The sequence below is a fragment of the Triticum aestivum genome, chromosome 6A (genome assembly GCF_018294505.1).
Source record: "Triticum aestivum cultivar Chinese Spring chromosome 6A, IWGSC CS RefSeq v2.1, whole genome shotgun sequence".
NCBI classification, from domain to species: domain Eukaryota; kingdom Viridiplantae; phylum Streptophyta; class Magnoliopsida; order Poales; family Poaceae; genus Triticum; species Triticum aestivum.
Window position 1 is genome coordinate 364,319,092 of NC_057809.1, and position 72,089 is coordinate 364,391,180.

The window sequence follows — 72,089 nt, forward strand, 5'->3', positions numbered from 1 at the left end:
AATATAGCATCATTGCCACGCTTGGACTTTGGAAACCCAGTCACGAAGTCCATTTCAATATGGTCAAACTTCCATTCTGGAATGGAAAGAGGTTGGAGGAGACCATCTGGCCTTTGGTGTTCTGCCTTCACTCTTCTGCAGACATCACATTCATTCACGAATTGAGCGATCTCACGCTTCATTCGAGTCCACCAATAAGCTTGCTTAAGGTCCTGATACATCTTCATGCTCCCAGGGTGGATGGAGAGGAGAGAATTGTGAGCCTCGTTCATGATCACTTTAAGAAGTTCACCTTTGGGCACAACAATACGATCCTCGAAGAAGAGAGTGTCCTTGTCATCAAGGCGGTAGCACTTGTACTTGGACTGACTCTTGGCAATCCCAATCTTCACCTTTTTCACCATAGCATCAAGAAGCTGAGCTTGGCGAATCTGGTCTTCTAAGGTAGGAGAGACTTGAAGGTTGGCGAGGAAACCTTGAGGAACAACTTGCAGATTAAGTTTGCGGAAAGCTTCACAAAGCTTGGGTTGATAGGGCTTGAGAATCAGACTATTGCAGTAGGCCTTTCTGCTCAAAGCGTCAGCAATCACATTGGCCTTGCCTGGAGTATACTCGATACTCGGATTATACTATTGAATCATTTCGACCCATCGAGTTTGCCTGAGGTTGAGATTAGGCTGAGTGAAGATGTACTTGAGACTCTTGTGATCAGTGAAAATGTCCACTTTTCTTCCCAATAGAAGATGTCTCCAAGTCAAAAGAGCATGCACAACTGCCGCTAACTCGAGATCATGAGTGGGGTAGTTCTTCTCATTAGGCTTCAACTGGCAAGATGTATAAGCAACCACTTTCTTCTCTTGCATCAATACTGCGCCAAGACCTTGGAGAGAGGCATCACAAAAGACCTCGTACGGCTTGGATTCATCAGGTGGAGTCAGAACTGGAGCAGTGATCATTTTCTCTTTCAAAGTGTTGAAAGCAATATCACACTCCGGAGACCAAACGTACTTGACGTGCTTCTGAAGAATATTAGAGAGAGGCTTCGCGATCATAGAAAAGTTTTCAACGAATCTTCGGCAATAGCTTGCGAGACTGAGAAAACTGCGGAGTTGCTTCACGTTCTGAGGAGGTTCACAATTCACAATTGCAGACACCTTCTCAGGATTCACGGCAATGCCCTTGGCAGAGATGATATGACCAAGATAAAGAACCTCATCGAGCCAAAATTCACAGTTGGAGAACTTGGCGTAGACATGATGTTCTCTGAGCTTATCGAGAACCAAACGCAAATGCTTGGCATGATCTTCCTTGTTCTTCGAGAAAACCAGAATGTTGTCGAGATAGACCAAAACGAAGTCATAGGTGTAGGCGTTGAAGATGAAGTTCATCATGCGAGAGAACGTCGGAGGAGCGTTGGCGAGGCCTAAAGACATGACAATGTATTCATATGAACCAAAGCTTATTCTGAATGCTATCTTGGGAATATCTTCTTCACGAATGCGAATCTGGTAATAACCCATACGGAGATCAAGCTTGGAGAATGCTTGGGCACCTTTGAGTTGTTCGAACAGCTCATTGATGTTGGGAAGTGGGTATTTGTTCTTGATGGTCTTCTTGTTCACTGGACGGTAATCAACACAAAGTCGGCCCGTTCCATCCTTCTTCTTCACAAAAAGAACGCCACAACCCCACGGAGAAGAACTAAGCTGGATAAGACCCATTTTCTCTTGCATATCAAGTTGCTTCTTCAGATCCTTCAACTCTTCAGGTCCGAGCATGTAAGGACGTTTGCACACAGGTTCCGTACCAGGCTCAAGATCAATAACGAATTCAACTGGCCGGTGCGGAGGCATTCCTGGAAGCTCTTCTGGAAAGACGTCTTGATATTCGCAAACGACTGGAATTTGAGAGATGGCATCCAATTACCCTTCTCATTGAGAGAAAACAGACGTATAGTATCATCACGAGCGGCAAAGACAATTACATCCTCAGACGAATGAGTCAATTGAATCTGCCTGGCTGCACAATCAAGCTGAGCCTTGTGCTTAGAAAGCCAATCCATCCCGAGAATAAGATCAATATTCGAGTAACCAAGAACCACCGGAGAAGAGAGAAACTTGTAATCACCCAATGTGATAGAGATATCGGGAGCAACCAAACTGGAAGTCAAAAGCTTGCCGGGAGAAACAACTTGCATGACTTTGGGCATAATCTCAGTATCAACATTGTGGTTCGATGCAAAAGGGCATGACAAAAAGGAATGCGATGCACCAGTGTCAAAAAAGAACTCTTGCAGGAATATCATTAACAGGAAGGTTACCCATGATGACATCAGAAGAATCCTCTGCCTGAGCTGCATTCATCAAATTGACCTTGGCGTGCTTGGGGTTGTGCTTGACCACAACTGTACTTGCCGATCTGACAGGAGGAGGAGGAGGAAGACGCCTTTGGTTGAGACACTTGTTGGCATAGTGACCCTTATGTTGGCACTTGTTGCACGTGACCTCTGAAAGCGGACGGTGATACGGAGCACTCGATCTTGGAGCTTGAGACAAAGTCTTGTTCTGAAAGCCAGGGTTGGGTGGGTGGGAAGAACCACTGCCACCTTTGCTCTTCTGCTGATACGGCTGACGGAACGGAGGAGGAGGAAGCCAAAACTTCAGCTGCTTGGCCACTTGAGTAGAGGAAGAAGGAGTAACATCTCTGACTCGCTTCTTGGAAGCATCACACCTCAACTGAGCAGCCTCTTGCTTCAGTGCCATGTTGTTGAACTCATCGTACCTCAAGGGCTCAAAGAGGACAAGAGCGAGCTGAATTTCTTCTCTGAGACCACCCCTGAACTGATATATCATGCTCTTCTCATCAGGCACGTCCTGCTTGGCAAAGCAGGCAAGCTTCTGGAACAACTTGTTGTAGTCATAGACAGACAAAGAGCCTTGCTTCAGATTGCAGAATTCCTCACGCTTGCTTTCAACCACGCTCTGCGGAATATGATGAGCTTGGAAATCTCGACGGAAATCATCCCAAGTGATAACACGTCCACCTCTGGAGTCCTTGTACTGCTGGAACCATTCTGCAGCTTGATCTTTGAGTTGGAAGGAAGCGAACTTGACAAAGTCCTCAGGCCTGATGTTACTGCACTCGAAATGCTTACACAGATCCACAAGCCAATCGTCAGCATCGGTTGCCTCAACAAAATTGCTCAAAGTCTTTGGCCCGTTAGCAAAGAACTGGTTGAGTGTAGCAAAGTGACTCTGATTGCTGCCTTGATTCCCGTGACTGCCTTGATTGCGCTCTTGAAGAATTTGCATGATTAGCTATGTGTTTGCGTTGGTTGCGGCCATCACAGCTTGACATGCCTCTGGAGGAGGTGGAGGTGGTGGCGGATCAGAATTCGGAGTCGTGCGCGTTGGAGGAGCCATCCTGAAGAGATTGACCACCATTAGCACATTGACAGATAAATATTGAAGCTAAATCCAACGTAATGGAAATTGCAACATATAGTCTTCACATCTGAACAAAATGAACGAATGCATTCCTCTTGAAATGGTCACATATCCATAAATTGAGAAGCCACGTAGAATTAAGGTAGAGAAATAAATCAACAAGGTACGGATCAAGAACGAATAATCGGTAAGAAATCCCAATCTCAAACCAATATCAGTGGAAGAAAAACTAGAGCTACTAGAATTCCCACCTATGAAACTGCCAAACCTTTCCGGTTATGCAATCAGGTGTTGGGGATACAGGGGAAGCATAATATCTCACCCAAACTAGCAAATCCTACATCCAGCTGTATCCATCCTTCAACACATAACCAAGAAAACTTCGGAAACCATCTACCTCAACCTTCAAAAAGCATCCGTTATACAAGTTATGGCGATACTCCCGAACTCCGGCCCAGTACTGGGTGGCGTCGAGGTTATCTCACCAATGAACCGCATAAAAGAAATTTTCGATGTCGGCATACTAGACTCAGGTATTCCAGAACTGCAACGATAAAATTATGATGACAACACCTCAGAGCTCAACTCCCCGGGACACTTGCACTAAACCCCTGACAGGAGGCACCAGGTCAATGTTCTCATCATAAAACCATCGGAACAATTCCAAGATACCCGCGTGATACTAAATTTTTTTTTAGTGAAATTTGAGAAGAGAAGAGTCAAAACTCTACGTCAGGATGCCTTACTAGAGCGATGAGGAGACTGGGAAGTAAAAAGAATTCCTAAACTCTCCGATATATAATTCCTAAATGACTCAAAACATTTTTCTAGACACGACTCGGCCGCTAAAAACGATCAAGCAATGGGGCTCCTAAGGTCAGGGAAGGCTCTGATTACCAACTTGTCACACCCTCGATGCGACTATAGCTCCCACGTGTCGAGGCACGACTTAGAGACATAATCGCATTGAAGGCATATGTCGCAAGTTAGGCAGTCTTCACAAACATCCCATGTAATGTAATAATAAAGGGGAGATAACATAGTTGGCTTACACTCGCCACGTCAATCAAGTGCATAAGTAACATTACATCATCCAAACACTCATGGCCCGACTACGGCGCCAAAATAAAAGAGAACCCAACATGCGACAACGGTCCCAATCACCCCCAACTGGGCACCACTACTGATCATCGGGAAAGGAAACATAGTATCGTTGAGAGTCTTCGTCGAACTCCCACTTGAGCTCACACGCGTCTCCTGGAGCGGAATCATCAGGCCCTGCATCTGGTGTAATAGTAATCTGTGAGCCACGGGGACTCAGCAATCTCGCACCCTCGCGATCAAGACTATTTAAGCTTATAGGAATGGCAAGGTAAAATATGAGTGGAGCAGCAGCAAGCGACTAGCAAGTATGGTGGCTAACTTATTCGCAAAAGAGAGCGAGAAGAGGAGGCAAAGCACGAGCGAGAAGCTAGAGAACAACCTGCGCAAACATTACTCCAACACCGTGTCCACTTCCCGGACTCCGCCGAGAAGAGGCCATCACGGTAACACACTCAGTTGGTTCATTTTAATTAATTAAGGTTCAAGTTGTCTACAACCGGACATTAACAAATTCCCATCTCCCATAACCGCGGGCACGGCTTTCGAAAGTTCAATCCCTGCAGGGGAGTCCCAACTTAGCCCATGACAAGCTCTCACGGTCAACGAAGGAATAAACCTCCTCCCAAGATGTTCCGATCAGACTCGGTATCTCGGTAACTCAAGACACTTCGACAGGTTAAAACAAGACCAGCAACACCGCCCGAATGTGCTGACAAATCCCGATAGGAGCTGCACATATCTCTTTCTCAGGGCACACTCAGATGAGACATCCTACGAGTAAAACCAACCCTCAAGTTGCCCCGAGGTGGCCCCGCAGTCTACTCGGTCGGACCAACACTCAGAGGAGCACTGGCCCGGGGGGGTTAAAATTAGATGACCCTTGGGCTCCGGAAACCCGAGGGAAAAAGAGGCTAGGTGGCAAATGGTAAGACCAAGGTTGGGCATTGCAGGAAAAGCTTTAATCAAGGCGAAATATCAAGGGGTTCCCATTATAACCCTACCGCGTAAGGAACGCAAAATCCGGGAACATAACACCGATATGACGGAAACTAGGGCGGCAAGAGTGGAAAAAAACACTAGACGAGAGGCCGAGCCTTCCACCCTTTACCAAGTATATAGATGCATTAAGATAACATAGCAATATAATGATATCCCAACAAGTAAATAAAATATGTTCCAACAAGGAACGGCCTCCAATCTTCACCTGCAACTAGCAACGCTATAAGAAGGGCTGAGCAAAGCGGTAACATAGCCAATCAACGGTTTGCTAGGACAATGGTGGGTTAGAGGTTTGACATGGCAATTTGGGAGGCTTGCAAGCAAAAGGTAGGCATCGTAGCATTGGCATAGCAAAAGAGCGAGCAAACTAGCATAGCAAAGATAGTAGTGATTTCGAGGGTATGATCATCTTGCCTGCACAGTTGTCAGAGTTGACTGGATCCTCAAAAGCAAACTCAACGGGCTCCTCGTTAGCGAACTCGTCTCCCGGCTCTACCCAACAAGACAAACAAGCAACAAGGATACAATCAACCACGTGCAAGACCAAGCAATATGATGAAATGATGATATGTTATGCGGGAAGCAAAAATGCAAGATATGGCAGGAAATGCATGAACCTGGCCTCAACTTGGAATTCCAAGGGTGCCACTGGAAAGATGAGATGAAATCGCTTGAAAACGATATAAAGAACGCCGGAATCGGAGTTACGGTTTAGAAATGGCAAGCGTTTCAAAAACGACACCGGTCTGCGATTTACAGCAAGTAGGCATCTAAATGCAATGAGATGAACATGCTACAGCCACCGAACATGGCATCAAAATACATGGCAGGGATGCACACAAGATTCTTAACAAAAGTCTAGCACTGAGCTATGGCCAAATCATCATTAACAGGTTCGAACAAGCATGGCAAAAACGCAAATGGTAAACAGATCTCAGACTTAGTGAAATTAACACTTTCCTGGAATTTCAGTTCATATAGCCCTCTTCGGAGTATCAAAACAACATGCTACAGGACCTGAACATGTCAAAGAAAGACATGGCATGGAGCTACTCAACAAGCTTAACAAAAGTCCCTTAGTGACCTTGAGCCAAAAGGGATCACAAAATATACTAACAAGCACACGAACATAGCAAAAACATAATCAGTTTTCAGACTTAGTGAAAACTGGGACATGCTGAAACATAACTCACGAAGGCATGTTTACGAGCTCGATGCACTCACCACGGTGCAAGTCATGGCAAGACAAGCATACACCCATAAAGAAGGCACAAATCACAAGCTAGACATGGCAAGAACAATATCATAGCATGCACGGATCAATTATAATAACATCGGCAAAATCGCAAACAAGTTGATGATCTGCCCAGATTCACAACGAAGCAAAAGTAGAGCTTGATTGACTCAAGCTAGGTTGCTCCATAATTGCAAACAAAGACATGGATGGATAGAGCATAACAAGATTAACAAAACTCCTTTACTGATCATCCTCAAAAGAGGCACGGATCACTAGGAAATAGCATGAACATATGGCATCATGAACTAAACAATCCCAGGACTTAGTGAAATCTCTAAGTCCCTGAAAACAGATTTACCGGGTGCCTCACTTTGCAAGCTTGCACAAGTCACCACACACATCCTAAAAATGCATGGGTTGCACCTCTGGAAGGACAACAAGATGCTTAACAAAACATATGAAGGACTCACAAGCATATCATGCACACATTAATCATGGCAAAAATGACAAAAGTCCAAGAGGAACTAGCAGATCTGACAATTAACTCACAAAGCCTCCTTCTAAAAGCATTTAGGGCATCAAGATGAGTTCAAATGAAAATGATGCAATGGAATGAAATGATGTGATCGTCGAGACGAACATTTTGATATACTATATGACCAAAACGGAGCTACGGATGCGAAGATATAGCCGGTCAAAGTTAGCACAAAAATTAGGGTTCGGAGGAGAAAAGTCAACCGTCAAATTTCAGATCTCAGATCTGCATGCTTCTCGAGGCTCGCCGGTGCGCACTGTTCACCGAAGCACGGAAGTCGTGGTTCGTCGGAGAGGAAGAAGACCGGGGCGGCGCCGGGGAGGTCGGAGGAGGCCGTAGCGGCCGGACGGAGGAGGAGGCGGCGGCCGGAGCGGCCGGACGGAGGAGGAGGCGGCGGCCGGCGCGGTGGCGCGCGGCAGCCGGGCGGTGGCCCGCGGCGGCGGCGGCGGTGGTGGCCCGTGGCGGTGGCGCCCACCGGAGCTGAGGGAGGCGGCGGCGACCGAGGCGAGGAGGCTCGGGGGCGGCTTGGGCTCGCGGGGCCCCGATCTAGGCCTCCCGGGCCGCGGCGGCGGCGAGCCACTGGCTGCGGGCGGCGGCGGGCGTCAGGTCGGACACGTCCGGCGTGGATCGGACACGTCCGGCGCGATGGAGAGGGATTTAGGGTTTCAGGGAGAGGGAGAGATCCGAAATTCGAGGGTCCTATTTATAGGCATAAGTGGAGCTAGGAGAGTCCAAATGAGGTGTGGTTTTCGGCCACGCGATCGTGATCGAACGCTCTAGGTGATGGAGCAGAGTTTGGTGGGTTTTGGGCCAAATTGGAGGGGTGTTGGGCTGCAACACACATGAGGCCTTTTCGGTCCCTCGGTTAACCTTTGGGGTACCAAACGAAGTCCAAATGGTACGAAACTTGACAGGCGATCTACCGGTAGTAAACCAAGGCTGCTTGGAAAGTCTTGGTCCAATCCGGAAATGTTTAATCCCCACACACGAAAGAAAGCTAGAAATGGCCACCGGAGGAGAACGAAGCGCCGGAATGCAAAACGGACAACGGGGAAAATGCTCGAATGCATGAGACGAACACGTATGCAAATGCAATGCACATGATGACATGATATGAGATGCATGACAACGATAACAACACACGGAGACAAAGACCCGAACCCGAGAAAATAAATATAACTTAACGCCAGAAACGGCAAGAGTTGGAGTACAAATTGGGAAAATTACATCCGGGGTGTTACAACACTCCACCACTATGAAAGGATCTCGTCCCGAGATCTAGGACTGAAAGAACGCCGGGTACTCAGAACGGAGATGATCCTCGCGTTCCCAGGTAGCTTCACGGTCGGAATGGTGTGACCACTTGACTTTGAGAAATTTGATTGACTTGTTGCGAGTCTTGCGTTCAGTCTCTTCAAGAATAGCAACTGGGTGCTCACGGTAAGAGAGATCTTCTTGGAGTTGAATGTCCTCGAAGTTGACGGTGCGGTCAGGAGTCTTGAAGCACTTTCGAAGCTGAGAGACATGGAACACGTCATGAACATTTGCAAAGTTTGAAGGAAGCTCGAGTTGATAGGCGAGGTCGCCTCTCTTGCTGACAATCTTGAAAGGTCCCACGTATCTAGGGGCAAGCTTCCCTTTGATACCTAAGCGACGAGTACCTTTCATAGGAGAGACACGAAGGTAAACATGATCTCCGATCTCAAAAGCCAAATCACGGTGCTTACTATCATAGTAGCTCTTCTGGCGGGATTGGGCTGCTTTGAGGTTATCACGAATGACTTTGCACATTTCTTCTGCTTCTGTGATTAAGTCATTACCCAAAAGCTGACGTTCACCCATTTCAGACCAGTTGAGAGGGATACGGCACTTCCTGCCATACAGAATTTCAAATGGGGCCTTGCCCGAACTTGCTTGAAAACTGTTGTTGTAGGAGAATTCAGCAAAAGGAAGACAATCCTCCCACTTCATACCGAAGGAGATCACACAAGCCTTGAGAATATCTTCAAGAATCTGGTTGACACGCTCGACTTGACCACTTGTTTGAGGATGGAAAGCTGTGCTGAAGCGGATGTTCGTGCCCATGGCCTTCTGAAAAGAATCCCAAAACTTCGAGGTAAAGATGCTGCCACGGTCTGAAGAGATCACTTGAGGAATACCGTGCAGAGAGACAATACGAGAGGTATAAAGTTCCGCCAATTGAGCTGCAGTGATCGACTCTTTGATAGGCAGAAAATGAGCCACTTTGGTGAGCTTGTCGATGACAACGAATATAGCATCATTGCCACGCTTGGACTTTGGAAACCCAGTCACGAAGTCCATTTCAATGTGGTCAAACTTCCATTCTGGAATGGCAAGAGGTTGGAGGAGACCTGCTGGCCTTTGGTGTTCTGCCTTCACTCTTCTGCAGACATCACATTCATTCACGAATTGAGCGATCTCGCGCTTCATTCGAGTCCACCAATAAGCTTGCTTAAGGTCCTGATACATCTTCGTGCTCCCAGGGTGGATGGAGAGGAGAGAATTGTGAGCCTCGTTCATGATCACTTTACGAAGTTCACCTTTGGGCACAACAATACGATCCTCGAAGAAGAGAGTGTCCTTGTCATCAAGGCGGTAGCACTTGTACTTGGACTGACTCTTGGCAATCCCAATCTTCACCTTTTTCACCATAGCATCAAGAAGCTGAGCTTGGCGAATCTGGTCTTCTAAGGTAGGAGAGACTTGAAGGTTGGCGAGGAAACCTTGAGGAACAACTTGCAGATTAAGTTTGCGGAAAGCTTCACAAAGCTCGGGTTGATAGGGCTTGAGAATCAGACTGTTGCAGTAGGCCTTTCTGCTCAAAGCGTCAGCAATCACATTGGCCTTGCCTGGAGTATACTCGATACTCGGATTATACTCTTGAATCATTTCGACCCATCGAGTTTGCCTGAGGTTGAGATTAGGCTGAGTGAAGATGTACTTGAGACTCTTGTGATCAGTGAAAATGTCCACTTTTCTTCCCAATAGAAGATGTCTCCAAGTCAAAAGAGCATGCACAACTGCCGCCAACTCGAGATCATGAGTGGGGTAGTTCTTCTCATTAGGCTTCAACTGGCGAGATGTATAAGCAACCACTTTCTTCTCTTGCATCAATACTGCGCCAAGACCTTGGAGAGAGGCATCACAAAAGACCTCGTACGGCTTGGATTCATCAGGTGGAGTCAGAACTGGAGCAGTGATCAATTTCTCTTTCAAAGTGTTGAAAGCAATATCACACTCCGGAGACCAAACGTACTTGACGTGCTTCTGAAGAAGATTAGAGAGAGGCTTCGCGATCTTAGAAAAGTTTTCAACGAATCTTCGGCAATAGCTTGCGAGACCGAGAAAACTGCGGAGTTGCTTCACGTTCTGAGGAGGTTCCCAATTCACAATTGCAGACACCTTCTCAGGATTCACGGCAATGCCCTTGGCAGAGATGATATGACCAAGATAAAGAACCTCATCGAGCCAAAATTCACACTTGGAGAACTTGGCGTAGAACTGATGTTCTCTGAGCTTATCGAGAACCAAACGCAAATGCTTGGCATGATCTTCCTTGTTCTTCGAGAAAACCAGAATGTCGTCGAGATAGACCAAAACGAAGTCATTGGTGTAGGCGTTGAAGATGAAGTTCATCATGCGAGAGAACGTCGGAGGAGCATTGGCGAGGCCAAAAGACATGACAGTGTATTCATATGAACCAAAGCTTGTTCTGAATGCTGTCTTGGGAATATCTTCTTCACGAATGCGAATCTGGTGATAACCCATACGGAGATCAAGCTTGGAGAATACTTGGGCACCTTTGAGTTGTTCGAACAGCTCATTGATGTTGGGAAGTGGGTATTTGTTCTTGATGGTCTTCTTGTTCACTGGACGGTAATCAACACAAAGTCGGTCCGTTCCATCCTTCTTCTTCACAAAAAGAATGCCACAACCCCACGGAGAAGAACTAGGCCGGATAAGACCCATTTTCTCTTGCATATCAAGTTGCTTCTTCAGCTCCTTCAACTCTTCAGGTCCGAGCTTGTAAGGACGTTTGCACACAGGTTCCGTACCAGGCTCAAGATCAATAACGAATTCAACTGGCCGGTGCGGAGGCATTCCTGGAAGCTCTTCTGGAAAGACGTCTTGATATTCGCAAACGACTGGAATTTGAGAGATGGCATCCAATTCACCCTTCTCATTGAGAGAAAACAGACGGATAGTATCATCACGAGCGGCAAAGACAATTACATCCTCAGACGAATGAGTCAATTGAATCTGCCTGGCTGCACAATCAAGCTGAGCCTTGTGCTTAGAAAGCCAATCCATCCCGAGAATAAGATCAATATCCGAGTTACCAAGAACCACCGGAGAAGAGAGAAACTTGTAATCACCCAATGTGATAGAGATATCGGGAGCAACCAAACTGGAAGTCAAAAGCTTGCCGGGAGAAACAACTTGCATGACTTTGGGCATAATCTCGGTATCAACATTGTGCTTCGATGCAAAAGGGCATGACAAAAAGGAATGCGATGCACCAGTGTCAAAAAGAACTCTTGCAGGAATATCATTAACAGGAAGGTTACCCATGATGACATCAGAAGAATCCTCTGCCTGAGCTGCATTCATCAAATTGACCTTGGCGTGCTTGGGGTTGTGCTTGACCACAGCTGTACTTGCCGATCTGACAGGAGGAGGAGGAGGAAGACGCCTCTGGTTGAGACACTTGTTGGCATAGTGACCCTTCTGTTGGCACTTGTTGCACGTGACCTCTGAAAGTGTACGGTTATACGGAGCACTCCATCTTGGGGCTTGAGACGAAGTCTTGTTCTGAAAGCCAGGGTTGGGTGGGTGGGAAGAACCACTGCCACCTTTGCTCTTCTGCTGATACGGCTGACGGAACGGAGGAGGAGGAAGCCAAAACTTCTGCTGCTTGGCCACTTGAGTAGAGGAAGAAGGAGTAACATCTCTGACTCGCTTCTTGGAAGCATCACACCTCAACTGAGCAGCCTCTTGCTTCAGTGCCATGTTGTAGAACTCATCGTACCTCAAGGGCTCAAAGAGGACAAGAGCGAGCTGAATTTCTTCTCTGAGACCACCCCTGAACTGATATATCATGCTCTTCTCATCAGGCACGTCCTGCTTGGCAAAGCGGGCAAGCTTCTGGAACAGCTGGTTGTAGTCATAGACAGACAAAGAGCCTTGCTTCAGATTGCAGAATTCCACACGCTTGCTTTCAACCACGCTCTGCGGAATATGATGAGCTCGGAAATCTCGACGGAAATCATCCCAAGTGATAACACGTCCACCTCTGGAGTCCTTGTACTACTGGAACCATTCTGCAGCTTGATCTTTGAGTTGGAAGGAAGAGAACTTGACAAAGTCCTCAGGCCTGACGTTACTGCACTCGAAATGCTTACACATATCCACAAGCCAATCATCAGCATCGGTTGCCTCAACAAAATTGCTGAAAGTCTTTGGCCCGTTAGCAAAGAACTGGTTGAGTGTAGCAAAGTGACTCTGATTGCTGCCTTGATTCCCGTGACTGCCTTGATTGTGCTCTTGAAGAATTTGCATGATCAGCTGTGTGTTTGTTGGTTGCGGCCATCACAGCTTGCCATGCCTCTGGAGGAGGTGGAGGTGGTGGCGGATCAGAATTCGGAGTCGTGCACGTTGGAGGAGCCATCCTGAAGAGGTTAACCACCATTAGCACATTGACAGATAAATATTGAAGCTGAATCCAACGGAATGGAAATTGCAACATATAGTCTTCACATCCGAAGAAAATGAACGAATGCATTCCTCTTGAAATGGTCACATATCCATAAATTGAGAAGCCACGTAGAATTAAGGTAGAGAAATAAATCAACAAGGTACGGATCAAGAACGAATAATCGGTAAGAAATCCCAATCTCAAACCAATATCCGTGGAAGAAAAACTAGAGCTACTAGAATTCCCACCTATGAAACTTCTGAACCTTTCCGGTTATGCAATCAGGTGTTGGGGATACAGAGGAAGCATAATATCTCACCCAAACTAGCAAATCCTACATCCAGCTGTATCCATCCTTCAACACATAACCAAGAAAACTTCGGAAACCATCTACCTCAACCTTCAAAAAGCATCCGTTATACAAGTTATGGCGATACTCCCGAACTCCCGCCCCAGTACTGGGTGGCGTCGAGGTTATCTCACCAACGAACTGCATAAAAGAGATTTTCGATGTCGGTGTACTAGACTCAGGTATTCCAGAACTGCAACGATAAAATTATGATGACAACACCTCAGAGCTCAACTCCCCGGGACACTTCCACTAAACCCCTGACAGGAGGCACCAAGTCAATGTTCTCATCATAAAACCATCGGAACGATTCCAAGATACCCGCGTGATCCTAAAATTTTTTTTAGTGAAATTTGAGAAGAGAAGAGTCAAAACTCTACGTCAGGATGCCTTACCAGAGCGATGAGGAGACTGGGAAGTAAAAAGAATTCCTAAACTCTTCGATATATAATTCCTAAATGACTCAAAACATTTTTCTAGACACGACTCGGCCGCTAAAAACGATCAAGCAATGGGGCTCCTAAGGTCGGGGAAGGCTCTGATTACCAACTTGTAACACCCTCGATGCGACTATAGCTCCCACGTGTCGAGGCACGACTTAGAGACATAATCGCATTGAAGGCATATGTCGCAAGTTAGGCAATCTTCACAAACATCCCATGTAATATAATAATAAAAGGGGAGATAACATAGTTGGCTTACACTCGCCACGTCAATCAAGTACATAAGTAACATTACATCATCCAAACACTCATGGCCCGACTACGGCGCCAAAATAAAAGAGAACCCAACATGCGACACGGTCCCAATCACCCCCAACTGGGCACCACTACTGATCATCGGGAAAGGAAACATAGTATCGTTGAGAGTCTTCGTCGAACTCCCACTTGAGTTCATACGCGTCTCCTGGAGCGGAATCATCAGGCCCTGCATCTGGTGTAATAGTAATCTGTGAGCCACGGGGACTCAGCAATCTCGCACCCTCGCGATCAAGACTATTTAAGCTTATAGGAATGGCAAGGTAAAATATGAGTGGAGCAGCAGCAAGCGACTAGCAAGTATGGTGGCTAACTTATTCGCAAAAGAGAGCGAGAAGAGGAGGCAAAGCACGAGCGAGAAGCTAGAGAACAACCTGCGCAAACATTACTCCAACACCGTGTCCACTTCCCGGACTCCGCCGAGAAGAGGCCATCACGGTAACACACTCAGTTGGTTCATTTTAATTAATTAAGGTTCAAGTTGTCTACAACCGGACATTAACAAATTCCCATCTGCCCATAACCGCGGGCACGGCTTTCGAAAGTTCAATCCCTGCAGGGGAGTCCCAACTTAGCCCATGACAAGCTCTCACGGTCAACGAAGGAATAAACCTCCTCCCAAGATGTTCCGATCAGACTCGGTATCTCGGTAACTCAAGACACTTCGACAGGTTAAAACAAGACCAGCAACACCGCCCGAATGTGCCGACAAATCCCGATAGGAGCTGCACATATCTCTTTCTCAGGGCACACTCAGATGAGACATCCTACGAGTAAAACCAACCCTCAAGTTGCCCCGAGGTGGCCCCGCAGTCTACTCGGTCGGACCAACACTCAGAGGAGCACTGGCCCGGGGGGGTTAAAATAAGATGACCCTTGGGCTCCGGAAACCCGAGGGAAAAAGAGGCTAGGTGGAAAATGGTAAGACCAAGGTTGGGCATTGCTGGAAAAGCTTTAATCAAGGCGAAATATCAAGGGGTTCCCATTATAACCCAACCGCGTAAGGAACGCAAAATCCGGGAACATAACACCGATATGACGGAAACTAGGGCGGCAAGAGTGGAACAAAACACTAGACGAGAGGCCGAGCCTTCCACCCTTTACCAAGTATATAGATGCATTAAGATAACATAGCAATATAATGATATCCCAACAAGTAAATAAAAGATGTTCCAACAAGGAACGGCCTCCAATCTTCACCTGCAACTAGCAATGCTATAAGAGGGGCTGAGCAAAGCGGTAACATAGCCAATCAACGGTTTGCTAGGACATGGTGGGTTAGAGGTTTGACATGGCAATTGGGAGGCTGACAAGCAAAAGGTAGGCATCGTAGCATTGGCATAGCAAAAGAGCGAGCAAACTAGCATAGCAAAGATAGTAGTGATTTCGAGGGTATGATCATCTTGCCTGCACAGTTGTCAGAGTTGACTGGATCCTCAAAAGCAAACTCAACGGGCTCCTCGTTAGCGAACTCGTCTCCCGGCTCTACCCAACAAGACAAACAAGCAACAAGGATACAATCAACCACGTGCAAGACCAAGCAATATGGTGAAATGATGATATGCTATGCGGGATGCGATGCGGGAAGCAAAAATGTAAGATATGGCAGGAAATGCATGAACCTGGCCTCAACTTAGAATTCCAAGGGTGCCACTGGAAAGATGAGATGAAATCGCTTGAAAACGATATAAAGAACGCCGGAATCGGAGTTACGGTTTGGAAATGGCAAGCGTTTCAAAAACGACACCGGTCTGCGATTTACAGCAAGTAGGCATCTAAATACAATGAGATGAACATGCTACAGCCACCAAACATGGCATCAAAATACATGGCAGGGATGCACACAAGATGCTTAACAAAAGTCTAGCACTAAGCTACGGCCAATCATCCATTAACAGGTTCGAACAAGCATGGCAAAAACGCAAATGGTAAACAGATCTCAGACTTAGTGAAATTAACACTTGTCTGGAATTTCAGATCATATAGCCCTCTTCGGAGCATCAAAACAACATGCTACAGGACCTGAACATGTCAAAGAAAGACATGGCATGGAGCTACTCAACAAGCTTAACAAAAGTCCCTTAGTGACCTTGAGCCAAAAGGGATCACAAAATATACTAACAAGCACACGAACATAGCAAAAACATAATCAGTTTTCAGACTTAGTGAAAACTGGGACATGCTGAAACATAACTCACGAAGGCATGTTTACGAGCTCGATGCACTCACCACGGTGCAAGTCATGGCAAGACAAGCATACACCCATAAATAAGGCACAAATCACAAGCTAGACATGGCAAGAACAATATCAGAACATGCACGGATCAATTATAATAACATCGGCAAAATCGCAAACAAGTTGACGATCTGCCCAAATTCACAACGAAGCAAAAGTAGAGCTTGATTGGCTCAAGCTAGGTTGCTCCATAATTTCAAACAAAGACATGGATGGATGGAGCATAACAAGATTAACAAAACTCCTTTACTGATCATCCTCAAAAGAGGCACGGATCACTAGGAAATAGCATGAACATATGGCATCATGAACTAAACAATCCCAGGACTTAGTGAAATCTCTAAGTCCCTGAAAACAGATTTACCGGGTGCCTCACTTTGCAAGCTTGCACAAGTCACCACACACATCCTAAAAATGCATGGGTTGCACCTCCGGGTGACTCACATGCATATCATGCACACATTAATCATGGCAAAAATGACAAAAGTCTAAGATGAACTAGCACATCTGACAATTAACTCACGAAGCCTCCTTCTAACAGCATTTCGGGCATCAAGATGAGCTCAAATGAAAATGATGCAATGGAATGAAATGATGTGCTCGTCGATACGAACATTTGAATATACTATATGTCCAAAACGGAGCTACGGATGTGAAGATATAGCCAGTCAAAGTTACCCAAAAATTAGGGTTCCGAGGAGAAAAGTCAACCGTCAAATTTCAGATCTCAGATCTGCATGCTTCCCGAGGCTCGCCGGCACGCACTGTTCACCGGAGCACGGAAGTCGAGGTTCGTCGGAGAGGAAGAAGACCGAGGCGGCACCGGGGAGGTCGGAGGAGGCCGGAGCGGCCGGACGGAGGAGGAGGCGGCGGCCGGAGCGGCTGGACGGAGGAGGAGGCGGCGGCCGGCGCGGTGGCGCGCGGCGGCCGGGCGGTGGCCCGCGGTGGCAGCGGTGGTGGTGGTCCACGACGGCGGCGCCCACCGGAGCTGAGGGAGGCGGCGGCGACCGAGGCGAGGAGGCGCGGGGGCGGCTCGGGCTCGCGGGGGCCCGATCTGGGCCTCCCGGGCCGCGGCGGCGGCGAGCCACTGGCTGCGGGCGGCGCCGAGCGTCGGGTCGGACACGTCCGGCGCGGGTCGGACACGTCCGGCGCGGCGGAGAGGGATTTAGGGTTTCGGGGAGAGGGAGAGATCCGAAATTCGGGGGTCCTATTTATAGACATAAGTGGAGCTAGGAGAGTCCAAATGAGGTGTGGTTTTCGGCCACGCGATCGTGATCGAACGCTCTAGGTGATGGAGCAAAGTTTGGTGGCTTTTGGGCCAAATTGGAGGGGTGTTGGGCTGCAACACAGACGAGGCCTTTTCGGTCCCTCGGTTAACCGTTGGGGTACCAAACGAAGTCCAAATGGTACGAAACTTGACAGGCGGTCTACCGGTAGTAAACCAAGGCCGCTTGGCAAGTCTCGGTCCAATCCGGAAATGTTTAATCCCCACACACGAAAGAAAGCTAGAAATGGCCACCGTAGGAGAACGAAGAGCCGGAATGCAAAACGGACAACGAGGAAAATGCTCGAATGCATGAGACGAACATGTATGCAAATGCAATGCACATGATGACATGATATGAGATGCATGACAACGATAACAACACACGGAGACAAAGACCCGAACCCGAGAAAATAAATATAACTTAACGCCGGAAACGGCAAGAGTTGGAGTACAAATTGGGAAAATTACATCCGGGGTGTTACATCTACGGTGCTCTAATGGAGTTGATATTTGACAAGATGATGACTCCCAGTGTGGCAAAGGTGATGGACATGTTGGTTTGGCCACATGACCAAGTGTGCAGTGTGGGTTAGAGAGTTGCCAACTTTCTGTCATGACCATAAGGTGCTCGACAGAATGCTAGATCTAGCTAGGAGACTTTGTTAGATTTGAAACTTTGCAGGATGGAGTCTCTTTAGATGATGGAGTTTATAGTGGAGTTATTTTGGAAATTTGAGAAACTTGCTAGTGCAAGTTTTAGGATAATTCAGTTCTAGACAGAAACTTCAAAGGAGGTTTTGGTGGACTTCAAAGATGCAAATAGACCTAATCTCCTGGAGTTAAGGTTTTGGTTCGAAGGACTAGAAGATGGAAGAGTTTCAGAATTAATGGAGCTAGGAAGATTAGGGTTGCAGTTGTAACTTAAAAATGGGACATAATTGAAAAGAGGACGTTTCACTCAAAATTTTCAAAAGGCATAGTTAGGTTTTTGCAAAAAAGTGATATATATATATATAGGCATCACATGACCTCTCATAATTTTTGTGTGATTTTAAAACAATTATTTAAAATATTTCTAGAGCAACAAAAGCATTTCAAGTATTTGAAAAATGCTTTAAAAGGATTATTTGTGGCAAATTTTATTATGAAAATATTTCCTACTATTATTTATGATATAAATGAAATGATTTATAGAAAAAACAAGGACCACAACATTCTACAAAAATAATCTTCTATGGAGGGAATAGTTTTGTAAAATAGAAAATAGAAAAAGCACTGATTCAAAATTTTATTTCTGGCCAAATTCTACTTAATGAAAATATGATTAAATTCTTTTGGGGTGTTATAGCTTGCCTCCCTCCTATGGCCCATGTGACCCATATCTTCCCCCAGGGGGTTCCGGTAACCCACCCGGTTCTCCGATACGTACCCGATACTTTCCAAAACACTTCCGGTGTCCGAATACTATTGTCCAATATATCAATCTTTACCTCTCGACCATTTCGAGACTCCTCATCATGTCCATGATCTCATCCGGGACTCCGAACAATCTTCGGTCACCAAAACACATAACTCATAATACAAATCGTCATCGAACGTTAAGCGTGCGGACCCTACGGGTTCGAGAACTATCTCACTCGTGCACGTCGGTCCTAAACAAATGGTTTCTAACCCCTTTCCGTGTTGGCATTTGGATCCATCGCCAAGTGAGTGTGGGCGATAGGGGGGGGTCCTTCCCACACGACCTAGAAACCGTTGGGGATAGGGAGCCTTCATGCATACAGTTGTCCCTATATAACCGTTTTTGATATCTCGAATATCCCAGATGCTTCATCCTTTCTACTCGTTTGTGCTCGCATTGCCATCACAGTCAGAGTTTTGTGCTTCTGCCTATAACCAGGCAGATTCCAGGCATGGGTGTTTTCCAGGCAGATTCTAGGCATGGGAGTTTTACGAGGCCTGGCACATCACAAGCAGTACATGATTATAACCTATGTACGATAGGTAGACAGTCACACACATTTAGTTTTCCCGCACCGTAAGTGATAGGGTCTGACATCACACACGCTTTGCAAACGGCAACTGTGTGCATGCTTGCACACGTTTCCTCTCAGTGAACCGTCTTGAATTATGGTGTATATCGCAAATGTTTGTGTTTTACCAACCGTGTGTGCCGTAATGACCTGCACAACGTAATTTTGCCCTAATTTAATTGCTGCTATTTCAAATTGTACCTAATTCAAACTTGAAAGTAGGATATAGCATTAGTCATATCCATCAGTTCAAACAACCAATGCATTATTCGATTCACGGGTACATATGTTTAAGAATTACATGAGCACCAAATAAAGAATGATGTACCAGGGTTCTATACTTGTACTATTACAGATGGTAAAGAAAGACGCGACAAACACTCTAGTTGCTAAACAAGGTGAAGCGGAATGGTCCTATTGTGCTCTCCTGGATGCAGAAGGTATGCAGGACTCTAGTCCAACCCCTTGTGATGGTCAGCTGCCAATCATGTAGTTTGAGAGGTAATCTTGAGTAAACTGCTTCAAGATCCCCTACAAAAGAAAAAATCTTGAGATATTGTCATCTAACACAACTCCTTACGGGCAGTAAAAAGAAGGCTACAGGATTCTTACTTACCATCCCACAATTCACTGTTGTCTTGCATAAAGTGTAAACAAACAATTTGATTGACATCTTTTGACCCATTTTAATAACAATCTCTATCAGTTTCCTCACTTGATGCTGGTTCATGAATATCGCATTGCCCCATACGCAGAAAGGGTCGAAGTGTGGATCTTTGGCAATGATATATGTACCTAATAGCTCCAAGTTAATATTAGAAGCTAAACAACAATTGAAAAATGATGTAGTACAACACTCCATCCATCCCATTATATAAGATTTTATTACATGTATATCTAGACATCATCAGAACATTAAGGTAACACTCTTCCTGGGATTGCGTATTTAGTCATTCAGTACAATGCATGTTGCTAAACAACAATTGAAAAACGAAAAGGCATGTTAACTGCAATATCTTAAACAACATCGAAATATCGTAATTCATAGTGGTATTGTTGAAATTTTTATGGATGAAATTGAACTGCAAGGCAAATAGTTGCACATATAGAGCATCACATTGTGAAGAACTGAAATAAACAAGTCATAAGGACATCTCTAGGCGATCCTTAAAAAGTTAAAGGACTAAAACCCTTAGTGGATATATATACTCCAGCAAGTTTTGGCCTTTTCTAGTCGATCCCCTAAACTTAAGGTTGTAAACTTCAATTTGATCAAGTTCAAAGCAGGTTCAACCAAAAGTAGCATGCATTCAAACATAGACATAGATCATTTTGCATAACCAAACATAAAACATAAATTTAAACTATGCTAAACTACCTTTGGTCGAAGTAGAGGTCGAGCCAATCCTTCCTCGTCATGTACGGTCTGCCACAAGTCGGGTCCAGGCCAGTACCGTCGTCGCGGTCATTGGGGATGGCACTCCTCCACTCATCGATGTTGATCTCCTCGTCCTCGGGGCCCACCTTGATGCCCTCTGCGCCGCCGTCGCCGCCGCCTTCGACCTTGTCATCAGAGGAGAGCGCGATAACCTTTCCGCCCTCCGCGCCGCCGTCCTCACCGCCTTCAACCTCGTCATTGAAGGAGAGTGCGATAACCTCGCCGCCCTTCGCGTCAGCAAAGATCGCCCGCCCCGCCTCCATGAGCTTCGGGTGCTGCCGGCGGAGCACTTGCATGTAGGCCTCGTCGGCGGCCTCGGCCTCGAGGCACTCCCGTGCCTCGCGGTCCTCCCGCACCATAGCTGAGCTGACCACCCCTGGCTCCGACGGAACAAGGTCGACCGGACATGTGCTGAAGGGGAAATTGAGCCTAGCCGCCGCGCCATGGTAGCGGACCTGCCAACGGTCGTACTCCATGGCCGCGAGCTTGGACGTTTGGAAGCAACTGAGCCACCGGCGGGTGTGGGTCTCTCGATCTATAATCTCGGCAGCCCACGTCCCACACCGCCGCTGCCGGACCCCGAGGTAGGACTTCGTCAGCTATCGGGTCCGGGGGAGGACGGGCAAATCCTCGAACCGGCATAGGGGTGCAGCGGCAGGTGGATCGGGGGCTGGCGACGAGGGATCGGGCCCGCGGAGGACGATGGGAACACCTCTGCAGCCACCTTGCCGGCGTCGGGCGAAAAGGCCGCGATAAACCTCTTTTTGGCCATTGGCTCCTCCAGCTCCCCGACATGCAGGCATAGGTTGAGGATGGAGGCGCAGGTGATGGCGGCGACCTACCAATGGTTTTGACCGTTGTGTGTGTCTGTGTGTGCAGAGGTTGTGTTTGAGGAAATACTGCGGCAACTGAGAATTTTACTAGGATGGAGTAACAAGGCGGGGCTACTGTAAATTGGGATCAAGGGCGAGAAAATAGTTTTGAGATTTCGAGGAGATGCAGAGGCGGGAGTAAAATGCCGGGGCTACTAAAAATTTGAATCAATGGACTGAAGCAGAGCGGGAGTAATAAACCTCGCACACGGTCCGCACATACTAATCGTGTGCTATCAAACATTAAAACATTCTATGCGGTAGATATTTTCGCGATTGTGAGGGATGTAGAGGTGGGAGTTTTTGGGGAGCAAGCTAGTGTGCTTGACACGCCGGCTATGGACTGTAGCCGATGCACCTTCTCGCGTAAGCTATAGGCGTACTATATACACCAACGGTGCTGCAAGATAATTTGTTCTACATTTCACACGGTTGATGATAATAAACTGTGTGGGGTCTACTTGATTTGAATTACAAAATGGGGACACAGCGGCAATTGATGATGTTTGAATTGCTAGACCTTTTATCTGCAGTGAACATGCAACTATATGTGTCGTAAAAGAATTGGAATTATTCGGGGTTCGTTTGGACATTTTATACATTAAACTGGATTTCTAGCCATTTCAGGTGCACAATTTTAAGTTAAACTACATGCACATCCTCCGGTGCATACAAATTGGTTGAAAAATCAAATATGTGTCCTTCAGTGCAAGCTTAGGCCCCATGCAAGAAATGGGAATGAATTTTTCGGGGTTTGTTTGGCCTTTTTTATACATTAACTGGGGTTTCTAGGCATTTTATGTGCACAATTCAAATTTGACCTACAAACACATGCTTCAATGCACTAAAGTTGGTTGAAAAATCACATGTGTGTCCTTGGGAGAGTTTCTAGGTCCCATGCAAGAGATGGGAATGAATTTCAAACACCAGGGCATTGTTGATTGCCGGCAAAACATTGAGATACCTAGTTTTTAAAATCTAGTAAATCCAAAACTCGTCTGAAATTCACAAAACTTGGCTTGCTATCATGGAGCGGCATCAACATGCCGTGGTGAAAATTTTATCCCGTTTGGGGCTGGTTTGGGTATGACGTTCACACAAAACCAAAGCTTCTCACATCAAGCATGATGGTTTCGATAGGGAACGTACCACCTTTGGGGACTTGACAATATCCATTGCCTCTTAGTCCTGTATGGGATTTGAACGGTCAAGTTGAATGGAGACCAGTGGCTTAATGTCCGACGAGGTATGCGGTGTAACGTCCCCGCTGTGTAGTTCGGCTGATATAGCCGTAGTGTGTCCTCTGTGCGGAGAGAGCACTCCATGCGTTCCCCTGTAGGGGACTCTGCAATGTGTACCATGTTCACTATCTTTACTTCGGGGGGAAACTACTTCTGATCCATGGCTTTTGGTAGGCGAGTTTTGTAATCGTCACCGTTGCCAGGCGGCTTCTTCCCCTTGTGTTCGGCGTTTAACTTGTCGGCCTATTTGCAGACCCAACAGTTTCTGTTGGTGTGGTTCGCTTCTTTATTGGGGTGGCCATGAAACTAGCAGGGCCTATCCAATATCTTATCCATGTTGGATGGTCCGTCTCGGTTTTCCTTGAATGGCTTCTTCCACTGACCGGGTTTGGGCCCGCTGAATCTGGCATTGACCGCTATGTCGTGCGCTCCCTCATTACTATTGCCATGTTTGTGCTTATTGCGTGGTGGTTTCCCGTTGCCGTCTCGAACTTCGGAAGTGCCCGGTCGCTGGCATTGTTGATTCTACGAGTGAGTAAGCTGTCTTCTCCCGTGCAAAAGTGGGTCATTAGAGCGGTAAGGGCTGACATAGATTTTCGTTTTTCCTGACCGAGGTGGCGGGCGAGCCACTTGTCCCGGACACTGTGTTTAAAGGAGGCTAGGGCTTCCGCGTCCGGACAGTCTATGATTTGGTTCTTTTTAACTAAGAACCTAGTCCAGAGCTTTCTGGGTCACTCTCCGGGCTGTTGGATGATGTGACTTAAGTCATCGGCGTCTGGTGGCCGGACATATGTACCTTGGAAGTTGTCGCGGAAGGCGTCTTCCAGATCATCCCAGCTACCGATAGATTTTTCAGATAGACTGTTTAACCAGTACCTTGCTGGTCTTTTGAGTTTTAGTGGGAGGTATTTGATGGCATGAAGGTCATCTCCTCGAGCCATGTGAATATGGAGAAGAAAATCCTTGATCCATACCGTGGGATCAGTTGTTCCATCATAAGATTCGATATTCACGGGTTTAAACCCTGCTGGGAATTCATGCTCCATTACTTCGATAGTGAAGCAGAGTGGGTATGCGGCGCCTCTATATTGGGCCACATCGCAACATAGCTTAGATGGAGTCCGTCTGCAGTTCTCGGCCCGGGCGTGACTAGACTTGTCCCGTCCGAATAGGTAGCTGACGTTGCGTGTCGAGGCACGTCCTTGCAATCCATAGATCAATCTGGTATGTCCTGCTCTACTGTCCAGGTCATCCCGAGGATCGCATGTATGACCCCGAGCTGTTTTATCTCTAATTTTTCTTTGGGGTGAGGCGGGCTGTTGTTCGGCTTGAGCTGCTGCTTTATCCCGACTGCATGGTGGTCGGTTAGTCGCATTGTCCCGACCGCATGGTGCAAGCTTCGGCGCTTCCTTATCAAACTGAGGTACCAATCTGCGATGCGGATAACCATTGGTTGTGCGCCTGGGGCCGTATTCTTCGGCCACTAGGATATCTGTTCATCTATTGTTGAGCCGGTCTTGGTCAGCTTGAAGCTGCTGCTGTTTCTTTTTCAGGCCCCTTGCAGTGGCTAATAGCCGGCATTTAAAGCGCTCCTGCTCGAGAGGTTCCTCAGGCATAATGAAATCCTCGTTGCCGAGGCTCTCCTCATCCTTGGAGAGCGGAAGATAATTGTTGTCCTCCGAGTCTTCGTGTATGGCCTGTTCATGCGGGCTATCGTGCCCGACTTCCAGTTCATCCTATTTGGATGTATCCCCAACAAGGGCTTCATTGTCTTCGGCATCGTCCGGGGTGTTGTTTTCTCTGGTGCCGGTATTACTGTCTTTTGCACGATGTGACTTAGAGCGGCGCCGCTGACACCGGCGTCTGGGCTGTGTCTCAGGAGGTTCATCCTCAACTGGATCTTCTTTGTCATCGTCGTTAGTTTCTTTAGGTGTATCCACCGTGTATACGTCATATGAAGAAGTGATCGTCCCGCGTCCAATGAGTGGCGGGTTTTGGCCCTGCTCTTCTTCGGCATCATCGTTTATACCGTCGAAGTCTTTGAAGCCGTAATCGAGCATGTCGGTTAAGTCCTTGACAGTGGATATGGAGTGGGTGGCGGGTGGGAAGCAAGATTCTCCATCATTAGCCCCTAGTTCGAACCGAACATAGTTCGACTATGAGTCCCCCGCCAAGGACAGGCTTTTCAACGAATTTAGCATGTCGCCCAAAGGCGAGTGCTGGAAGTTGTTTACGGTGCTGAATTCGAAGATCGATAAATGATCAAGTTCAGCGTCCGCGCGCTCACATGGTTTGGAACTTATGGCCGGAGACGAGTCCGAAGTTCAGGTGGCACAGGTATCGTGTGAGATCAATTCTATGTGCAGCTCCAACGCCGGGGAATCTATGGCCTCCATGGCGGGGTTGAGCCTCCCGTCCTTGGATGGCATAGTCCGCTCCGGATTTAAGGCTAGAGTAGTTACGGGAGCTCTCTCCTGGATGTCATCCGATGACATATTTAGGTCATGTCTCTTGGGATGGCCAGGAGTGGTAGCCGTGGTCTCGAATCCGGCGAAGATCAAGTCTCCATGGATGTTCGCAACGTAGTTCAAGCTCCCAAATCTGACCTGATGGCCAGGGGCGTGGCTTTTGATCTGCTCTAGATGGCCAAGCGAGTTGGCCTGCAGAGCGAAACCGCCGAACACGAAGATCTATCCGGGGAGAACCCCCCCCCCCTTGGGCAGCATCGTTGTAGATGGTTGAAGGATCCATCGAACCTCTTGATGACGGCACAGTGGAACTCTCAATGAAAGCACCAATGTCGATGTCAAAACCGACAGATCTCGGGTAGGGGGTCCTGAACTGTGCGTCTAAGGTCGATGGTAACAGGATACAAGGGACACAATGTTTTACCCTGGTTCGGGCCCTCTCTATGGAGGTAATACCCTACGTCCTGCTTGATTGATCTTGATGAATATGAGTATTACAAGAGTTGATCTACCACAAGATCGTAATGGCTAAACCCTAGAGGTCTGGCTTGTATGGCTATGATAATGTATCTCCTTCGGACTAAGTCCTCCAGTTTATAAAGACACCGGGAGGATTTAGGGTTACACAAGGTCGGTTACAAAGAAAGGAATCTACGTATTTAGTCGCCAAGACTGCCTTCCACGCTAAGGAGAGTCCATCCAGACACGGATGTAGTCCTCAGTCTTCGCATCTTCACAGCCCATCAGTCCGACCCATGGCTAACAGGCCGTACGCCCGAGGACCCCTTAGTCCAGGACTCCCTCAGCTGGTGTGCTTCTTTTTGCCCCATCCGGGGAGTATTTGAAGTACGTCATCCAAATGCATTTTGCCCAGGAAGAAGCCACCAACAATACATCTGAGTATGAAGGGCTCCTTGCTGGGCTCGGGATTGCAGCAGAATTGGGAATTAAGAAGCTGATCATTCAAGGAGATTCACAACTTATGGTGAGACATGTCAACAAGGATTATGATAGTCCATTGATGGAGGCATACGTCGAGGAAGTGAGGATATTGGAGGAGCACTTTGACGGGTTGCAAATAGAGCACGTACCCCGTGCGGAAAACGGCATAGCTGATCACCTGTCAAAGTGTGCCGCGCAGAAGCTTCCTGTGGAACCAGGAACTTTTGTTCTCCATCTCTCTCAGCCCTCTGTATCCCCAGCAACAATGGACCGGAAAAGGAGAAAGTTGGACTACGGTAAGCCTCTCCCGGTCGAGCTGTTCGCTCCCAGCAGAGACCCTGCCGGAAACAACTCCTCACAGCCTGCCGGACCACCCCCTCCAGCCGGGAACATGGACCCCGTGAACGAGGCTGGCGCTCCCGCGGCAGAGGAGGTTTCTCTAGTCCTCGTTGCCGAACCCCGGGCTCCAACTAGGGCAAGGCACATCGTCCACTTTCTCTAGACCGGAGAACTCCCTGGCGACCGAGATGAAGCTGAAATAGTAGCCCGGAGGGCCAGTATGTATCAGTTTGTTGATGACACTCTATACAGAAGGAGGCCCAATGGTCTGAAATTGAAGTGTGTCTGCCGGGAGGATGGAAAGGAACTACTAGCTGAGATTCACAGAGGAATGTGCGGCTCCCACATTTGATCAAGGGCATTAGTTGGGAAAGCATTTTGGCAAGGATTCTATTAGACCACAGACCTCCAAGATGCGGGCAAGCTCGTCCCGACATGTGAAGCCTGCCAGTTCCATTCCATGAAAACACACCTTCCTGCCCAAGCTCTTTAGTCTCATGGCCATTTTCGGTCTGGGGGCTTGATATCATCGACCCCTTCCCCCGAGCTATCGGGGGCTATAAATTCTTGTTCGTTGCCATCGACAAGTTTACAAAGTGGCCAGAAGTGACAGCCGTGAGAAAGGTGTCTGCCCAGTAAGCTATCAAGTTCTTGAAAGAATTGGTGTGTCATTTTGGAGTTCCAGCAAGGATCATCACCGACAACGCCACCCAGTTCACGAGCCACGCCTTCATGCAATATCTTTGTACCCTCGGATGAAAGATCTCATTCGCTTCCGTGGCACACCCCCGGAGCAATGGACAAGTTGAGAGGGCGAATGCTGAAGTGCTACATGGACTAAAGACAAGAACTTTTGATACAGTGCAGAAGCACGACAGGTGGTGGATCAAAGAGTTGTCGGTAGTTCTCTGGTCCCTCAGAATGACATCTAACCGAGCTACCAGGAAGACTCCCTTCTCCTTGGTCTACGGGGCAGAACTAGTTATCCCCACGGAACTCATTTACGGGTCCACTCGAGTGCTTGCCCACGATGAAGTAGTGCAAGATCAGCACTAGTGTGACGATGCTGTGCTACTTGAGTAGAACTGTCTCCGTGCTACTACGAGTGCTGCACGCTACCAGCAAGCCCTACGTCACTATCATAGCTGAAGGGTTGATGCCCGGTGTTTTGAGGAAGGTGACCTTGTCCTTAAGCACGTTTAGTCCGCCAAGGGTACACACAAGTTGTCACCGAAGTGGGAAGGCCCTTACCGGGTGGTACGAGTCACCAGACCTAGCACAGTCCGTCTGGGGACTGGAGATGGCACTCAGTTGCAAAACTCATGGAATATTGAGCATCTCCGCAAGTATTACCCGTAAGGCGCGGCTGTCGGGCCCCACCCGACAACAACCCTTTTGTATAGCCCTTGCCTTAGCTGCATGTAACCCCTTGTACGAAGCTGGGGCGATGACCCCGTGTAAGAGAAAATATAGAAGCACCATTGGGGCCCCCAACTAAGATTGCTTGCATGCATGAGCAAACGAAGATCACTGCATAAGCATTTCATGACCATTTGCATATGCATGTAGATAGGACCCCATCCTGCATTCATTCTCATCTACATGAAGTTCCATGTTCCTGTCGTGAACTTGGCTTCGTCAAGGAGTTGAGAAAATGGCGCAGCGATCCTGTCGCGGGATTTCCGCAGCCACCTATGTGACCGGGTGGCCTCTTGTTGGTTCAGCAAGGGGACGACACGTTGCACAAAGAGCATACTAGCGCACGGCCACGCGGTAGACAGCACACATTCGATTTAGATAGGTTCGGGCCGCCGCGAGGCGTAAGACCCTACTCCTGCTTTTGTGGATTGATGGAAGAATGGATCTGGTGGTGCGTAGTACACTTGCCCAACAAGGTTTTGCCCAAGGCGACTACGTGTATGTGGTGGTTTGGGGTTGTCAGCTTTCTAACCTTCTAACCCCTCCTATGAGTGCCATGGGCCTCCTTTTATAGATTAAGGGGTCACTACGGTGGCAAAGTGGTCATTATCCACTCATATGATAGCAAACAGTGCCATCATACCTAACTCTGTAGGCTGATAGGGTGCATTAAATGCTCTACTTAGTGTGACATCACTGAGAGCCCGGCAAGGCCTGCCGGGCTATCTGGCTAGCTCCGCTCCTACTCTCTTGACAAGTCGTAGGACAGGTGTCATCTGTAGGCTTCTCTGTTGGAAATGGCTGCCATGTGGCGAATGGCTGCCACTTAATCATCTTGCTGCTTGACACCACACTAATTGATGACGTGAGTCATGGTTGAGTGGTTGGTGGGGCGGTTCTGCCCCCGCGAGCCCCGGCAGGCCCTGCCGGGGAGCCTCGGTTGCTTGATCTCGTGGTGACCTCGCCCATTGCCGGGCTCGCCTGCCCGGCCAGGGAGGCCCTTCTCTTGCCGATAACTTGCTCCATAGGCTCAATCTTGTTCCATCTGAGCTGCATGTTGGTTCTTCAAATCTCTTGGTTCTCCAGTCTCTGACTTAAGCTGGTGCTTCAATCTTGATCTTGTGCCTATGCACGGTTGGTCAACATACCTAGGGTTTGTTGCATCGACAGAAGCCCCCGGGCCTACCCCGAACGCGCTGCTGAGCATCGTCGGGGTATGGTGTAATAAGAGCACGGGCAAAGCTGCTGAAGGGGTTGGCCCCTTAAGTTTTCCGTTGCTGCTACTTCAGTCTTGATTCCGGGCCAGTTTCCAGTTTTCCCGCATGCGTTGTGCGTGGCGTCGTGGAAGAACATGGATCATGGCATGCGGAGTCTCCTCAAAACAAGATCATGGGGCGAAAATTGCTACCCCACTCACCCCCGTTCCGCATGCACCCTGCCGCGTGTATTGCATGCATTGGGCATGGTATGTGGTGGACGCGGAGGGCACAGGGGAGAATGCCATGGCTGAAAGCCGAGCATCGATGGTTGGAGAGGGGCCATATTGGTGGAGAGGGGCAGCCGTTTCTTGTAGGAGGAACCAGCCCTGCCCCATTCCCCTATAAAAAGGGTCGGGCAGTGTTCTCCTGCGCACACTTCTCCTTCTCCTTCGTGATTCTTCTCATCTGGCCATGGCGCGAGGGCGAGGGCATGGTGGAGTTCCGGTGGCGGCGACGAGGGCTTCTTCTCGACAGTGGGCCCCTCCTACTCCAGACCTTGAGGCAGCGGAATTGTCCGCAAGGGGAGCAGGAAGGGGCATGGTCGTAGTCTCCATGGTGCTCAAGGAGGAGGAGGAAGGGGTGGTGCCCTGGTTGCGCCTCCACCGGCGGCTCCACTACTGATGGAAGGCCATGTCGGGAACCAATCTCACGAGTTCATCATCAGGCTGTATAAGACCTTGCATGGCCACCTTCGTCTCCCAATCTTCTTTGCGCGGGAGATGGAGCTCGAGCGACCGCGCACCCTGAGGCTACACATGAGGGATTGTGGGGACGGAAGCACAAGGGTTGATGTCGATTTCCTCGCCCCTCACATAATGTACCCCCGTTGTGGCAGGAAGACCTTCGCCCATGCCCACAACTTCTCGGAGGGGCACATTCTCCATTTAAAATTAATGGAGAGTGGTCTGCTCTCTGACAAGATATTCGGGCACTCGGGACGCCGTTTATGGTGCTGCCTGGAGAGCTCGACCGACGACGAAAGCTCCTCCTCGAGTGAAAGCAACGAGGAGGACAGTGAAGGCGATGACGATGGCAGCGGGCGGAGGAGCGACGACTCTGACTCTAACTAATCATCGCCCGCACGATCTTCATCCAACGGCAGCACCACCATCTGCATAAGTGCCTCTTCCCCGGCAATGTGATTTGCGGGGGAGTTGGACGCAGAGGTGTGGATGGTGCTTCAGGGCTCCTCCAGGAGTTTTCTAGCTAGATCCGGGTAGGCTTCCTCTCGGGCTGTAGCTTCGTTAGCCCTGTCGAGTCCTGCTGGCCCTGGTGACGGTGGTTGATGGGGGCCGCCTTCCGTTGTGATCTTCATCAAGGCGTTCCCTCACGTTTCTGTTCCCTCCGGGCTACCTCTCATGGAGCCCGATGAGAGGGGGCTGGGCCTCCGCCCAGGCGCTCCTTTTGCCCTCCTTCCCCTCGAGGGATGCACCTAGGAGGAGAGGGACAAGAAAGGGCATTACGGAGCACTTATCTTTTTTTAATCTTAAATCTGTAGGCAATTGCCAAATTTTAATTAAAATAATGTAATCTCTCGAGTCAATCTTTGTGTTCTATCATGCTTGTACTTGTATTCGCATGTCAATGAAAGAGATAAACCTTGTCGAGAACTCGTGCATGTGTACATCCATGCGGAGGTGGAGTGCCTCTTTATTGTAGTTAAACGAGTTTTCCTGGCAGGATATCCTGCCGGCACCCTTTTCGTGTGCAGAAGAACCATGTCTGCCGGGGAAAAGACCGAGCCGCCAGCCCCCCGCCAACTCCCTTTTCATCAAGGGCCATTGACACCGTCCTGGCCGAAGCAATGTTCGAGCCAAGGATGGGAGCACCCTAGTTTCAAAGAGCGGCGAGGTTTCTCTATGCACAAGTTATAGCTTATAGAACACTAATGGACAAGAGGTAAACTTATCTATTTGGCTTGCCGGGGAGCACGGTGTCGTGCAATCTTCTCGTCCCTTGTCGGAGTCAAGTTCACAGCAGGATCCTGCAACTCCATGTAGATGAGAATGAATGCAGGATGTAGTCCTATCTATATGCATATGCAAATGCTCATGAAATGTGTATGGAATGATCTGGATGTGCTTGTGCATGAATGTAATCTTAGTTGGGGCCCCCCTATAGCGCTTCTTTATTTTATCTCGCATAGGGCCATCGCCCCGGCTTGTACAAGGGGTTACATGCAACTTCGGCAAGGCCATGTACAATAGGTGGCTGCCGGGCCCTGCCCGGTAGCCTCTGCGCTTTACGGGCAGAACTTACGGAGATGCTCAATATTCCATGAGTTTTGCAACTGTGTGCCATCTCCGGTCTCCAGACGGACTGCGCCAGGTCTGGTGACTTGTACCACCCGATAAGGGCCTTCCCACTTTGATGATAACTTGTTTGTACCCTTGGTGGACTGAACACGCCTAAGGACAAGGTCACCTTCCTCAGAACACCGGGCATGAACCCTGCGGCTATGATAGTGACGCAGGTCTTGCTGGTAGCATGCAACACGCGTAGCAGCACGGAGACAGTTCTCCTCAAGTAGCACAGCGTCGTCACGCTGGTGCTGATCTTGCACTACTTCATCGTAGTCAAGCACTCGAGGGGACACGTAAATGAGTTCCGTGGGGATAACTGCTTCTACCCCGTAAACTAGTGAGAAGGGAGTCTGCCTAGTAGCTCATTTAGGTGTCGTTCTGAGGGACCAGTGAACTACCAGCAGCTCCTTGATCCACCGCATGTCGTGCTTGTGTAGCATATCAAAAGTTCTTGCCTTGAGTCCATGAAGCACTTAAGCATTCGCCCTCTCAGCTTGTCCATTGCTCCGGGAGTGTGCCACAAAAGCGAATGAGATTTTGCATCCGAGGGTGTGAACATATTTCATGAAGGCGTGGCTCATGAACTGGGTGCCGTTGTATGTGATGATCCTTGCCAGAACTCCGAAGTGACACACCAATTCTTTCATGAACTTCATAGCTGACTGAGTAGTCACCTTTCTCACCGCAATCACTTCCGGCCACAATGTTAACTTGTCAATGGCAACGAATAAGAATTCAAAGCCCCCGATTACTCGGGGGAAGGGGCCGAGGATACCGAGCCCCCAGACCGAAAATGGCCATGATAGAGGGATTGTCTGAAGGGCTTGGGAAAGCAGGTGTGTTCTCTTAGAATGAAACTAACAGGCTTCACATTTCGTGACAAGCTCAACTACATCTTGGAGGGCTGTGGGCCAATAGAATCCTTGCCGGAATGCTTTCCCAACTAATGCCCTTGATCCAATGTGTGAGCCGCACAGTCCTCTATGAATCTCAGGCAGCAGTTCCTTTCCATCCTCCCGGCAAACACACTTCAATTTCACACCATTGGGCATCCTTCTATATAGAGTGTCATCGACAAACTGATACATACTGGCCCTCTGGGCTACTCTTTCAGCTTCATCATGATACCCAGGGAGTTCTTCGGTTTGGAGGAAGCAGACAATGTGCCTTGCCCAAGTTGGAGCCTGAGGCTCGGCAACAAGGTGTAGTGGCACCTACTATGCTACGGGAGCACCAGCCTCGTTCGCGGGGTCCATAGGCCCGGCTGGAGGGGGTGGTCCGGCAGGCTGTGAGGAGTTGTTTCCGGCAGGGTCTCTACCAGGAGCGGATGCCTCTGTCGGGAGAGGCTTATTGTACTCCATCTTTCTCCTTTTCTGGGCCATTGTGGCTGGTGATGCGGAGGGTTGAGAGATATGGAGAACAAAAGTTCCTAGTTCCACAGGAAGCTTCTGCGCAGCACACTTTGACAGGTGATCAGCTATGCTGTTTTCCGCACGGGGTACGTGCTCTGTTTGCAACCTGTCAAGGTGCTACTCCAATCTCCTTACTTCCTCAATGTATGCTTCCATCAATGGGCTTTGGTAATCTTTGTTGACTTATCTCACCACGAGCTGTGAATCTCCTCGAATGATCAGCTTCTTAATTACCAATTCTGCTGCAATCCTGAGCCCGGCAAGGAGTCCTTCATACTCTGTTGTATTGTTGGTGGCTTCTTCCCGGGAAAAATGCATCTAGAAGACATACTTCAAGTGCTCCCTAGAGGGGGCCACAAGAAGCACTCCAGCCCCTGCACCTTGTAGGGAAAAATTACCATCAAAATACATAATCCATTCTTGGGGGAATTCCTTGTCGGGGAGAGCTGTCTCTGTCCTTTCTTCATCAAGGGTCGGCGTCCATTCTGTAATAAACTCTGCCAATGCCCTGCTCTGAATAGTTGAAGTGCTCTCAAACATCAAACCAAAGATGGATAACTCCAAAGCTCATTCCACTATTCTGCCAGTTTTCTCAGGGTTTCAGAGTATCCTTTGCAACGGGAAACGAGTGACAACCGTGATCTCATGGGCTTGGGAGTAGTGGCGCAGTTTCTTTCTGGCCATAATGAGACCAAATATAAACTTTTGCACACCAGAGTACCTCGATCTAGCCCCCTATAATAAGGAGTTGATGAAGTACATTGGGTGTTGCACCACTTTCTTCCTTGCCGCATGCTTGGGGTTGCCCTTGTTGTCGTGCTCATTGTTGTCCTGATCCTTTCTGACTCTGCCGTGATCTGGCCACTTTCTGTTCATCCACCTCTCGCTGTGCTCCCAAAGCTGCATTGACCACTTGGTTGGTTGCTGCCAAGTATAGCAACAATGGTTCTTGGGGTTTGGGTGCAACCAAGGTAGCCACAGACAATAGCTAGGCTTTAAACTCCTGTAGAGCCGCATCTACTTCTGGGGTCCACTTCATAAGTCCCGCCTTCTTCAAAACCTTGAAGAACGGTAGGGCACGCTCGACAGACTTGGAGATGAATCTGCTCAGCACGGCAATGCATCTCGTCAAGCGCCTCACATCCTTAACAGTCCTTGGCGATTGGATCTGCTAAATGGCCTTGATCTTGTCGGGGCTGGCTTCGATCCCCCGATGGGACACGAAGAACCCAAGTAGCTTGTCGAAGGGAACACCAAACACACATTTCTCTGGGTTAAGCTTCAGATTGATCTTGCACAAATTTGCAAATGTTTCTTCCAAATCCTGGATAACGGTGGCCTTATCCTTGGTTTTGACCATAATATCATCCATATAGCCTTCTATATTTTTGTGCAATTGTGGCTCAAAACCAATATGGACTGCCCTTGCAAAAGTGGACCGGGCACTCTTTAATCTGAATGGCATGCGGACAAAGCAGTATGTACCGCATGGAGTGATGAATGATGTGTTCTCTTCATCTTCCTTAGACATAGATCTGATGATATCCTGAGTATGCATCCAAAAAGGAGAGAAACTGACATCCCGAAGTAGAATCCACGATCTGGTCGATGTGCGGCAAGGGAAATGGGTCCTTCGGGCATGTTTTGTTGAGGTCTATGAAGTCAATGCAAAGCCTCCACTTCCCATTAGATTTCTGGACCACTACTGGATTTGCCAACCATGTAGGATACAATACTCCTTGGACCAAACCAGCTGCTTCCAACTTCTTGATCTCTTCGGCAATGAACCGCTGCATCACCAAGGCCTGCTTCTGTACTTTCTGCCTGACGGGTCGGGCATGTGGCAGACAGCAAGGTGGTGCTCAATTACCTCCCTGGGAACACCGGGGATATCAGATGGTTGCCAACAAACACATCGATATTCGCCCATAGGATGGCAACGGGCGTGCTTTCCTATTTGTCATCGAGGGTGGCGCTGCTAGAGAAAGTACCATCAGCGCCAGCCAGCCCTGCCAGGACCTTCTTCACTTGGGGTGCAGCAACCTTGGATCTCTTCCTGTTGGAACACTCCGGCATGTCGTCAACGGATGTCGTGCACTTGGAGGGGCACGCTTCTCGGACTCCTTCCCCGAGGTCCTACAATCCCTCTTCTTTCCTTTGCTTTCCTTGGCAGGAGCTGCTGCCGCCATAGCCTCTGCTGCGACTGCATCCCGATACATCTTGTCAACGCAGATAATTGTATCATTATAATCTGATGGGATAGTGAGGACTCCCAATGGCCTAGGCATTTTCAGGGTGTTGTAAGCATAGTGGGATGCTACCATGAACTTGGCCAGGGCTGGTCGTCCAAGAATCCCATTGTACAGCAGGGGGAGATCAACCACATCAAACACAATCTTCTGAGTCCTAAAGTTCAGCTCTCCCCCAAACATCACCGACAACATGATCTTCCCCTTAGGATGACTCATGCCAGGTTTAACTCCTTCAAACTTTCCAATGGCCTCTACCTCCTCTTCTCCTATCTGAAGCTTGCTGATTACTGCTGGGGAAATCAGATTCAACCCAGCCACGCCATCCACTAACATCTTTGTGACCTTGAGTTTGCGAATCATTAGGGAGACCAACAACGGCAAACACCCTACCACCATGGTGCGGCAAGGGTGGTCCTCCTCATCAAAGATGATGGGCGTGCGGGACCACTTGAGCAGCTTCTGGTCCCCTGGCGTTGGTTCCATAGCATTGACCTGTCATGCCCATCGCTTGAGTTGGCGATGAGAGGTGTGCAAAGATGCACCTCCATCAATGCATAGGGCATCAGTGGCCTTCTGAAATTCCTGCTCACTAGTTTCCTCTTCATCCCCTCCATCACTGACATCATCACAAGTTTCCTTCTCTCGGCGCCTGGCGGGATTTCCTTGGTTCCGAAAGGGCTTGTCGGGGCGATTTGCTTCACCGCCTCGGCTCTTGCCACTAGCGGAATTCTGACCTTTCTCCTTATCACGCTTATCATATTCTGCCCTTTGTCTCTTGAAAAGTTGCTCGACCTGATAACACTCCTGAAGGTCGTGGCCTTTGGTCTGATAGATCTTGTAGTATGGCCCATCACCTTTCCAAACTTTTTTCGCGGTAGCGGCCTCCCGACAGGCACTACATGCAGCAGCTTCCTTGCCGGGGGCCTCAGCCTTGGCCTTCTTTCCGGTAATAGGTGTGCCCAAACCTTCCACAATCATCACTACCTTGTCTCTTGGCTTCTTACTACGCTTCTTGCCCTTCGTCTGACAGGTTGATTCATCCTCATCCTCTGAATCAACATTAATGCAATCTTGCTCTCTGGGCAGCTTCCTTCCTTCTTCCATACGGGCACATTTTTCTACCACTGTATATAGTTCTTTCACAGTCTTGGGCAGCTGCATGTTCATTTTGGAACAAATGCGGCGGTTGCGCACATTCGACTGGAAAGCTGCTATAACAGATGCCCGATGGATATTTGGGATATTTCTATGAACTTTACTGAATCTCTGCAAATACTTATGGAGGGTTTCTCCTTCCTTCTACTGGAGAAGCTGCAGGTCGCTGGGCCTATCGGGCTCTTGGTGGCCGCCGGTGAAGGCATCGATGAACTCGTAGCACAGGTTTGCCAGTGACGAAATGGAGTTCTCCGGTAGGTGCATCAGCCAAGACCTCACATTGGACTTGAGGGCCAAAGGGAATTAGTTAGTAAACAACTTCTCATCTCTTCCCCCGGCAGCCTGAACAACGATGGGGTAGATGCTCAGGAATTCCATCGGGTTCAATCTCCCATCGTACTTCTCAGGTATCTAGGTTGAACGTGTGAACGGACGGCCAACGAACTTGCCGCAGCTCTCGTGTAAAGGCAGGGCAGCCAACCTCGATGGGTAGGCACCCGTCAACACCGAGTGCAGGCTCGTCGATGTTGAGGCCGTCGCACCCGTCGGTCTGGCGGGGATCGTTGTGGCGCCGTTCGGCGACGGCGTGTGCGTCCCCCCGTTGCCTGGCTTCAGGGGTTCGACGTTGGCCTGGACGTGCTCTAGGGTCAGAAGAGGCCATCGAGACATTGTTGGGGTCTTGATTCTGCTACGTCCTTGCCGGCTGCCGTGGCGGGGACTGAACCATGGGGACGGTCCCCTTCATACGGCTAGCGGCGCGGGCGGTGGATGTTGCTTGTAGTGGTTGTAGTGGGCTATCTCGTCATGACCCCCAGCTTCGGCGAAACCGAGCAGGCTCTGCATGGTGGCATGCCACTCATCCATCTTCTCGGCTACGGGCGGGAACATTAGTAACAACTGAGATCGTGCCATGGCCTCCATGGCCGTGCTTGCCATGGATGTCGATGATGTCGACCGCACCGTCGCCTAGCTCCGGATGGTGCCAGCGGTGGTGGCGGCGGCGGCGCCCCGCCCATGCTGCTGTGGGACGACCGTCGGGGCAGCGGGGTCGTGTGGCGGTCGCGCTCGAAGATAAGCGGCTCCATCGAGCGCAGCGGTCTGGTTGGCTCATCCGGGAGGAGGCGCATGCGTCGCGGCCGCTCCCGTGATGGGGGCGACTGGAGGGCGATGGCTTGCCCCGAACCGAGCACCGTTGCTGCGGCTGTGCTCGTCGACGAGAAGAGGGGGCGCGAACGGAGTGACCACCTCGCCCGCACTTTGTAGATCTCGATCGTCTAGACATTGCTGATGTTGTTCTCCTCCGGTAGCTCTGGCTCTCGTGTCGGCCACGGGAGGAGGCGGTAACGCTGCCACCTACTCCGACCATACCCCCAGCGTCGTCCATGTCCTCGCGAGCTCCCGTGTCCCCTGCGGCGTTGGAGGCCATGGGCAGACGAGCTTTCGAGGTGGATAGATTGGCTGAGGTGCTAGATTTCTTCGTGGGCGCCATGGTCGATGGTGCCGTCGAGGATGAAAATGCTGCTGAAGATGACGCGCGGCGTATACCTTCAGGTTCGCGCAAGCGCACCCCCTACCTGGTGCGCCAAAGATGTCGCGGGATTTCCATGGCCACCTATGGGACCGGGTGGCCCCTTGTTGGTTCGGTAGGGGGACAACGCGTTCCAGAAAGAGTAGGCCAGCGTACGGCCGCGCGGCATAGAGCATACAATCGATTTACCCTGGTTCGGGCCGCCGCGACGCGTAAGACCCTACTCCTGCTTTAGTGGATTGATGGAAGAATGGATGTGGTGGTTCATAGTACACTTGCCCGATAAGGTTTTTCCCGAGGCGACTACGTGTATGTGGTGGTTTGGGGTTGTCAACTTTCGAACCTTCTAACCCCTCCTATGAGTGCCATGTGCATGCTTTTATAGATTAAGGGGTCACTACAGTGCCAAAGTGGTCATTATCCACTCATATGATAGCAAACAATGCTATCATACCTAACTCTGCAGGCTGATAGGGTGCATTAAATGCGCTGCTTAGTGTCACATCACTGGGCGCCCGGCAAGGCCTGCCATGTTATCTTGCCAGCTCCGCTCCTGCTCTCTTGACACATCGCAAGACGGGTGTCATCTATAGGCTTCTCTGTAGGAAATGGCTGCCACTTAATCATCTTGCGGCTTGACACCACACTGATTGATGACGTGAGTCGTGCTTGAGTGGTTGGTGGGGCGGTTCTGCCCCCGTGAGTCCCGGTAGGCCCTACTGGGGAGCCTCGGTTGCTTGCTTCTCATCGTGGCCTCGCCCCTTGCCGGGCTCGCCAGCCCGACAAGGGAGCACTACTAGAAAAAGGGCTAAAGATGGGATTGACACTAATGGCGCACCAGACAAGCGGTGCGCCATTAGTATATACTAATGGCGCACCACTTCTGATACGCCATTAGAGTTGAAACTACTAATGGCGCACCTGGCCCAGGGTGCGCCGTTAGTATCAAATTTTTTTTTGAACTAGTGCACCTGTCCAAACATACTAATGGCGTATCCAAACACAGTGCGCCATTACTAGTTGTAACTAGTAATGGCGCACTTGTCGGAAAGTGTGCCACTAATGTTGTTTTTTTATTATATTTTTTATTCCTTTTTTTGCAAAACTACTAATGGCGCACTGTTCCACCGTGCGCCATTACTAGTTTAAACTAGTAATGGCGCACTGTGGAACAGTGCGCCATTAGTATGTTTTTTTTGCAAAACTACTAATGGCGCACCACCAGAAGGTGCGCCATTAGTAACCTGGATTACTAATGGCGCATTTAGAGTTGGTGCACCATTAGTAAGTGGGCAGCAACAAGATATTTTGGACAGGCGCTCCTACCCACACTCACTTTCTCCCCACTTCATTCTCTCCACCTCCTCCTTGTCTCGGGTGCCTCGTCTTTTTCACCTCATTTCCACCATAGATTCATTCAATTTAAGTGGTTAAATTACCTTGTTTGGATAGGTAAGTAAGGGGGGAAGCTATATTTATGTTGTTCTCCCTACAACAATGTGCACATGCACTTTTTATGGCCTAGCTAGATCTATGTATGTTCGTGGTGTTGCATATGTTTGTGGTGTTGCATATGTGTTTGTGTTTGGAGGTGTACCAGTATTTGAAATGCGATAGTTGCCAATATTTTGCCGGAATGTTGATTCATTTTTGTTTCGGCGAGAATTTTGGAATGAAGCATTCTTTTTGGTCCTATTTTTAGGGAAAGTCATGCCAAATTTTTTCTTGGTTCTAAAATATCGTTTTCCTCTACCCCGCAGGCGACCATGGTCCGCATGATGACCGAAGGCATCGTGAATAGGTTTTTGAGGTCCGCGAAGGCTGAGATGCTTCAAAAGAACGAGACGGAGATAAGATGTCCGTGTCGAAGATGCAAGATGAAGAGCCTTATTGCGGACCCGGATTCCGGGCAGGTGCGGGACCACCTGCTCTTGCGTGGTTTCATGGATGGCTATCGGTGGCAAGGTGATGAAGATGACTACGAAGTCGTCCATGGGGGCCGGGCAAGAAATGAGGAAGGGCAGCAAGACAACCACCGCGGCTCGGGCAGGCGAGAAGACGAAGAATCCCCAGGAGATGATCATGACGGTGATGCTGTACAAAGTCATCATGTAGAAGATGCAGGACATGATGATGAGGAAGATGCCGGAGCAGACGACGGGCATGATCATGAAGATGATGATGCCGGCGGAGCAAACGATGCTGGACCATCGATGGGCTGGGTGCAGGACCCTCATATTCAAGAGCTGCTTCTCAAGCACACGGATAACGCAAGAGCTGCCGCCCGAGAGAAAGCCAAGATGGATCAACTTGAGTTAGACGCGGTTACTCCATTGTATGAAGGATGCAGGCCCGAGGATACCCGCTTGAAAGTAATGCTCATGGCTCTGGAGATGAAGGTAAAACACAAAATGACCGACGCATGCTTCGACGAGAACATGTCATTCTGGCACGAACGTCTTCCAAAGGGGAACAAGTGCCCGACAAGTGCCCTCTGGATTTACCGCACGTGAAATACCATGTGTGCATGAACAATTGCATCATTTATCGGGACGAGCACGCGGAGTCTATCATATGTCTGGTGTGCGGCGTCACTCGATACAAGAAGAGGAAGAAAGCTCCTCGAAAAGTGGTGTGGTACTTTCCGATCACTCCTCGTCTGCAGCGGTATTTCGCGGACTCTAAGGTAGCAAAGCTCCTACGTTGGCACGCGGATAGGGAGGAGAAGAAGCGAGAAGATGACGCAAATGATCCGGAGATAGATAAAAAAAGACAAGATGCTGAGTCACCCTAAGGATGCGAGCCAGTGGCAAGCGTTGAACTTCGAATACCCAGAATTTGGGAAGGACCCAAGGAACATCGTGCTGGGCGCGAGCACCGATGGAGTCAATCTGTTTGGCAGCCAGAGAAGCACACATAGCACCTGGCTTGTGTTTGTGTGGATGTACAACCTTCCCCCCTAGTTGTGCATGAAGAGGAAGTACATTCACATGAGTATGTTAATTGAAGGGCCGAAACAACCAGGGAACGACATCACTGTGGCTGCTGAAGGAGGAGCTAGACACACTGTGGAAAATGCCAGCCAATACGTGGGACGCCGCAGAGAAACGCTATTTGGCCTATGCAACTTTTTCGACGTCATCTCTCGGAAGTCGATTGGCGCGAGGCAACTCAGAAGGCTACAGGAAGAGATCGTGGTGATACTATGCGAGCTTGAGATGTACTTCTCGCCCGCATTCTTCAATGTTATGGTGCATCTGCTGGTCCATATAGTGGAGGATATCATCCAACTCGGGCCGACGTTCCTGCACAGCATGATGTCGTTCAAAAGGATGAATGGTGTCATCAAAGGATACGTTCGCAACATGTCACATCCAGAGGGAAGCATAGCCAGGGGCTTTCTGACCGAAGAGTGCATCTCCTACTACACGAATTATCTAGGCATCGAGAACCCGAAAACAAAGGAGCTTACCACGGATCCGAAGACCAGGGCGCTTGAGCTTGTTCTGGTAAGGAATACACCCCCGCGTAATTAGCTCCATATGGTTGCATTCTAATTAATGAAGCCAAATTTCTAAATGGTTCACATTCCTTCCGCAGGCGACTGAGAGCAGTAGCGCGGGGTCGACTAAGAGCAACCCTTGGGACACCACTCTAAATAGGGCGTTGAATGTAATGAAGAACAAGGATAAGCTCAGTAAGCCGACGTCAGCTGGTCGTGTGGCCGGCAAAGGCTTGTCGACAAAATGGTCATCATAGTATAACACTGGTGGGCGAAAGGAGAAAAAGACCAGCTCGGAAAGCCAGGCGCGCGAGGTTCAAGAACTCAAGGCACAGGTGGCGCGGATTCCGGAGATTGTCCAAGGGCAAGTGCAACAACAACTCGGAGCGACGATCACCGCCATTGTGCCTACCTTGATCGAGGGGTTGAGTGCGTGGATTGCAGGCGGCCAACAGGGGTCGCCCCCGATTCCTTGCTTCACGGCCAGCAACTCACAGAACGCGATGGTGGGGCCATTAGTGTCTCCGGCGGAGGCGGCATTGGTGTCTCCGACACCGGCACGGGAGCTTAATGCACCCGGGTGTACGCCGACCGCCACCTCTGCAGAAAGCGGCCCCTCCGTCAATTGCACGCCCGCCGTTGGCGGTGCCTCGACATTAGACGAGCTCGACGCCATCATCACGGTAACTAATTAAGCCTCTCTCGGCCGAGGACTTCATCTCCTTGCCTTTGACTGGGCATCCCTGACGCCCTACATGTTTTCGCAGGGCGCCGCCGATGTTCCGTGCACTCTCCTGCACTTCGTGAACAACGAGTTGGTCGATGTCGCCAAGGGCAAAATCGTTCAACCGGGCAACCCTCCTGCACTTCGTGAACAACCAGATGCCACCCAACTTGTTTAGGATTCAACTGGTTCGGGTGCTGCCAGGCTGCGACGAGTTGTTACCTCCGATTCGACCCGTCGGGGCCGACGATGATGACGTGATGACCCTCAGCGCCTGCCTGAGCTGGCCCCTGCTTTGGCCGAAGAGCCAGATTCGTTTGGGGGTGGGGGACACCACCCCAAAGACAACACCGCCAGTCGTGCCGGTGCCAAGTCGGGCCCATGGCAAGACCGCCGCAACGGTGCCGGACATCCCTATGCCACTGGATCTAAACATGCATATGGCACAGGATCAGAACGACGACGACGACGATACATTTGGCAACGTCGATCAGTACTTTGCCGATCATGGGTACGGTGGCGACTTCATGGGGCCTCCTTCTCAAGAACCCAACCCAACAAAAGACGTGCGCGATCTAGCTGGTACCACGGAGAAGCCAAGTTGCAACAGGCGTCGTTTGCCGTTCAGCTCTCTGGAGACGCCTCCAGCTGCCGACTTCACCGAGCCTCAGATAGGCGAGGTGCGAAATATTATCAGCCCCAACACACTCAAGAAGGCGGTCTGTGAGCAGAACTCGGTCCCATTACAGGAGAAGAAGAAGGCACGCAAAAGAAAGACTAACAAGGGTGCGGGCCAGCCGGCACCAAGTACGATCCGTGCTCAGGACGGGCCACTTTAACCTGAGTATTTAATGAGGAGGCTGCATGTGGCGGGTAGGCCGATGCTACCGAGAAATATGCTCGATGCTGCAACCGGTGCTATGCGGAGTCTGCATGACAGTGTTCTTTCTTTGGAGAAGCGGCGTCTCAGAGAGAAGGATGTGGCATACCCGGTTTTCGCGGCCAAGGTGCCAGAGGGCAAGGGCTTTGTGGATAACTCCATCGGGGGTACGATCGTCCTGCAGTTTGATGACATCCACGCTATGTTGAACCTTCATCCGCTGCACTACATCTTCGTTCGGCTATTTTCACTGAGTATGGAGATGCGGATCATTCGCGACAAGACCCCGGACATCGTGATAGTCGACCCCTTCTACATGCATGCCAAGATCTTGGGCAGCGCTGGGGACCGGCAAGTCGCGAGTTCTTACCTCGAAGGCGTCATTCTGGCAAACCAAGATAAAGATAACTTCCTCGTGCCTTACTTTCCCGAGTAAGTCCTCCCCTCAACCGCCCCGTAACATATGAATTCTTAGATTTCGATCGTTTTTCTTTTAACATTCCGTGTTTTCTGCAGTGACACACATTGCACGCTCATCGTCCTAAGCCCCAAATATTCCATGGCCACGTATTTTGACCCGGACCGTCAGTCGAACGTAGACTACACAAATGTCAAGAAGGTTCTTGATGATGTTCTCCCCGGCTACGCCAAATCTGGAGGCACCTTCACCAGGCCTATTCGTAAGTACGGCAAGCATGTGTTCTCCCACAATACGACGTTCTGCTGCGTCAAGCAGCCGCCTGGCGGTCAGAAGGGTGCCTACTACGCCATCCATCAAATGCGGGCGATCGTATGGGACCATCATCAACTTCTGCTACCGAGTAAACTCAGAGATTGGGCCGCGAGCGTGTCGGCAATCCAGGACGCGGACATCAGACAAGAATTCTTTCGCATCCAGTCGGAGTTTGCGGAAATCATCCATCAAGATGTCCTTCGTACCTCGGGGCAGTTCTACCTCAGAAATCAACCGTCCAACAGTGACATCGACACAATGCTACAAATGCAGGCTGACAACACCCATTATTTCATGACTCCCACGATAGACGGCGGCTTCATCCACGCTCCGGTCCCTTGAGTCGAGTCGAAAGCAGTGATGCTGTGTCTAGTTCTAAAACATCGATTGGCTCATGTTGTAATTAAACTTTAATGAACTTGTAGTATGTCTCTTTGGTTTCGAGAGTCGTTCAACTTAGATGTAATCGATGCTATTAATGTCTTGCTTTTCTCTTCCGATCGTTCTGTTGCATACTTATATATTGCTTATGTATTGTCTGTGAATTGGTACTAACGTTTCGTTTGGCTAGTGCATAGTGATGCCGTCGTATGTCGTGTACAAGGGTAAGGTTCCCAGAGTCTACGACGACTGGGAGGAGTGTCGGAGACAGGTTCACCGATTCGGTGGTAACAGTTACAAAGGGTACACCACTAGGGCCGAGGCCGAATCTAGATATGCCCGCTATCTAGCAGGAGAGGGGAGGGAGCGTTGGAGGAACCCGATGAAGACGAGTTTCATCGTGATGATGCTCATCGTGATGACCGCAACTCTCTTCTATGTGATGGTAGTTTAGATGATCGATATCGACTTGTAATGTGAAGACAAACTCACTACTCGCGGTCTCGAGACTTGTAATATAATGTTCTATCTTTGTTCGGTCTTTTCAATTCGGAGACTAATATGATGAATTGTATTCGGAGACTAATATGATGAATTGTATTCAGAGACTAATCTTCTATTGTATTCGATGAATCTGTTGTTGATGTGTGATGTCTATATTTTGTCCAATTATACATTTTGTAACCTATGCAAAAAACAGAAAATAAAAAAATAAAAAAACCTAATATTCATACTAATGGCGCATCACATCACAGTGCGCCATTAGTATGCCAAAGGTGTCAGGACCCCGACTCAATGCCACATCGATCTAGCATGTAACACCTCATATCACTTTGCGGCCTCACGCACGGTATTCCCACGGGTGTCGTCCTACCTTTGCCCGGGACCGTTTGCGCCTTTTGGCACACGTATATGATAGTGTCGCTAGCATCCATATGATAAGGAGCCCGGGCTGACATGGCTAGTCGTAAACCCAAAGTGGCACTAACTTACAGGGACAGGCATCCATGACCCAGCATCGAACGTGTCGGTCATCAGCGAGTGAATCCAGGCTGTAGCACTGGGCTAGCAGGACTCCGGAGAACCGGGCTGTAGCGGGCTAACAGGACTCCGGTATTCATCGCGTGACATTTCCCCGAAGGGACAGACACAGGAACGAAGAAGGACATATGCCGGCCAGCCTAAGTGTTCCGGAGCAGTAGCAAGCTACCATGGCTCGGTGGAAACACTAGGAGACATTTCCCCGTAAGAGAGGCTACTAAAGATAAACAACTAGATGGTCAGATCCCACACATACCAAGCATTTCAATAACATACACACAATATGCTCGATATGTGCAAATACAACATGGCATCACAACATGACTCTACGACTCAAGTAATTTATTCAATAGGCTCCGAGGAGCGAGATATTACAATCATGGGTCTCATGACCCAGCACTCAGAGCATACAAGTCAAAGCACAAACGGAAGCTATCATGTCTGGGTACAGACATCTATAACTGAAAAGGCTGAGAAGCCTGACTATCTACCAGATCCTGCCGAGGGCACAAGATCGTAGCTGAGGTAACAAGCTAAACGTCGAAGTCCACGTGGAACTACTAGTGAGACTGAAGTCTCTCTGCAAAAACATAAAATAGGCAAACGTGAGTACAAATGTACCCAGCAAGACTTACATCAGATCTATCTACATATGCATCATTATCAACAAGGGGACGGTGGAGTTTAACTGCAGCAAGCCAGCTTTGACTCGGTGGCTATCCTGAACTACGACTGCAAGTAACTCTTTTGAGGTGGCGCACACGAGTCCACATATTCACCATATCAATACACCACTATGGATCCGCTCCCGTCTCCCTACGAGAACGCCATCCATAGCACTCACGCTTATCTTGCGTATTTTAGGGTATCCACTTTCACTTGTCTATGAACTATGCAAGGGGTCCAAGTTTCCATATCCGAGGAATCCGGCTATTCGAATAGATGATGTTAACCCTGCAGGGGTGTACTTCTTCACACACGCTCCCGCCACTTACCGCCCTGTACACGTCATGTACCTCGGCAACCTTCAAGCGGAAGCCGGGCGAGGGAGTCGGCCACGACCTGACTAACCGAACAAGTCTCTAGTCCAGGTTTATCGCCTATTCGGGTTCCATCCGCAAGGAGATCCGGCCGGGGTGTCGCTCACGGCCCCAAACGATGTGTGCAGGGTTCCCAAGCCCACCAACCGGGTGCCACTTGGTACACCGGGCCACTGTGCCTAGTCTGTCCCAAGCCCACCTGTACCGGGTGCCACTTGGTAGACTACTAACACTACCTACAAACACCAGAAACTAGTTGCAACTCCTGGACAGAGATCAAGTTGATTAATAAGTCGAGAGGGGCACTTAAGCATTCCAATGTGTGGTAGTAGCTGGTCATGGATCACAAACACAGAACTCAGTTCCTGAGGACGGCTGCAATGAGACAACCCACCATGTACTCCTACATGGCCTCTCACCGCTACCTTTACCAAATCGTGTTCACACACTTAGCTCACACACAGTAGGACATGTTCACACGCCTCTGATTCATCCCCGATGAATCAGACCTGACTCAACTCTAAGCAGTAGCAGGCATGACAACAAGCATGAATGAGTAGGCACATCAGGGCTCAAACAACTCCTACTCATGCTAGTGGGTTTCATCTATTTACTGTGGCAATGACAGGTCATGCAAAGGATAAAGGGGTTCAGCTACCGCAGCAAGTAACAAATATGTCGTTGTTGTCCTAATGCAGTAAAAGAGAGCAGGAGCGAGAGGGTGGGATTTTATCGGAATGAACAAGGGGTTTTGCTTGCCTGGCACTTCTGAAGATAACATTGAGTCTTCATCAGTGTCAACGATCACATCATCGGTACAACGTCTATCGAGGGGGAACAACACCGGCAAACACAGGAGAAACACGATCAATGCAATGCACAATATGATGCATGCTATGACATGGCAATATGAATGTGTTTCGAGCTAATGCAACTAGCAACAGATTAAATGAAGTTTGTTTGAATACAAGATTCAAATTCAAACTCCATATGTGATTATTCAAATGCCATTTAATTGATTTGTGCTATACAGCAGCTATAATTTGTTCTAACATGCATGAAAATGGTACAGATGGATTCCTTGAATTTTTCTGATAGTTTTTCATATATAAATTATTTAATTTGGAGTTACGGTTAATTTTCTATGATTTATTGAAGTTTTAGCTATTTTCTGGAATTTCCTGAATATTATAAAATAAACTAAATTCCAGAAAAGGAATATTGCGTCAGCATGACCTCACCCTGATGTCATCAGGTCAACAGGGCGGGTCCAGGTCAAACCTGACATGTGGGGGCCACACGTCAGTGACACAGGAACTAATCCCGGTCAAACCCAGCGCTAGCTGGGGTTTGACCAGGGGTGGGGCCCACTGCCAGTGTCTGTAGGTTGATTAACCAACTGGGTTAGCTCCTAATGACGGAGCCACGTCAGCTCCCGCCGGAGTTTCGCCGGCGACGACCAACGGAGCGGCGGAAACGCATCGGGTTCGCGCTACAGGGCACAGTTTAGGGTGCGGTTGGGTTCTACGGCGAGCTGGGACTCGTGCGCATCGAACGGTGGTGGTGGCCGTGCCGGTGATGGCCGGTACCGACGACGGCGAGCTCGGCTGCGGCCGCCGGAGTTCGGGTGGTGGCGGGTTTGGCGCTACGAGCGGTGGTTTGGCGCGCTGAGGGCACTAGGGAGAAACTCTTGCTCCTCCGCATCCAAAGGAACGGGCGGGAGGCCGCGAGGTGGCCGGAGTTGAGCACGGCGTCGACCTCGGCGGCGGCCGGAGCTCGGCGAGCTTGGGGTCGGTGTTAGGGAGCACGGCAGGAGGCGTTGTGGGTGTCTACGGGTTCATGTGATCGTGCTGAGCACGATGGTGGGCTCGGGAGCGAGCTGCGGTGGCTATGGCCACGGCCACGCCATGGACGGCGGCGAGAAGCTCCGGGCCGAGGTGGGGAAGCTAGCTAGGGGAGGGGAACGACGGGGATTCCAGGGGGAAAAAGAAGAGTGGCTCACGTAGGGACTAGCAGAGTCGACGACGAGGTCGGGGAAGCTCTGGACGACGCGAATTTACGACGGCGATCTCCGGGCACCGAAGATGAAGACGACGACGCTCCGGTCGACTGGGGCCTCCTCTGGTCGCGTGCGTCGGTGTGCAGCTCCATGGGGTCGGGACGGAGCTCAGGGGTGTGGAGAGGGAGCGAGGGGGTGGCTGTGGCCGCGGCGAACGGCGTCGGTGGCGACGAGCTCCGCTCGGGCAGAGAGGGAGAGAGAGCAGAGGAGAGGATGAGGCGAGGGAGAGAGTGAGAGAGAGCCAGGGCTGCGTGGCGCTCCGTGGCGTCGTCTAGGAGGGGCCGGGGAAGCAGGAGGTGGCCGGAGAAGCAGGAGGTGGCCGGGGCGCGTGGCCGCGCGCGCCGGGCGCGTGCCCGTCCTCCTGGCAAAGGAGGAAGGCGACAGGGGGTAGCGGTGGCGGGCTGGGCCGGCCAGCTGCAGTGCTGGGCCGGTTTGGCTACCAGGTGAGCGCCAGGTAGGCTTTTGCTCTTTTTATTTTCTCTGTTTTGTTTTATTTAATTTATTTTGCCACTGTTTTGAATTTAAAATAATTCAAACAATGCCAAAAACTCCTCTGAATATCTTATATTGCTAGATGGACTTTTCCAAAAGCTTATAAAATATTTCAGGGGTATTTGAAATTATATTCTAATTATATGAATATAATTCAAATTCAAATAGCTAATGAATTAAATTCAAAATCCCAAAAAATAATCCTTAAAAATGTTCAATATTTTGGTTGGGACCAGAACCCTTGCCAAAAATTATCAAACATTTAAGAAGAGCATTTTGGAACAATGAATGAGATTTTTAGGGTTTTTTTCCCTTCTTTAATTTAGGGTTTTGAGGCTTCTGAATTCCTCAGTTCAAGTTTCAAAAATTTAAACATGATGCACAGATGGAAGCAAGCATAGGTCAGGCCAGAACTAGGGATGTGACAACTCACCCCCACTAAACAAGAATCTCGTCTCGAGATTCAAGCGTAGGGTAAGATGAAGGGGAAACGCAAACTAGTATAATCTTCACGATCCAGGTTGCACTTCATAGGAACGTTGTTTCGATCACCATCTTTGTCTCGACATCTTGTTCTAAGAACTCCAGTTATCATGACAACGAGAGGAAAGGAAAGACCCTAAAAGAATTGTTCTTCTCGAAGGTCAAACAACTCAGGATTAACTCTCGGAATGAGACGTAGCAACATCTCTCGAGCTGAGAGACGAAGCACACCTCTAGAGGGATGGAGTGGAACAGATGATGAGGGTTCACTAGGTAGACAACAATTCCAGACTTAAGAATGTGGTGATCGGTTGTCAACGTAGCGAGGAATTGAATTGCCATGATACCATATGATGCACCTTGGGGAAGGTGACTCGTAGAAATATCCCCTTAAGTGGCAAAAAGAATTACCTTTGATTCAAGGATCATTGAAACTCTTTATACCAGCTTAAGGCAAATCATAATCGATCATATAGAGGGGTTCGGTAGAATGGCATACTCGAACTTGGATGATGTGGATTACCTTGTTGAAAACAACGTAATGGATGAATTTGCTTACCACCGGAAATGGAAGAGACCCATGGTAGAATGGCACATTGGCGGTGCAAGCTGGGAACAAAATGCAAATGCTGGGAATGATTCTGGTAACTAGGAAAGAACCCAACAATAGAGAGTGAATTCACTGTTTGTAAAGGTCATAGCATTGCCGAGGAAACGGAGAGGAAACCCAGTTAGTGCCAATGGTAATACCTAACGCTTGTGCATGCTCTCAAGAACTTGAGCATTTCCACAATCATCAAGGTTTTACCAACATCCGTGTTAAGGATCCTGGCAACACAACATACTACCATGATGAATACCGGTGGAAGATGCAGATGCAAAGGAAGATAACACTTTCTCCGATTTCACTCTTGGCGGGGCCAAGGAAATAAAATCTGGATGATCGACCGAGAGACATTTAGCACTCCGCCTCTAATGTTCTCCTTGATGTGCTAGTGTATCCCATTCACAGATATGGTTTGATATCTAGAACATCAAGTAAAAGGTCGGACTTCGGAACACAAAAATCATAAGGCACAACTAGGGAGTAAATCCTACGAAGTCCTTATGGGAAGGTGGCCAACCTCTTCAATCAAGATACTACAATAATAGGTCTTTCGGCTGGGTGGTGCTGGCCACGACATCCACTTTACCAGTTATCGAGGGACCAATATTATAGTTCTTGGGGAAATGTTCCAACCATCACATCTGCCTGAGATTCAGATCTGGTTGGTGTCAGGATATTCCAGACTCATCGAGTCTAGGAAGAAAAATGAAAGTTTGCAACACAAATCGACGAGATAACGTTGCGAGACTCTCGAGGGACGAACTGCGATAGCAAGCTCCAAAACATGAGCTGGTTCTGCTACAAACATGTGAACATGTTGTCCCAGACAAGCATGACCACATGGTAGTCTTATAATAAAACACTACCGAGTTCTGGTTGGGAACCATCATCGAGGATATCAAAATTCTTGATTAAGCCCGGGTTAGCTCTTAAAAAGAACTCCTTCTCCTAGAACAAATCAGTCAGTGGCTTGGGGTGCTACGGAACACACATGGAGTGGAGGTAATTAATCTACCAAACCATAGTATACTTTGCACCTGCATGACTGTCTTGGGACGATTCCAGAGGAAACAAAACAAACCTTTCTCAAACCCATGGCGGCAACTTACATCAAATGCACGTGAATCAAAGAAAGTCACTTCTTTCATCCAGCATATGCTTCATGAGTTAGCATGAATAGATGCTTTCAAAAGTTTCCAACACTAGCTTAATGTTCAACAAAATCATGGAGGAGATAAGGATGTTGTCAATGGGCTCAACAACAACTCATCGGAATTTCCATATCACTGGACTTCCGCCATCATGTGAACACGGTGATAGTATTGGTCAGACCAAAAAAAAATATAATGATGTATGCTCGAGGGGCAGCCATGAGTAAGACAACATTACGAACATCATTGGTTCTGATTTGATTTGACGATAGCCCATACTTAAATCAAAGTTTTTATAAGACAATAGGTCCAATAACTGATCACAGGGACCAATCGATGAAGATATCATCTTTCTTCAACTAACACCCAACACCAGGAAATAAGGACTAGGTAGCACAATCTATCTTAGAATGGTGATTCAATAACCAACATGCTAAGAATGAGAATATTGTCCATTTACTACCAAGCAACTAGTTGCTAGGGGTACTGATTTCACACATCATAGTTCACCCGTCGGCATTCCGGTTGCAACAACACGGTAGCCGAGAAATGAATAATGATGGCGAGAAGTATCACTGCACCAAGAATTCATAAGATGATGTGTAATTCCTATGACTTTCTTGACATAAAGAGGGTAATACTTCAGGGTAGAACAGAACAAAAACTGGATTAGCATTTTGATCTGCGGAGCACAACTTCTTTGACCCAATCCTGGATATGGAAGAGGTACTGGAGTTTGTTTCTCCAAGTCATTCAGGATTAGAATGGCTTGACGGACCACAAGAGTAATAGGCATCGATAAACGAATGCACGCATACTCTTGACTATCAACTGATAGACGAGGGCCAGTAAACAACTAAAGAGGGACAACTCAAAGGAACATATGATTTTCTGAGTTGTGGATGCATGGTTTAGCATGTCGAACGAAGTTCAACATATTTCTTCCGGATAACCCATGCAGAAAGGTAGAACTGGCAGAGCCACAATATATAATGGAGAACTCATCAAGAGCACTTTGGTTGTGATCGTTCAGTTCAACGAGGAACTTATGCCATAAGTAGTTCATGGTATTTGGAAGAAGAAGATACCACGGACTTCAAGGACTGTCGCAAAGGTTACTAATAATCTAAAGGAACTAGCAACACTATCAACATGAAGTAAGTAGGGTGAATCTTGGTTCGAAAACCCAGGAATAGAATACCTACTACTAAGTAGCATCACGGGATGCTTTCGGGGATAAAGCCAGAGTCATCACACTGGGACACAAATCATAGCTAGATTACTAGATAATCCCTGAGACACCTAGGGTCATAATAATAACTCCAACATAAAGGTCGAGGCAGTAGAGTACCTCAACTCAACAATTTGTGTGATTAACCTGGCCTAAAAAGACATTGAAACCAGAGGAAAAGGATTCGCAAATGCATCAGACTCTTTGGAAACCTGGGATGACTCGGACAGCATAACGGCTGCAAATGCTCAGAAAAGATTTGAGACATTCACAAAAATGGTGGCATAACCACTCAGAAGCACAATATCAAGGTTTGGAGATCAACAGTTAACGTACGGAAGTAGTAGGAACTGAACTGAGACTTAAATCCAACAATCTTATAAGTCTACGGATTAGTAACACGTGATCCTGATAGAAAGAAGAGATAGCCTAGTTCTTAATCCCCGTAGGAAAGATAAGATGACTCAGATCAGAAGGGCATAAGGTATAAGGAGTAAAAAGAGCCTTACGTTCCATCCCACAATCAATTCCCTTATATAACTAAGAATTTCTAGACTCAACTTCGACCAGTTTGGCTTGGTAATCCTACAGGCAGTCAAGCTCTGATACCAACGCTGTCAGGACCCCGACTCAATGCCACATCGGTCTAGCATGTAACACCTCATATCACTTTGCGGCCTCACGCACGGTATTCCCACGGGTGTCGTCCTACCTTTGCCCGGGACCGTTTGCGCCTTTTGGCACACGTATATGATAGTGTCGCTAGCATCCATATGATAAGGAGCCCGGGCTGACATGGCTAGTCGTAAACCCAAAGTGGCACTAACTTACAGGGACAGGCATCCATGACCCAGCATCGAACGTGTCGGTCATCAGCGAGTGAATCCAGGCTGTAGCACTGGGCTAGCAGGACTCCGGAGAACCGGGCTGTAGCGGGCTAACAGGACTCCGGTATTCATCGCGTGACATTTCCCCGAAGGGACAGACACAGGAACGAAGAAGGACATATGCCGGCCAGCCTAAGTGTTCCGGAGCAGTAGCAAGCTACCATGGCTCGGTGGAAACACTAGGAGACATTTCCCCGTAAGAGAGGCTACTAAAGATAAACAACTAGATGGTCAGATCCCACACATACCAAGCATTTCAATAACATACACACAATATGCTCGATATGTGCAAATACAACATGGCATCACAACATGACTCTACGACTCAAGTAATTTATTCAATAGGCTCCGAGGAGCGAGATATTACAATCATGGGTCTCATGACCCAGCACTCAGAGCATACAAGTCAAAGCACAAACGGAAGCTATCATGTCTGGGTACAGACATCTATAACTGAAAAAGGCTGAGAAGCCTGACTATCTACCAGATCCTGCCGAGGACACAAGATCGTAGCTGAGGTAACAAGCTAAACGTCGAAGTCCACGTGGAACTACTAGTGAGACTGAAGTCTCTCTGCAAAAACATAAAATAGGCAAACATGAGTACAAATGTACCCAGCAAGACTTACATCAGATCTATCTACATATGCATCATTATCAACAAGGGGACGCTGGAGTTTAACTGCAGCAAGCCAGCTTTGACTCGGTGGCTATCCTGAACTACGACTGCAAGTAACTCTTTTGAGGTGGCGCACATGAGTCCACATATTCACCATATCAATACACCACTATGGATCCGCTCCCGTCTCCCTACGAGAACGCCATCCATAGCACTCACGCTTATCTTGCGTATTTTAGGGTATCCACTTTCACTTGTCTATGAACTATGCAAGGGGTCCAAGTTTCCATATCCGAGGAATCCGGCTATTCGAATAGATGATGTTAACCCTGCAGGGGTGTACTTCTTCACACACGCTCCCGCCACTTACCGCCCTGTACACGTCATGTACCTCGGCAACCTTCAAGCGGAAGCCGGGCGAGGGAGTCGGCCACGACCTGACTAACCGAACAAGTCTCTAGTCCAGGTTTATCGCCTATTCGGGTTCCATCCGCAAGGAGATCCGGCCGGGGTGTCGCTCACGGCCCCAAACGATGTGTGCAGGGTTCCCAAGCCCACCAACCGGGTGCCACTTGGTACACCGGGCCACTGTGCCTAGTCTGTCCCAAGCCCACCTGTACCGGGTGCCACTTGGTAGACTACTAACACTACCTGCAAACACCAGAAACTAATTGCAACTCCTGGACAGAGATCAAGTTGATTAATAAGTCGAGAGGGTCACTTAAGCATTCCAATGTGTGGTAGTAGCTGGTCATGGATCACAAACACAGAACTCAGTTCCTGAGGACGGCTGCAATGAGACAACCCACCATGTACTCCTACATGGCCTCTCACCGCTACCTTTACCAAATCGTGTTCACACACTTAGCTCACACACAGTAGGACATGTTCACACGCCTCTGATTCATCCCCGATGAATCAGACCTGACTCAACTCTAAGCAGTAGCAGGCATGACAACAAGCATGAATGAGTAGGCACATCAGGGCTCAAACAACTCCTACTCATGCTAGTGGGTTTCATCTATTTACTGTGGCACTGACAGGTCATGCAAAGGATAAAGGGGTTCAGCTACCGCAGCAAGTAACAAATATGTCGTTGTTGTCCTAATGCAGTAAAAGAGAGCAGGAGCGAGAGGGTGGGATTTTATCGGAATGAACAAGGGGTTTAGCTTGCCTGGCACTTCTGAAGATAACATTGAGTCTTCATCAGTGTCAACGATCACATCATCGGTACAACGTCTATCGAGGGGGAACAACACCGGCAAACATAGGAGAAACACGATCAATGCAATGCACAATATGATGCATGCTATGACATGGCAATATGAATGTGTTTTGAGCTAATGCAACTAGCAACAGATTAAATGAAGTTGGTTTGAATACAAGATTCAAATTCAAACTCCATATGTGATTATTCAAATGCCATTTAATTGATTTGTGCTATACAACAGCTATAAGTTGTTCTAACATGCATGAAAATGGTACAGATGGATTCCTTGAATTTTTCTGATAGTTTTTCATATATAAATTATTTAATTTGGAGTTACGGTTAATTTTCTATGATTTATTGAAGTTTTAGCTATTTTCTAGAATTTCCTGAATATTATAAAATAAACTAAATTCCAGAAAAGGAATATTGCGTCAGCATGACCTCACCCTGACGTCATCAGGTCAACAGGGCGGGTCCAGGTCAAACCTGACGTGTGGGGGCCACACGTCAGTGACACAGGAACTAATCCCGGTCAAACCCAGCGCTGGCTGGGGTTTGACCAGGGGTGGGGCCCACTGCCAGTGTCTGTAGGTTGATTAACCAACTGGGTTAGCTCCTAATGACGGAGCCACATCAGCTCCCGCCGGAGTTTCGCCGGCGACGACCAACGGAGCGGCGGAAACGCATCGGGTTCGCGCTACAGGGCACAGTTTAGGGTGCGGTTGGGTTCTACGGCGAGCTAGGACTCGTGCGCATCGAACGGTGGTGGTGGCCCTGCCAGTGATGGCCGGTACCGACGACAGCGAGCTCGGCTGCGGCCGCCGGAGTTCGGGTGGTGGCGGGTTTGGCGCTACGAGCGGTGGTTTGGCGCGCTGAGGGCACTAGGGAGAAACTCTTGCTCCTCCGCATCCAAAGGAACGGGCGGGAGGCCGCGAGCTGGCCGGAGTTGAGCACGGCGTCGACCTCGGCGGCGGCCGGAGCTCGGCGAGCTTGGGGTCGGTGTTAGGGAGCACGGCAGGAGGCGTTGTGGGTGTCTACGGGTTTATGTGATCGTGCTGAGCACGATGGTGGGCTCGGGAGCGAGCTGCGGTGGCTATGGCCACGGCCACGCCATGGACGGCGGCGAGAAGCTCCCGGCCGAGGTGGGGAAGCTAACTAGGGGAGGGGAACGATGGGGATTCCAGGGGGAAAAAGAAGAGTGGCTCACGTAGGGACTAGCAGAGTCGACAACGAGGTCGGGGAAGCTCTGGACGACGCGAATTTACGACGGCGATCTCCAGGCACCGGAGATGAAGACGACGACGCTCCGGTCGACTGGGGCCTCCTCTGGTCGCGTGCGTCGGTGTGCAGCTCCATGGGGTCGGGACGGAGCTCAGGGGTGTGGAGAGGGAGCGAGGGGGTGGCTGTGGCCGCGGCGAACGGCGTCGGTGGCGACGAGCTCCGCTCGGGCAGAGAGGGAGAGAGAGCAGAGGAGAGGATGAGGCGAGGGAGAGAGTGAGAGAGAGCCAGGGCTGCGTGGCGCTCCGTGGCATCGTCTAGGAGGGGCCGGGGAAGCAGGAGGTGGCCGGAGAAGCAGGAGGTGGCCGGGGCGCGTGGCCGCGCGCGCCGGGCGCGTGCCCGTCCTCCTGGCAAAGGAGGAAGGCGACAGGGGGTAGCGGTGGCAGGCTGGGCCGGCCAGCTGCAGTGCTGGGCCGGTTTGGCTACCAGGTGAGCACCAGGTAGGCTTTTGCTCTTTTTATTTTCTCTATTTTGTTTTATTTAATTTATTTTGCCACTGTTTTGAATTTAAAATAATTCAAACAATGCCAAAAACTCCTCTGAATATCTTATATTGCTAGATGGACTTTTCCAAAAGCTTATAAAATATTTCAGGGGTATTTGAAATTATATTCTAATTATATGGATATAATTCAAATTCAAATAGCTAATGAATTAAATTCAAAATCCCAAAAAATAATCCTTAAAAATGTTCAATATTTTGGTTGGGACCAGAACCCTTGCCAAAAATTATCAAACATTTAAGAAGAGCATTTTGGAACAATGAATGAGATTTTTAGGGTTTTTTTCCCTTCTTTAATTTAGGGTTTTGAGGCTTCTGAATTCCTCAGTTCAAGTTTCAAAAATTTAAACATGATGCACAGATGGAAGCAAGCATAGGTCAGGCCAGAACTAGGGATGTGACAAAAGGATACTAATGGCGCATCATTAAACAGTGCGCCATTAGTATGCCGAAGTTACTAATGGCGCATCTTGTTGTTGTGCGCCATTAGTATGCCAAAGCACCTGGGTATACATGGCCCCCTGGGAGGCATACTAATGGCGCACTGTTGTATATACTAATGGCGCATCTGAGGTCTGCCATTAGTATACCAGATACTAATGGCGCACCAGTGGTGCGCCATTAGTAAAATATACTAATGGTGTGGCACTAATGGCGCACCACTAATGCGCCATTAATGGCCAAATTAGGTGCGCCATTTGTAGGCCTTTTCCTAGTAGTGGAGGCCCTTCTCTTGCCGATATCTTGCACCTTAGGCTCAATCTTGGTCCATCTGAGCTGCATGTTGGTTCTTCAAATATCTTGGTTCTCTGATGACCCACAAGTGTAGTGGATCTACCGTAGCCATTTCGACAATTAAGAGTGTCGAACCCAACGAGGAGCAGAAGGAAATGATAAGCGGTTTTCAGCAAGGTATTCTCTGCAAGCACTAAAATTATTGGTAACATATAGTTTTGTGATAAGGTAATTTGTAGATAAGGTTCAGCAAGATGGCCCAATTCTTTTTGTAGCAAAGGACAAGACGGGACGAACTCTTATATGAAGTAAAGCGCTCCCGAGGACACATGGGAATTATCGTCAAGCTAGTTTTCATCACGTTCATATGATTCGCATTTGGTACTTTGATAATTTGATATGTGGGTGGACTACTGCTTGGGTGATGTCCTTACTTGGACAAACATCCCACTTATGATTAACTCATATTGCAAGCATCCGCAACTACAAAAGAAGTATTAAGGTAAACCTAACCATAGCATGAAACATATGGATCCAAATCAGCCCCTTACGAAGCAACTCATAAACTAGGGTTTAAGCATCTATCACTCTGGCAACCCATCATCTACTTATTACTTCCCAATGCCTCCCTCTAGGACCAAATAATGGTGAAGTGTCATGTATTCGACGTTCACATGACACCACTAGAGGGATAAAACATACATCTCATCAAAACATCAAAGGAATACCAAATTCACATGACTACTAATAGCAAGACTTCTCCCATGTCCTCAGGAACAAACGTAACTACTCACAAAGCATATTCATGTTCATAATCAGAGGGGTATTAATATGCATAATGGATCTGAACATATGATCTTCCACCAAGTAAACCAACTAGCATCAACTACAAGGAGTAATCAACACTAGTAGCAACCCACAGGTACCAATCTGAGTTTTGGATACAAAGATTGGATACAAGAGATGAACTAGGGTTTGAGATGAGATGGTGCTGGTGAAGATGTTGATGGAGATTGATCCCCTCCTGATGAGAGGATCGTTGGTGATGACAATGGTGATGATTTCGCCCTCCCGGAGGGAAATTTCCCCAACAGAACAGCTCCACCGGAGCCCTAGATTGGTTCCGCCAAGGTTCCGCCTCGTGGCGGCGGAGTTTCGTCCCGTAAGCTTGCTTCTGATTTTTCTCTCGGACGAAAGACCTCATATAGTAGAAGTTGGGCATCAGAGGACCACCAGGGGGCCCACGAGGCAGGGGGCGCACCCAGGGGGGTAGGGCGCGCCCCCACCATCGTGGCCAGGGTGTGGGCCCCCTGTGCTATTTTCTTCGCTCAATAGTTTTTATTATTTCCAAAAGTAACTTTTGTGTAGTTTCAGGACGTTGGAGTTGTGCAGAATAGGTCTCTAATATTTTCACCTTTTCTAGCCCAGAATTCCAGCTGCCGGCATTCTCCCTTTTTATGTAAACCTTGTAAAATAAGAGAGAATAGGTATAAGTATTGTGACATATTGTGTAATAACAGTCCATAATTCAATAAATATCAATATAAAAGCATGATGCAAAATGGACGTATCAACTCCCCCAAGCTTAGACCTCGCTTGTCCTCAAGCAAAAGCTAGAATCGAAAAATATGTCCACATGTTTAGAGATAGAGGTGTCGATAAAAATAAAATACAGACATGAGGGTATCATGATAATTCTTAGAACAACAACATATATATATATTGTCATATGATCTCTTATGCTAACGTAACAATTCAATCACAATTTCAAGTATGAATTATAAACTTCAATCTCAGTCACTGAGGCAATTGCAATTAATCATAACATAGGAAAGAGTCAATATAAGAGCTTTTCAGCAAGTCCACATACTCAACTATCATTTAGTCTTTCACAATTGCTAACACTCATGCAATATTTATGGGTATGGAGTTTTAATCGGACACAGAGAAATATAGGGGCTTATAGTTTTGCCTCCCAACATTTTACCTCAAGGCTAATGTCAACCATAATAGTTCAGGAAAACTCACATCCAATTAGCTATATTTATATCTAGATCTTTTCAACACATTGTGCTTGCCAAAGGATAAAATGTAAAAGGAAAGTTGAAGATCACCATGAATCTTTCATAAGGTAGAAGATAAAAGTAAAAGATAGGCCCTTCGCAGAGGGAAGCAGAGGTTGTCATGCGCTTTCAGGGTTGGATGCACAAAATCATAATGCGAAAGAATGTCACTTTATATTGCCACTTGTGATATGGACCTTTATTATGCAATCCACCGCTTTTATTTCTTCCACATCACAAGATCATATAAAGCTTATTTTCTCCCCCACTAATATGTCATACATATTTAGAGAGCATTTTTTATTGCTTGCACCGATGACAACTTACTTGAAGGATCTTACTCAATCCATAGGTAGATATGGTGGACTCTCATGGCAAAACTGGTTTTAAGGGTGTTTGGAAGCACAATTAGTATTTCTACTTGGTGCAAAGAATTGGCTAGCATGAATGAGAAAGGCAAACTCAACATGTTGGATGATCCATGACAATATACTTTATCTCAGATATAAGAAAACATGACCCATTACGTTGTCTTCCTTTTCCAACATCAACAATTTAGCATGTCCTATTTTAATGAGTGCTCACAATCATAAAAGATGTCCAAGATAGTATATTTATATGTGAAACCTCCCTTTCTTTATTACTTCCTATTAATTGCAAAGATGAACAAAACTATGCTTGTCAACTCTCAACAACTTTTAATCATCATACTCTTTATATGTGAAGTCATTACTCTCCATAAGATCAATATGATCTTTTTTTATTTCTTTTTATTTCCTCTCTTTTATTTTATTTAATTCCCTCAAGATGATAGCAAAATAATCAAGCCCTTGACTCAACACTAATCTTTATTATATAGCTCACGGACTTGATTACATAGAGGGATCATAAAGCAAAACTCACAACTAGATCATACTATAACTTTATTCTACTAGATTAAGATATTATCAAAAGGATCAAACTAAGAAAATAGTAAAGATAAAAGTCATGATGGTGATACGATACCGGGGCACTCCCCCAAGCTTGGCAGTTCCCAAGGGGAGTGCCCATACCAGATACTCAGTTCTTCTTTGTTGGTGAAGAAGGAGGAGTTGTTGATGATGTAGGCTTGTCATCCCTCTTCCAAGGCATAGGCTCACCATAATAGAAGGATGATCGAGTCTCCTGAATCCTCAAATCTACAGCCAAACTCATCCTCTTGAGTCTATATTCATACTCACAGTTTTGATTTTGCAGGTCATAGATCTGGGCTTTGAGGTGCTCGATTTTCTCATGAAGCTTGAAGATGGCCTCCCCAATGTCCTTGACATCCAGCTTGTGGGTGTTGGTGAACTCAGTGATCATAATGTGATTGGAGTCGATTCCACGCTCCACCATCTCCTGACACTTGAAAACTTGTTGCTCCAAAGCCTCGAGCCTTGCCTCCGTGCTTCCGGTCCTCCTTGGTCCCTCAACATCGCGGATGTGCAACAACCCCTCATGCATCGCAATGGTTTGAGGGTGTTGCAGCACCTCCGCGAGGTAGGGGTTGATGACCTTCTCCAAGAACATGTCCTTGGGGGCACTTGAAGACGACATGATGACCTAGATCTGTCAGAAAAACAGCTCGAAACAAAGACAAGAGATATTTGCGTGATACGGTGGTCAAAACCTTCGGGAGACTATGAATTTTTACCAACCAAAAGAAGTATCGTGCAAGAAAACGGAGTCTGGAAAGCGCACGAGGTGCCCACGAGGCAGTGGGCGCGCCCAGGGGGTAGGGTGCGCCTCCCACCCTCATGGAAGCCTCGTGTCCTTCCCGGACTGCTTCTTATTCTCCTATTTTTCTAAATATTCCAAAACGGAGAAAAATTGCCATTAGAACTGTTTTGGAGTCGGTTTACTTACCGTACCACATACCTATTCCTTTTCGGGCTCTGAAATGTTCTAGAAAGTGTCCCTTATGTATTCCTCTGGGGTTACAGTTTCGATAATATTAGTTTCAACATTTATAGGATTACCTGAGATATAATGTTTGATTCTTTGAACGTTTACCACCCTCAGATTTGTGCCTTCGAAGTTGTTGATTTTTATGGCACCGGAACGATAGACCTCCTTGATGACGTAAGGACCTTCCCATTTAGAGATAAGTTTTCCTGCAAAAAATCTCAAACGAGAGTTGTATAACAATACATAATCACCTACATTGAACTCACGCTTTTGTATCCTTTTGTCATGCCATCTTTTAACTTTTTCTTTAAACAGTTTGGCATTCTCATAGGCCTGGGTTCTCCATTCATCAAGTGAGCTAATGTCAAATAACCTCTTCTCACTGGAAAGTTTGAAATCATAGTTGAGCTCTTTGATAGCCCAATATGCCTTATGTTCTAGTTTTAGAGGTAAGTGATAAGCTTTACCATAAACCATTTTATAAGGAGACATACCCATAGGATTTTTATATGCAGTTCTATAAGCCCATAATGCATCATCAAGTTTCTTGGACCAATTCTTCCTAGATCTATTAACAGTCTTTTGCAAAATTAATTTGAGCTCTCTATTACTCAATTCTACTTGACCACTAGACTGCGGGTGATAAGGAGATGCAATTCTATGATTAACATCATACTTAGCAAGCATTTTACGAAAGGCACCATGAATAAAATGTGAACCACCATCAATCATTAAATATCTAGGGACTCCAAACCGTGGAAAAATAACTTCTTTAGGCATCTTAATAGAGGTGTTATGATCAATACTACTACTTGGAATAGCTTCTACCCACTTAGTAATGTAATCAACAATAACTAAAATATGTCTATACCCATTAGAGGAAGGAAAAGGTCCCATACAATCAAAGCCCCAAACATCAAATGGTTCAATAACAAGTGAATAATTCATAGGCATTTCTTGACGTCTACTAATATTACCAATTCTTTGACATTCATCACAAGACAAGACAAACTTACGGGCATCCTTGAAGAGAGTAGGCCAATAAAATCTGGATTGCAATACCTTGTGTGCCGTTCTATCTCCAGCATGGTGCCCTCCATAGGCTTCAGAGTGACACTTGCGTAGGATCTATTCCTGTTCATTCTTAGGTACACAACGTCTAATAACACCATCTACTCCTTCTTTATAAATATGTGGGTCATCCCAAAATTAATGCCTTAAATCATAGAAGAACTTTTTGTTTTGTTGGTATGTGAAACTAGGTGGTATAAATTTAGCAACAATATAATTAGCATAATCAGCATACCATGGAGCAGTTCGAGAAGCATTTATGACATTTAATTGTTCATCAGGAAAGCTATCATCAATAGGTAGTGGGTCATCAAGGACATTCTCTAACCTAGATAGGTTGTCTGCAACGGGGTTCTCAGCTCGCTTTCTATCAATAATATGCAAATCAAATTCTTGTAGCAAGAGAACCCATCTAATAAGTCTAGGTTTAGCATCTTTATTTTCCATAAGATGTTTAATAGCAGCATGATCAGTGTGAACAGTTACTTTAGAATCAGCAATATAAGGTCTGAACTTATCACAAGCAAATACAACTACTAAAAATTATTTTTCAATGGTAGCATAATTTCTTTGGGCATTGTCTAGAGTTTTACTAGCATATTGAATAACATTTAATTTCTTATCAACTCTTTGCCCTAGAACAGCACCTACAACATAATCACGAGCATCACACATAATTTCAAAGGCTAAATTCCAATCAGGTGGTTGAACAATAGGATGCAGAAATCAATGCTTTCTTAAGTATTTCAAATGCTTCTACACAATCATCATCAAAGACAAAAGGAATATCTTTTTGTAATAGATTAGTCAGAGGCCGAGAAATTTTTGAGAAGTCCTTAATGAACCTCCTATAAAAACTAGTGTGACCGAGGAAGCTTCTTACACCTTTAATTTCCTTGGGACATGGCATCTTTTCAATAGCATCAACTTTAGCTTTATCAACTTCAGTGCCTCTTTCAGAAATTTTTGAGAAGTCCTTAATGAACCTCCTATAAAAACCAGTGTGACCGAGGAAGCTTCTTACACCTTTAATTTCCTTGGGACATGGCATCTTTTCAATAGCATCAACTTTAGCTTTATCAACTTCAGTGCCTCTTTCAGAAATTTTATGCCCCTAGACAATACCTTCATTAACCATAAAGTGACATTTCTCCCAATTTAGCACAAGATTAGTTTATTCACATCTCTGCAAAACTCGATCAAGGTTGATCAAGCAATCATCAAAAGAGGATCCATAAACGGAGAAATCGTCCATGAAAACCTCACATATCTTTTCACAAAAGTCCGAAAATATAGCCATCCTGCAACTTTGAAAGGTAGCAGGTGCATTACATAAACCAAAAGGCATACATCTATAAGCAAAAGTACCTAAAGGGCAAGTAAAAGTGGTCTTTGGTTGATCATCAGCTGACACAGGTATTTGAGAGAAACCAGAGTAACCATCTAGAAAGTGAAAACGTGTATGTCTGGATAATGTTTCTAGCATTTGATCAATAAATGGTAAGGGGTAATGATATTTTTTAGTAGCCTTATTTAATTTGTGGAAATAAATTACCATCCTATAACCTGTAATAATTCTTTGCGGAAACAATTCATCTTTATCAATAGGATCGACAGTGATACCTCCCTTCTTAGGGACATCATGGACAGGACTTACCCACTGACTATCAGCAACGGGATAAATTATACATGCCTCTAGGAGCTTTAGTATTTTTTTCTTACCACTTCTTTCAACGGGATAACTGGTTTGGCGTCTTTCTCTAAGTTTATTTTGTGTTGACATAGAGTGGGACTAAAGCCCTTAAGATCATCAAGAGTATATCCAATATTAGCTTTGTGCTTCTTCAGAGTTTTCAATATTTTTTCTTCCTCCTTCTCTGAATGGTTAGCACTAATAATAACAGGATATATCTTTCTTTCATCAAGATAATCTTATTTAAGAGTATCAGGCAATGGTTTAAGCTCAAACACGGGATCACCCTTGGGTGGAGGAGGATCCCTTAGGATTTCAACAGGAAAATTGTGTTTCAGAATGGGTAATTGTTTAAAGAATAATTCATCAATTTCCCTTCTTTCATTCGTAAACATATCATTCTCATGATCTAGCAAATATTGTTCTAAAGTATCATTAGGAGGCACAGCAACAGAAGCAAGACCAATAATTTCATCTTTATTAGGCAATTCTTCATCACGGGGTTGTCTACGAAATTTAGAAAAATTAAACTCATGAGACATATCATCCATACCAATAGTAACAACATCCTTCTTGCAATCTATCTTAGCATTAATAGTATTCAAGAAGGGTCTACCAAATATAATGGGACAAAAGCTATCTTAAGGGGAAGCAAGAACAAGGAAATCAGCAGGATATTTAGCCTTCCACACAAGACTTCAACGTCTCTAACAATCCCAATTGGTGAAATAGTATCTCTATTAGCAAGCTTAATGGTAACATCGATATCTTCTATCTCAGCTGGTGGAATATCATGCATAAGGTCTTTTTATAAGGAAATATGTATTGCACTAGCACTAGCACCCATATCACACAAGCCATGATAACAATGATCTCCTATTTTAACAGAAATGACAGGCATGCCTACCACTGGTCTATGTTTACCTTTAGCGCTAGGGTTAGCAATTCTAGCAGTCTCATCACAAAAGTAAATAACATGCCCATCAATATTATCAGCCAAGAGATCTTTAACAATAGCAATATTAGGTTCAACTTTAACTTTCTTGGGGGGTTTGTGTGTCCTAATATTACTCTTATTGACTAAAGTTGAAGCTTTAGCACGATCCTTTATTCTAACAGGGAAAGGCGGTTTCTCAACATAAGCAGTAGGAACAATAGGATAATTATAAGTGATAGTCTTTTATTGAACTTTAATAGGCTCAACTACTTTTACTTCTATGGGAGGATGATATTTAAACCACTTCTCCTTAGGGAGATCAATATGAGTAGCAAAGGATTCACAGAAAGAAGCTACTATCTCAGAGTCAAGTCCATATTTAGTGCTAAATTTATGGAAAACACCGGTATCCATAGAAGATATAACACAATCAAACTTAGGTGTTACACCTGACTCCTTAATTATCCCCAATAAATTCCATTTGAGTTCAATAGTCTTCATCAGAAAGGAACCAGTACAAGAAGTATCGCGCATGGAGCGATTGTTGTCAGAAAGTCAAGCATAAAAGTTTTGAATAATAATTTCTCTTGAGAGCTCATGATTGGGGCATGAATATAACATTGACTTAAGACTCCCCCAAGCTTGAGCGATGCTTTCTCCTTCGTGAGGCCAAAAATTATATATATAATTACGATCAAGATGAACAAGATGCATAGGATAAAACTTCTGATGGAATTCCAATTTCAACCGTTTGTAGTGCCATGATCCCATATCATCACATAGCCTATACCATGTCAATGCATCTCCCTTCAAAGATAAAGGGAATACCTTCTTATTGATAACATCATCAGGCATACATGCAAGCTTAAATAATCCACAAACTTCATCCACATAGATTAAGTGTAAGTCGGGATGTAATGTTCCATCTCCTGCAAAAGGATTAGCTAGCAGTTTCTCTATCATACCCGAAGGAATTTCAAAGTAAACATTTTCAGTAGGTTCAGTAGGTTGAGTAGCAACTATTTTCTCTACCAGTCGGGGTGAAGATACCCTGAACAAGCCCCTCAAAGGATTACTTTCCATATTAACAAGTTAAAGTAAATTTCAGCACACTATATAAATTTTTCCTTACCAAATTCGACCTACCAAAGGCGCTTCACTCCCCGGCAATGGCACCAGAAAAGAGTTTGATGACCCACAAGTGTAGGGTATCTATCGTAGCCTTTTTGATAAGTAAGAGTGTCGAACCCAATGAGGATCAGAAGGAAATGATAAGTGGTTTTCAGCAAGGTATTCTCTATAAGCACTGAAATTATTGGTAACAGATAGTTTTGTGATAAGGTAATTTGTAACGAGTAGCAAGCAACAAAAGTAAATAAGGTGCAGCAAGATGGCCCAATACTTTTTGTAGCAAAGGACAAGCCGGGACAGACTCTTATATGAAGGAAAGCGCTCTCGAGGACACATGGGAATTATCGTCAAGCTAGTTTTCGTCACGTTCATATGATTCGCGTTCGGTACTTTGATAATTTGATATGTGGATGGACCGGTGCTTGGGTGATGTCCTTACTTGGACAAACATCCCACTTATTATTAACTCCTATTGCAAGCATCCTCAACTACAAAATAAGTGCTAAGGTAAACCTAACCATAGCATGAAACATATGGATCCAAATCTGCCCCTTACGAAGGAACGCATAAACTAGGGTTTAAGATTCTGTCACTCTAGCAACCCATCATCTACTTATTACTTCCCAATGCCTCCCTCTAGGCCCAAACAATGGTGAAGTGTCATGTAGTCGATGTTCACATGACACCACTAGACGGATAACAACATACATCTCATCAAAATATCGAACGAATACCAAATTCACATGACTACTAATAGCAAGACTTCTCCCATGTCATCAGGAACAAACGCAACTACTCACAAAGCATATTCATGTTCATAATCAGATGGGTATTAATATGCATAATGGATCTGAACATATGATCTTCCACCAAGTAAACCAACTAGCATCAACTACAAGGAGTAATCAACACTAGTAGCAACCCACAGGTACCAATCTGAGGTTTGGATACAAAGATTGGATACAAGAGATGAACTAGGGTTTGAGATGAGATGGTGCTGGTGAAGATGTCGATGGAGATTGACCCCCTCCCGGTGAGAGGATCATTGGTGATGACGATGGTGATGATTTCCCCCTCCCGGAGGGAAGTTTCCCTGGCAGAACAGCTCCACCGGTGCCCTAGATTGGTTCCGCCAAGGTTCCGCCTCGTGGCGGCGGAGTATCGTCCCGTAAGCTTGCTTCTGATTTTTTTCTAGGACGAAAGACCTCATATAGCAGAAGATGGGCATCGGAGGGCCACCAGGGGGCCCACGAGGTAGGGGGGCACACCCAGGGGGGTAGGGCATGCCCCCACCCTCATGGCCAGGGTGTGGGCCCCCTCTACTATTTTCTTCACTCGATATTTTTTATTATTTCCAAAAATAACTTCCGCGGAGTTTAGGAATTTTGGAGCTGTGCAGAATAGGTCTTAAATATTTGCTCCTTTTCCATCCCAGAATCCAGCTGCCGGCATTCTCCCTCTTTATGTAAACCTTGTAAAATAAGAGAGAATAGGCATAAGTATTGTGACATTATGTGTAATAACAGTCCATAATGCAATAAATATCAATATAAAAGCATGATGCAAAATGGACGTATCATTCTCCAATCTCTGACTTAAGCTGGTGCTTCAAGCTTGATCTTGTGCCTATGCACGTTTGGTCAACAAACCCAGGGTTTGTTGCACCGACAGATCCCCGGCAAGCCAAGCAGATTAGTTCTACCTCATGTTCATTAGTGTTCTGTAAAGCTATAACTTTGCATTAGAAAACCTCACGTCTCCTTTGAGACTTAGGTGCTCCCATCCATGATTCGAGCGTTGCTTTAGCCAGGATGGTTGCTTTGGCCTTTGATAAAAAAGGAGTTGGCGGGGGGCTGGCCCCTCTATCTGTTCCCTGGTAGACGTAGTTCTCCGACAGACAAAGAGGGTGCCGATAGGATAGCCTACCAAGGAAAACTCATTTATTTATAGTAAAGAGGCATTCCACGTCTGTATGGACATATACATGCACGGGTTCCCGACAAGGTTCATCTTTTTCGTTCATATGCTAACACAAGTACAAGCATTATAGAACACAAAGATGAACTCGAGGGTTTACATTATTTTGAATTAAAATTTGGCGATTGCCTACAAGTTTAAGATTGAAAAAAGATAAGTGTCCCGTTATGCCTTTGCCCTGTCCATCTCCTGTAGGAAGAGGTCAAAGGGGCCGGGGACAGGCACAGCTGGGATTCGGCACCTCCCTAGGATCGGGACGGCGCCGCTCCCTGGTAGGGAGGAAGAAACCAGGGGGCAGGCGTGGATGGTGACATTGCCGGAGGAATAGATGGGGGACACGAAGTCACCGGCAAACAGGACTCGTCGGAACGGTCATCCCCGTTCTTGGCGCGTCATGGGTTGCCACTACCGTCCGCACCACTACCGCCCGAAGGCCCCGGTGCACCCATCACGGCGGACGCCATGCTCTCTGGGCCTCCCCATACAGAGCATGGTCGTCCCTAGGGGTCCTGGCATCAGAAGTCACCGCACATCCCGAGTACGCTGATACGTCTGAGTCGTAGCTATAATTTTTTAATGTTCCATGCCAATATTATACAAGTTTCATATACTTTTGGCAACTTTTTATACTATTTTTGGGGCTAAGATATTGATCTAGTGCCCAGTGCCAGTTCCTATTTGTTGCATGTTTTTCCCACATAAAATCCATATCAAACGGAGACCAAACGGGATAAAAAACTGACGGAGAATTTTTTTTGGAATATATGTGAATTTTTGGAAGAAGAATCAACGTGATACGATGCCCGAGGGGGCCACGAGGCAAGGGGCGCACCCCAGGGGGTTAGGCGTGCCCTGGGCCCTCGTGTCCACCCCGTAAGGCGGTTGGTGCCATTATTTCGTCGCAAGAAATCTAATATCCGGATAAAAATCATGACCAAATTTCAGCCCAATCGAAATTACGGATCTTCGGGAATATAAGAAACGGTGAAAGGGCAGAATCTGGAGCGCATAAATAGAGAGACGGATCCAATCTCGAAGAGACTCTCGCCCCTCCGCCACCATGGAGGCCATGGACCATAGGGGAATCCCTTCTCCCATCAAGGGAGAAGGTCAAGGAAGAAGAAGAAGAAGAAGAAGAAGAAGAAGGGGGGCTCTCTCCCCCTCTCTCCCGGTGGCGCTGGAATGCCGCCGGGGCCATCATCATCAACGCGATCTACACCAACACCTCTGTCATCTTCGCCAACATCTTCATCACCTTCCGCCATCTATCTACAGCGGTCCACTCTCCCGCAACCCGCTGTACCCTCTACTTGAACATGGTGCTTTATGCTTCCTATTATTATCCAATGATGTGTTGCAATCCTATGATGTCTGAGTAGATTTTGGTTGTCCTATCGGTCTAGTAAAGTAGTCAATTGCTTAGGGACAATTTCGCAACTCCTACCACCACTTTTCCACACTCACTATACAAACTTTATTGCTCCTTTATCTAAGAAACCCCTAGTTTTTATTTATGCGCTCTTTATTATCTTGCAAACTTACCCAACAACACCTACAAAGTACTTCTAGTTTCATACTTGTTCTATGTAAAGCAAACATTAAGCGTGCGTAGAGTTGTATCGGTGGTCAATAGAACTTGAGGGAATATTTTTTGTACCTTTACCTCCTCGTTGGGTTCGACACTCTTACTTATCAAAAGAGGCTACAATTGATCCCCTATACTTGTGGTTATCAAGACCTTTTTCTAGCGCTGTTGCCGGGGAGTTATAGCGTGGGGTGAATATTCTTGTGTGTGCTTGTTTGCTTTATCACTAAGTAGTTTTTATTTTGTGCTCTTGTTATCTATCTTTAGTTATGGGTAGGAAACACAAAATACCAAAAAAATTAGTGCTACCTACTGAACCAATGGTTGAGGAACCCCTCAAAATCTATCACACTACTGAAGCTTTTTTACTTGGATCATCTTCGATCCCTGTGTGCTCGGGCTGAAACCCCAACTAGCTTAGTTGAGGGAAAATCTTTAGATGAGCATGCTTGTTAGGTCCGACACCGCATATCTGAAAAGGGGAATCTTTTACTGGATCAAATTCATCATTTGTAGTGCTATGCTTGGAATTTACGTGAAATATATGATTGTACTTGTTGTTCTAAAGACCCTAGGAAACCCTGCTGGGCAACTGTACTACGCTTCACCATCTCCATTCCACCATCAATCCACCAAAGTAGAAGTAGGGTTTTACGCCTCTCGGCGTCCCGAACCAAGGTAAATTTCTTGTGTGTTCTCTATCGTGCTGCCGTGCACTGGTCTGCTCTTTGTGCAATGCGACGTCCCCCTGCCGAACCAGTAAGGTGCCTCCCGGTCCCATAGATGGCAGCGGATATTCCGTGACAGCACCCCAACCGTGGGTCACCTAGCAAAGTGCGAAGTAGCAGCTAGCAGCGACCCTCGTCTCGCCACGAAGGGAATCCTAAGCTATGAATGCATTCCCCCCAACCGAGGCTCACCTAGCAAAGTGCGAAGAATAATCCCCCCCCCCACACACACACACTTTCAGTCGGCGGGTCAAAGAGGCATATCTCACCAAGATGGATCAAAACACGGACCAAGAATAATCCACCTTGGTCGTCCAACCTCTCACTTATTGTCGGTCTAGTGATGGCCGTCCATGCGACCCCGGAGATGGCTAGCTCGTCAATAATCACGCAAGTAGCTATTCCTCGAGGACAACCACTACATGCGTGTGGCCTAGACATATGTATGGAGAGGTGTGTTTTTGAGTGATGATGGAACAACTTTGATGTGGCACCGTGATTTCGAACTAGAAATCCCCACACTAAGTGAGGGTTAGGTTGACGATGCATATGTATGTTACACCACACTTCAAGACAACGATGGGGATTCATGCATGCATGCGTGCATAGTATATGTGCTCAAACTTAATTAGGTTTGAATCTCACCATAACCTATACTACGATAACACGAACCAAATGAAGAAGCTGCCATGGTAACCTATCTTGTGGTCGGTCAAGGTGATCATGGATGTCCAAACGGGCCCATGAATATATAGGCTTGTCGCCGATAACCATGTGAGGTAGTGTACCGTTCGATGGCAATCACTACATTTATATGTATGGAGGTGATGCATGCATGCATGTTTGAATACCATTTCACAACATTGATGTGGCGCGTGCGTCAAAATCATACACTAGCTCCCCACACAGAGTGAGAGCAGTTCATGACGTGTGCTCAAACTGTATCAAGCGTGTCATCCCAGAGCATGACCTATATATATACCATATTACAAGCGAAAATAATAATCCCCTCCTAAGTCAAATTAACCTCTCTTCTGTTGTCACGCAAAATGTAGTGATGGACCAAGCGGTCCCATAGATGGAAAGCGTCGATATCGCTGATAACCGCTTAAG